We start from the raw sequence: 72,089 nt of genomic DNA, 5'->3' as shown, positions 1-72,089 counted from the left end.
TTATTTGGCCTTTTTAACTTTTTGGATTCGAGCGTCACTGATAAGTCTTTTTGTGTAGACGAAACGCGCGTCTGGCGTATATACAAAATTTAGTCCTGGTATCTATGATGAGATTATTGACCAAAACGGCTGAAGCGGCAGATTTTGTTAGTATTTCATCATTCATTGAAGGGAATAATGGGTTTATTTGAATGACATCTTATTGATTGCACTAATACATTTTTTTTTCTTTATCTTATTCTTAGAACTAACTGTTACGTTCGACAGTCATGTTGTTATGTATTGAACAGTATGATCACTAATAAGCATATAAAACCTGACGAAAACCTCAAACGTTCTTATGAATTCGGAATGGCTAACGGTGGTATCGGTGTGTGTTGAACTGTTGTTCTTTAAATCTGAAATTTTACTGTTAAAAGATATCATGGTAGGTTGGTAGTAATATTGCACACACTGGTTAGATCTCCCAACCAGCGTGTTATATTCAAAATTGTATAAAAAAAAACTCAATCTCAATGCTATCACAGATTAACAGGAAGAAACCATTTCGATCTTGTTGTTTGAAGCACTTATCACACAAACACGAAGACGGTTCTATCACAAGGGTTTAAATAGTAAATTGTAAACAAAAACAAAAACATGTTTATATTTAACTACGAAAATATATGTGATATAATTGAAGTATTTATAATTGACTTTTGTTCTTACTTAAAATTCCTTTTATATATTTGTCCTAAAATGTAAATGATATAAAGCAAAAACCAATTGCACGCAAAGTAAGCGTAGGAAAGAAATAGCAATTGACTAAACATCTGTGAGATATTTTGTTTGCGGACAATTTAGACTAGTTGCTTTATATTTTAGACTTGCTTTATATCAAATATTTGGGAAGAGGAGGAGGGGGTTTAGGTAAAAAGAATTTAACAGGATTTTAAGATATGGTAAAAGTACATTCACAAAAATACTGAACTCAAAGGAAAATTTAAAAACGAAAAGTCCCTAAACAAAAAGCAAAATCAAAAGCTCAAACACCTCAAACAAATAGACAACTAACATGTTCCTGACTTAGTACACATGGTACAGGCATGTTCTTATTTAAACTGAAAATCACACTCAATCAATAGGTTGTTATTTGAAACAGATATGTCAATTCCTTACTGCTGACTCATCTTCTCTTATTAATAATTGATCGGACGTACTAGCTTAACACAGAATGTGTAGTGCTAATTTACTTTAAACAATCGTATGCAGGTAAATTACATATCACATATATGATTTATATTTAATCGATATGTAAGTTATTTTAAGACTGGAATTTAAATATCTTCACCAGACTGAAACTAATACGTAGACTGTTATTTATGTCACACAAAATAAATCGTGTTGACCGAAATTTAGTTCACCCTAATCTAAAAATAACTTGTACGGTCAACAACCCGTATTGTACAACATACTCAACCGAAACAACCATAGAATAAATTTCACATTGAACCAGTTTAAAGATGGACGTTGGCATATTGTCTGATCCTATAAATAATCATTACGTTCGACAGCCGGTATTGCACAACATATTTCATTAATCTACCATAACAACCATAGAATACATTTCCCATTAAACCAGTTTTAAGATGGACGTAGGCGTTTTGTCGGATCCTATAAATAATCATTACGTTCGACAGTCAGTATTGCACAACATATTTCATTACTCTACCATAAAAACAATAGAATAAATTTCACATTGAACCAGTTTTAAGATGGACGTTGGCCTATTGTCTGATCCTATGAATAATCATTACATTCGACAGCCATTATTGCACAACATAATCAACATGATCAACCATAACAACCATAAAATACATTTCACATTGAACCAGTTTTAAGATTTACGTTGGCCTTTTGTCTGATACTATACATAACCTTTACGACAGACAGCCAGTATTGCACAACATAATCAACCGAAACAACCATAGAATACACTGATTACATTTTACCTGATTTAAAAGAAATAGTCAATACGTTAAACAGCCATGTCTTACGCAACATCAACTAATCAACGATAACAATCATTAAATAATTTTTTTATCAAATGATTTCTAATGATAAATTTTGATCTTGCATATAATTCTAAAAATAACCATTACGGTCGACAGGTATTTATTGCACAACAAAATCAACAGCCACCGTATGACTAAACGAGTAAAGCCTTAAAGCGCATGTTCAACCAAACTACTTAACAATACAAAATTAGTCAATGACGTCAATGGTTGGTATTGTCATTGGTTGATTTGTGGTTCATAATGAGTTTGGTTGGTTAACGTTAAGAGAAACCATGGCTGTTTGGTATAAAGCCGAACCCATAGGTGAAATAATCCACAGCGCGTTTTATCTAGAAAATGGGACGGACTAGAACTCATCCAATGCTATCGAAGATTACCAGGTAAGAAGTAATACATCTTTAAAAAAAACTTTCATTTGCCTAGCAGTAAGTGTTGCTTTGTTGAAATTAAAAGACCGAGAGTTTTATGCATATTATCTATCCTTTACAGTCATCAAAAGGAAGTATTATTTAGTTTGATGGTAGAATATTAAATGTTCTTTAATTATCTATGCCTTGGTAGTGATGAACGTATATGTACAGTCATTGAACAAATGTGAGTTCCCACTCAACAAATGTCCTATTATTTCAACTAAAATCAATATTTTTCAAGAAAAGTAAAAACATAACTAATTTATATCAAATACAAACCATACGATGTAGAAATGTTTAAATTTGTATTGTTTTTTTTACCATTAATAAATTAATTAGGTCTTTCCACTTTTCGTGGAAAGACCTTTTGTTTTTCTTCTGATTATTTTTTTTTTTTTTTTTTTTTTTCTTCTGCCGTCTGAGATGCTTTTTTGTCTTACAACATATCGAATGGATTTTTTGGCCAATGATGTTGTACAGTAATGGGGGTTTCAAAACTCACCCTGTGTGACCGAACACTTATTCTTATAGGAGTTATCTCCCCGCGTCCCCTTTTTCTTGTTATCGCTATATCTCTAAAAGCGTAAAAGATTTTAGCAAACTGTTTTCACCAAATTGTTTGTCTACTCTTGAGAATGATTTAGTTTATTTTGACTTGAGTGATCGGAAGACATCTTATAGGAGTTATTGCCCTTTGAAAATTTAAGATAGGCAATTTGTTGGATAAATTCCTACGTTATAAGTCGTAGAGGTCTACAGTCTTTTGATATGAAGTCCTTGGTCCATTAGAAGAAAATTGAGGTCAAGGTCAAAGGTCAAGGTCATGTTCTTTTTGCATGAATTTTGCTTGTTATCGTTATTCCACAGAAACTGTGACAGTAAATGATATGATGTGTTTGCCAAATAACTGTTTACAATAAGGCGCAACTTCAACCTATTTCAGTCAAAGTGTTTTGGTTAACCCTTATAGGAGTTTTCTCCCCTTATGTATTTCACATCAGTATTTCTCCACAACCATACAAGTGATTGACCTCCGGTCTTCTATTTTGAGTTCACTGACCTATGACCTTGAAATTGAGATCAAGGTCAAAGGTCAAGGTCATGTTATCAATTTTGAATTTTGCTTGTTCTCGTTATTCCACAGAAACTGTTACAGTTAATGATATGATTTGTTTGCCAAATTCCTGTTTACAAAAAGGCGCAACTTCAACCTATTTCAGTCGAAGTGTTTTGGTTAACCCTTATAGGAGTTTTCTCCCCTTATGTATTTGAAATCAGTATTTCTCCACAACCATACAAATGATTGACCTTGGGTCTTTTGATTTGAGATCACTGACCTATGACCTTGAAATTGAGGTCAAGGTCAAAGGTCAATTTGATGTTCTAGATTTTGACCTTTGCTAAAAATTATTTTCTGTTCACAATAAAACAATTAAAGTCTTCTGCATATACCTATTAATCTTATTCTTTTATATCAATTTGAAGAACCAAATTACATCAACAAGGAGTGACATTTTCTAACATCGTTTCATTCTTACTATCGAGGTGGAAAGACCTTCAATTGTTCTCTGAAGAATTGGTTTTTAATTCTCAATTGTTATTTTTCTGACGAAGTGAACACTTACGAAAAGTTTGCTATGTATTCTAACAAATTAAAATTGTAATAATTTGCATTTTTTTAATCGAAAGGATTATGAAACTAAACTTCACAAAACTTATGGCCAAATAAACAATAAAAGTTCAGACATTTCTACATCTTATGGTATCTATTTTTGAAAAAAACCATTCACACGTTTAATTGGTAAATGACATTTTTTGAGTGAAACTCACTTTTGCCCTATGAGTGTACATTTATACGTTTTATACATGAAACTGTATGTGTCATTCAAAACTGTTCTTTTTATATAAAGGGAAAGTTTGCGAAAGGAACTACAAAATAACGGCTACGCTATTATACCCAACGCTGCAGAAAGATGTGATGAGAGAATTTTGAAATACCAAGAATGGTTTGCAAGTTTCAAAGAAACTGGGAATGTCATTCAACGAGATGACTACGTCATAGATAAATATCGAATCAGTCATTCTGAAGCCTCATGGGGTATTTGAGGTGAAGTGAGGCAGTTATTTGGTCTTGTTTGGGGAACTGACAAACTATTGACCAGTGTAGAAGGAGTTATTTTATTCAACCCGCCAGAAAAAGGTGTGTAAAAACAAACATAATTGTTATGTGCACCAATCGCACTACTTCTTAAGGTTTTAAAAAGAACTGTTTTGTTCGAGGAAACTATACAATATTTGCCTTTCCACCACAACCACGCATGTGTGTTAGTGGCATGTCATCAACCATTACAGTGTGTCCCATAAATGCATTTTGTATTGCCATTTTTTTTTGTTGTTTTGTTGTTTTATGTCGGTTAATATATATCTGTGTTGTATCTTTGGGTTTTTTTTAATGAAAAGAAAATGATTTATGCTCAGATATATCAATAAGCAAAAACCCATGATGACACAGTGAAATCCACAAATAAAATACGTACATAAATGTATGCGCACTAGTATATGTATCGCACGAACGCATAATATCCTCAAAACAAACTTAGTTCAATTGATTTATTGTGTAACAATTTTGTGATCTTCACTGTTCTATTATCTATAAAATCAGGTTCAATCCACCATTTTTGCATTTGAAAATGCCTGTACCAAGTCAGGAATATAACAGTTGCTGTCCATTCGTTTGATGTATTTTGCCGTTTGATTTTGCCATTTGATAGAGGACTTTCCATTTTGAATTTTCCTCGGAGTTCAGTATTTTTGTGATTTTACTTTTTATTTATATATATTCTTTTTTTTTTTATTTTAAATCTACAAATGAATTTAGGTGAAGGTGATTTCCGTACCCCGGATGCTTGTAATTTACACTTAGAACAAGGTGTTCGTCGGCAGGGCTTACATGCATATCGAGGAGCAGTCTATCTGGAGGATTCGACCGAAGAAGATTTCTGCTTTCGAGTGTTGACAGAATCACACTCACATCATTCAGAATTCTTTGAAAATTTTCCTCGAGTTGCGTCCAAATCCAAGAAAAATGAGTCGCTTAAACTGACAAAGAATGAAAGAACATGGTATTTTGACAAAGGCTGCAAACTTATCAGTGTAGCGGTACCTAAAGGTGGACTGCTCTTATGGGATGCAAGGATGGTTTTCGACTTTGTGCTCCCAGAATGCGGCAGGAAAACAATTGACCGATGGGCCTCCATCACGTTCGTTACCATGACACCAGCTTTATGGGCAGATAAGGATGATATCGATTTAAAGCAAAAAGTCTTCAAAGACTTAACCACGACGACACATTGGGCATCCCAAGGTCAGAAGATTATATCGGAAAGGAAACCAGTTAAAAGAAATGCCTTTGGTGACAAGGTTGGAAATGTCGCAGTGAAATATCCAACGGTAACTGCATTATGGTATCCATGTCAAAAGCTAATGGGGATGATGGAGTATGATTTTGAAAATACTGAAGAAAATGGACCTCTCCCTCCTGAGTGGAAATAACTGTTCAACATTTATACCTGAACCTTCATTAGTATTATGTTGTGAATTCAAGTGCTTTGTTTAATGTGTATATTCAGAACTGTACATAATGTATTGTATATTTTTGTGGGACTTGTTTTGAATTCAAAGATTCTTTAATTGCATGCAATTTGGATGGTTCGTTATTTGAATACTTGAAATATCGTTTTTCTAATTTTGGAATAAAGATGAAATTCACATGATCTGTGTTGTTTCATAATTATAAATCTTATTGAATAAAACAAATGAAAAAACCGTAACCTATTACTTGCTTCCATGTTTAAATTATATTCGTGTAAAGATGCCTATCAAAATTAGTCATAGTTAGTGGTTATTACAAAGTTGTTTTATGCCCAGATACATCAACGGATTATGAACAAATACTCCAAGTTTGACAGACTGTATAGGGTTTTTGACTGTTTGTGCGTCTTTTTATTCATTTCTATGTATATTGCTTCCGACGCTTGTGGTTTTGAATATTATGCTGAACGTCAATTGGATATAGACAAATAAGGGCAACATACAAACTTCAATAACAGATATCTATACAATATGTACAATAGTTTTATGTTTAATTGCAAGATACTTTAACTCACTAATTGAAGAAAATTCTTAATTTCCTTCAAAAAAAAACTATAAGAAGGATCAAGCATATATATAGAATAACCATACATTGTCTCGAAATATCAATGTTATTTGTACAAGGCTTAGAAAAATGAGTTCTCAACTAAAATTTCAAATTCTCATGTACAGTTTTTTTCATACATTCCGTGAAATAACTAGGAAATAGCATATTTCAATAAAAAGATGCTAATTTTGAATAATTTTTCAAAGTATTTCTCAATTTTTTAATTGCTTTCATATTTTGCTTAAGGTAGCATCTTTTTATAGTACGTATTCTGTGTGTTTTATTTTATATGCTTCTGGCATTAAAATTTGATGTAGATGCTGTTGTTAAAATAATAATGTACTGGCGCATCTTACTATTACTGGGATGCTAGTTTTGCATATTTTGTAAAAATATTTTTTTATTTTTTGGGGATGCTGGATTTCCTATATTTTGAAATGCTGGCATCCAGTCATATTGGGATGCTGGCATCCCGTTTTATTGAGATGCTGGCATCCCGTTATTTTGGGATGCTGGCATCCCGTTTTATTGGGATGCTGGCATCCCGTTATTTTGAGATGCTGGCATCCCGTTTTATTGGGATGCTTGCATCCTGTTATATTGGATGCTGGCATCCCGTTATATTTGGATGCTGGCATCCCGTTATATTTGGATGCTGGCATCCCGTTATATTGGGATGCTGGCATCCCGTTTTATAGAGATGCTGGCATTCCGTTATATTGGGATGCTGGCATCCCGTTTTATTGGGATGCTGGTATGCCGTTTTCATTGGGATGCTGGCATTCCCGGCGAAAAAGCTGGATGCTGGCATCCAAAACTGTAGGAGTGCAGACATCGCAAAACATCCAAATCCAAGTTCTGTTTGATATACCGTTGGCCGAATTGCTATAGATGTACTCCAATGCATAATTTTGTGTAATGCAAAAAATAAAACAACAACAAAAATTCGTTTGTTGTTTCTTTCCAACACTTTATCTAATGACGTCAGGGATATTATGACGTAAGAGGTGGTTTACCATCATGCGTAGAGATTCGTGGAGACACAGTAAACATGAAAAAAAATCAATTCTCAAAAATCACTTATACCGATATAAATATTTTTTGAAAAGGAATTAAAACAGATAACCCTTTTATATTCTCTTATACATTAGTTTTTTTAATGTTTAATACTGAAAGCGCTTGCACTATTTTTTTACGCGGTAAATCCCACCCGCATGACGTCATGTAAAAAGAATGTTTAAAATCGGCGAAGTGGACATGGTTGCAAGGGGAAGGACGAAAAACACTTCTTTGGCCAGTATGCCGCAATTTATCATCATTTTGATATAACAATAACATATTCGCAATAGAACGCTATTCATACAGGTAAGTAGATATGCTTATATTTTACATGCACTTCGTAGTCCGAGATTTCTCAGATTTAGCCATTCATGACACACCCCCCCCCCCCCTCCCCACTCATTCATGACATAAGGAATGTTCTACTCAACTCGACAACTGTATCATGTATGTCTGTAATGGTTATCAGATGTCGAATTTTTCTATAGGAGACGATTTGACCTGTGCCCGTCCGAGATTACTCTGACGTCCTACGCTCATGGGCCTAGCTTGTCTTGCAAAACAGCTGTTTGATGTCCGAGTAATCTCGGACGCATTTCAGTGACTTGATACGCCAGCCGGATAATATAATTCTGATTACTGATGTGGGAAAACACATATATTCTTTTATTTTGCCTTATTGAAGTATGTCCTTTTTCATGAAGTTATGAATAGTTTTGACAGAAATATGATCGACATAAACCCCACTGAGACGATTAACCACCATCAATATGGCCATGGCCAGTAAAAATATTGGGTCTGCAAAATTGATTTGTTTACCCCTAGACAACCTATAGGAAAACCATTTAAATGCATCACTGGTAAGAGTCTGAGTTCAAGAAAAATAAAGTATGAAAAACTTTATTTAAGATTGATTTTCGGTCTAGAAAATTGAAAGTGTTGTTTGCCTCTTTTTTGCAAGGGTCTAAAACTAGTTAACTTGTGCCCGTCCGAGATTACTTTGAGTCTTGACTTCCTACGGTCATGGGCCTAGCACGGGGGGTTAACTCCCTATTATTGGGTATACGGGGATGTGCCAAAAATATGGGTCATAATTTTGCGAGATTTTATATAAAAATGACCCTCCTTTTTAATGACATCCTATATTAAAATGCATTTACGTTTGATGACTGTATATTGATTTGGGGTATGATCTATATAACGATAAAATATAGGTACACCAAACGATGTCAATTCATATATAAAAATTTAAGAGTAGCTGGTATATTTATGAATTATGAGTTAATGCTTATATAAGCATGGGTCATGTTTCAAATATTGTATATATAAGTATAGGTCATTCTTTCTTAAATATTTATATAACTATAGGTACTGAATTTCAGTGAATGTTATATTAAAATGGGTACGTTTTTTGAGGCAAAAATGGCACACCCCTACCAAAAAAATATCGAAGTTACCGCCCCGTAGGGCCTAGCTTGTCTTGCAAAACAGCCGTTTGAAGTGTGAGTAATATCTGAGTAATGGTATGATTGCTAATGAAACAACTCTCCACCGGAATGTGACCAAATAATATAGAACTAACATGACTAAGCAGTTTACAATTAAATGTCAGCATATGGCCTCCAACAATGAACAAAATGTAAATATCGCTACAAGAGTTTTGTGTTCCAGGACTAGGCTAAAATTTAAAAAAAAAAACGCACAAATTAATGTGTTAACCGAATACAATCTTAGATGGGAATTAAATTTCACGAAAGTCACTAAATACATGAAGGATGTATTTCTAAATAAAAACTTCGATGAAATTGAACACTTTTCTCCCTTTCATAATGTACAGTGTAGACCTGGATGTTGTTCCATAAAATTTCAATTGAACTAGTGGTTCATATGTGTTTTGGATAGGTTTTAACGACTACGCAGAAACAACAGACATATATAATTTGGTGTGGAAAACTTAATTTAAAAGAAGTTTAAATGAAGATTTTCTTCGAATAATAATGCGTATTCTCGTAGGGAAGGGGGTGTGCAAGTATTTTATTTTTACTATCAAACACGAGTGAGAAAGCAATCTTTAAATTTAATTCTACATCATTATGACATCATACATGAATATTTACTTTCTGTTCCCTAGTGTTGTGATGTTACAACGATAATTATTTTTGATAATCTTTCATATAATTATTGTTTCTCTTTTCAGCATTTGTTAAGAGTAAAGAAGTGGCTTCACCTTTCTGGTTACTATTCATGTGTTGTGTATTAATGTATCGCAACACTTTATAGTTATTGGACAGGTTAAACTCAGACGACGAATCATCCAAACAGCACCAGATCATGTGTGATTCCAGCTGATTTCAGATTACTAGCAATACATGAAAATAGAAAGTTTGAAAGTTCCAGTTCGTGTAACTGATTTGATTAAATGATTAAAAATATTGAAATATCAAAATACAGAAAAAAAGATACAAGTTCAATAATGATTGTAATAAAAAAATTTTTTTAATGAAATGAAAGACTCCAGTACTAAAAGATGCTGACATAATGTACTGACACATTGGAAGATGAATACAGCAAGTCCAGATATACTGACAATATCCAGTACGTACAGATCAAAGACACTATTCCAGTATCGATAATAGATTTTTTTAAATATTGCATTGTGGTATATGTTTTATGGTATACAGACAATAGTGCGGAAAACAAATCTCCTTACTTTATACATTAAATGCACCTCATATTTAGCATCTTCATAAAGGTACAGTCTCCAATCTGTTTTGTAGAGTGTATGTTCTGGATGACTTAGTTAATCAGACATTCCAAAGGTTGATGGTCATTGGGCAATTGCATTAAGCTTATTTTCAAAAAAAATATTCTATGAACATTCGAAACATGAGCAGATTTGAAAATTGTAGTCCTGATGGCATATATAAATGTATTGTCCCGAGACCATTATACATGTAGTCAATAAAATGTATGTATATACATCATGTCTTTCATAATGGTAATCAAAGTAAAAAAAAAATACTTTAAAATTGGCTTATTATTGGAAAATTACCGGTAGTACATTGACATAGTCTTATAGATATCAAATTGTTAACATCAGCATTCACATGGTAAACTAGCACTTTACAATTCAGAATCAGTTTGTTGGTCAAGTATACATTTCACATTCTGACCTATGATGTCGCATTCTCAATATGCATTAAACTGGCCACTGGACATGAACAAAGACAAAAAATATAATCTTCCAGGCATTCATCAGTAGCTTTTTTATGTTTACTTGGTTGTTTTAGTATGCATTCAACACACATCAAAACCTTAGGAAATGTTCTGGGTGTTATATTGGTGGCTTAATACTAAAATCAATTGATTAGGAAGCAGCATTTAAATTCGTATTTCATAATAAAAAATGGTACATGTCTGCATGGTTGTGATGCGAGAAATCCTATATTTTGGGATGTCAGCATCCAGATATGTTGGGATGCCAGCATCCAGATATATTGGGATGCCAGCATCCGGATATTTTGGGATGCCAGCATCCGGAGTTTTGGGATGCCAGCATCCGGAGACTTTGGGATGCCAGCATCCAGAAATATTGGGATGCCAGCATCCAGATATATTGGGATGCCAGCATCCAGATATATTGGGATGCCAGCATCCAGATATTTTGGGATGCCAGCATCCAGATAAATTGGGATGCCAGCATCCGGATAAATTGGGATGCCAGCATCCAGATATATTGGGATGCCAGCATCCGGATATTTTGGAATGCCAGCATCCGGATATTTTGGGATGCCAGCATCTGGATATTTTGGGATGCCAGCATCCGGATATCTTGGGATGCCAGCATCCAGATAAATTGGGATGCCAGCATCCGGATATACTGGGATGCCAGCATCGGAATATTTTGGGATGCAAGCATCCAGATATGTTGAGATGTCAGTTTCCGTATATGTTGGGATGCCAGAATCTATAAATAATTGGAAGCCAGCATCCAAACGTTGAGGTATGCAATGGACTTCAATATGAAATTAAAAGAATTACATCAGCATCTATCAAAGGTGGAGATGCAATTTTAATTTTGTTCTTCATTATCCGCAGACACTTTTCATAAATATGCCATATACAGAAATAAGAAGTGCTTTTTATACAAAACAATTTCACAACTACAAAAGTTATTAATATAATCGAGAGAGCATCCATAATCTGTGAGAACTAATAAAATCTATAATGCAGCATCTACTATTCATAGAAATAAATGAATCAGTATGATTTTTTGTTAATGAGCATATGTTGATACTAAAACAAATGCAATATAGTAGAAATATTCCAAATATGGAACATGGCCGTAACATTTTCTCTGGACATTGAAATATTTAGTAGAATACAACATAATTTTACCTTAAAAATTCAAAAATTGTTAAAAAATTCTCTTTTAGCATATGAGAATTACAAATTTTAGTTGAGAACTCATTGAAACAGGTAGAAAGCGAGGCTGTGCCGAGCATTTCTACCTGTTTCGAGCCGAGTACAAATAACCGATTGATATTTTGAGACAATGTATGGTTATTCTTTATATACTGCAACTCTTATAAGTGTTCTAAATGAAGTATTTAGGGTAAAAACCATCATTTTTTAATTTGGAGCGGACGACGTAAAATGTCCGCGAACCTGTATGTTTTATTGACGTCATAAATAAAACTCTACGGAAACGTATTGTCAACGTCATAAACATGGTGATATACGGTCAGTGACTGTATATCACATATGAATATACAGTCAATGCAATTTGACTGCTCAAATAGGACAGCTGCAGTATATATTACAATCTTAATTCCCTTCGAACATAAGGCATACGAAGACTCAATCACAATAAAATCGATTTAGTTTGGAAATAAAACCTAAAGCGCAATTATACAAGAAGCAGTACAGAATGAGAGATAAAACTTTTTTAAAACTTTTTTATTTTGCACGTTAGACGTTCGTTTTGTCTACACCCGGCCCATGGGTGACGCTGATGTAGACAAGACGTGAATATGTTGTAACAAATGATACGCCTTGTATCTTTGATGAGATGTTACAACCATTTGTTCGTTGCCACAGTAAGTGGACGATTCCTCCCCGAGGGAATCACCAGTCTAGTTGTCAGCACTACCTTGTTGAGACATGAATTATCATTGATATGTTCATTTTCTGTAAATTTAATGTTTAATATAAAGTATTGAATCATTCTAAAAACTACGGATTTTCTATTCCGAGGTATAGATTGCTTTTAAATGTATTGTTGACCAATCTAACGGAAAGTACGGTGTTCAATGCTCTCCAACTTTATCTTGTATATTGACTTCCTACTCACCGATCACTTTATAAATTTGAGAGAGGAAATGGGGAATATGTAATATTCTATTATATCAAAGAAATAGCGTCAAGATATGAACAAATAAAAGACAAAAGCAATGTATGAACGGTGATGTGCTAACCTTAAAGTTAAAAATACTTGAAGGTAAAGACATGGACACGAATTCAAAGCAATCTGAATGTTAAACAGTGTATTATGTCTCGTCTTTTTTTGTTTTACTTAAATGTTTTGTCTAGTATTTTTTTTAAACTGAGTTACATACTAAAAAATGATATAAACTTTAACATATAAAGTCATGGCCAATCGATTTAATTTAATACGCATTTCGTCAACATAAGACGCTCAGGACAAACTAGTTAGAAAGCCAAACAAGTACAAAGTTGAAGAGCATTGATGATCCAAAATTACAAAAGTTGTGCCAAATACGGCTAAGGTTATATTTATGCCTGGGATAATAAAATCCTTATACAATACAGAAAATCCAAAAAGTTAGTACTACATTGTATTAATATTGTTCCAGATTGGTTATTTAATTTTTTTTTTTTAGAACATTACTCAAATGAAATTTAGATTTAGATGCAAAATTGTGAACTCTAAGTATAAATAGAGAGAATGCTGATATTTTACTATTTTTAACTACAAAGTGTTTACTTTCAAATTAAGTTTCATTCTGTTCGCGGTATTGTCTTATTTTGAAGACTACGCTCATACATCAGAACAATTGCTGTATTTAATGAGTAAGGTTTTCCTACTTAAAGTTAAGTTTATTTAATATTTGATATAAATATTTTTATATGCCGTACAGTGTATGCGTCATTCTTCTTTTTTTTTTAATGATCAACCTAAAGTGCAATGAACGTGGACGTTTAGCTAATTGGGTATTTTGTAAATCAAAATCAAAATATTGAAAAGGGGAGTTTGTTTTGTAAAAATGTTGCATAACATTCATCAGTAGAATCATTAAAGTACTACTTTGCTGGAAGTAATAAGTTAATTGAGTGTAATGGGATTTTGTTTTTCAGAGTGTCTCCCCAAAGTTCTTCACGGAAGCTACGTAAATGTTTATACAAATCAAATCAAAGTTTGATGTATTGTCGATATATTGCAAAGAAAGTAATACAAACTGTAGTGAGATTTTAAAACAAGATTTTTCTTTAGAAGACATATTACACATTCAATAATAATAAAATTGAGACTGGAAATGGGGAATGTGCCAAAGAGACAACAACCCGACCATAGAAAAAAACAACAGCAGAAGGTCACCAACAGGTCTTCAATGTAGCGAGAAATTCCCGCACCCGGAGGCGTCCTTCAGCTGGCCCCTAAACAAATATATACTAGTTCAGTGATAATGAACGCCATACTAATTTCCAAATTGTACACAAGAAACTAAAATTAAAATAATACAAGACTAACAAAGGCCAGAGGCTCCTGACTTGGGACAGGCGCAAAAATGCGGCGGGGTTAAACATGTTTATGAGATCTCAACCCTCCCCCTATACCTCTAGCCAATGTATAAAAGTAAACGCATAACAATACGCACATTAAAATTCAGTTCAAGAGAAGTCCGAGTCTAATGTCAGAAGATGTAACCAAAGAAAATAAACAAAATGACAATAATACATAAATAACAACAGCTAGACTACTAGCAGTTAACTGACATGCCAGCTCCAGACTTCAATTAAACTGACTGAAAGATTATGATTTTGAACATCATATGAACATCAGGCACAATCCTTCCCGTTAGGGGTTTAGTATCATACCATCATAACATATATGAGAAGAACATAACCCGTGTCATGCCAACAACTGGTTTTTGAATAAATGTGTTTAGTTCCGATGCAAAGTGTATATACAAGGACGTATAACCAACATATATACAAGGACGTATAACTAACATCTAATATACGTCCTTGGTATATATAATAAATAGACCTGAAATATGATGTTCATGTCTAAGGGAGGTATCGATTTTATTTTTATGGGAAGTGGGGCTGGGATGTAATTTTAAAAAGCCAGAATAGGTGTTTTGAGTAAAAAATGTATAATGACAATGTTTATGTATAAAGTATATGGTACGTTGTAGTCTATAAATTTAATAGTAGATTTTGGGTAATCTTCTTTACCGAATAATTTCCTTTTCCATCAATGTCACTTCTGCGTTTATTAACATGGGACATCTTACACCAACTTCGCCAAATAATTTACATCGACGGAAAACAATATTGACACGTCGCCATGTTATCTTCATAGGGACACATTTACCTGTATTATTTAACACTTTATTGCACTAATTCAATAACAATTGAGGGCCAAAACACTTTCGAGAAAATGACCCGAAGAAATGGTTCAGTAGCAAAAATTGTTGCAGCAGCAATTTTCTTTGTAGGAGCTGTGTACTTCTTTTATGTTTTCAACCAAACAAGTGGGAAGTTGAAGGATACAGAGCGAGTGGCAAACAGATATCGAAGAGAACAAGAGGCTCTATCCTCCCAACTAGCTGGTAAAATTAAACAACATTTTATTCGTTACACCTGTGACCTCAACATGATGTAAATAATCATGTAAACACTGCAATCATTGCTTTTAAGTCCACAATTGCTCTGGTGACAAATGGCTGTTTTGCATGACACACTAGGGCCATGAAACGTCATAGCTTGTCCCATATCAAAAAGTGGATATTTGCCCATCCATTAACAGATGCACTTCTTCAGCATGTTCATTGCTTCTGTAGACAACTGACGGCCTTAAATCCATATACTATGTATAAAAGTATTTACATTTTTGGTATTTAGCTGATTTTTTTTCAGAATGACCTTAGATTGCCTTCGAATAATCTTCCGACATTGAGCAACAATAGCTTTTTAGTTATGTCGTCAATTTTTTTAAATTGTGATGTCAAAGTTTACGCAAACTTTAATTGGGTGATTTAATCTTCAATTTGTTGAAGGCTGTCACAAAATGGTAGAATAGAATAGAATTTTACGTAATAGTGGACACATACATGTACATTCCATACAAGTGTAAATATGTCTATAAACCTTTATCACTATTTGTCCGCCATTACTGGACATCACACAGGTTCCCGCAAAATTTTGATGTTAAAATACAATAATATCTTATGCCACAATTGAAAAATGATTATTGTATAACGTTACTAGTTCAAGCGTGACAGGTTGTCGGGTAAGGTTCAACCAGGAATAGCAATAAGGTGTATGGATGAGGGTGGTAATGCCCTCTACCATCAGGCGTCAAATGGTCGTTTTCGGCTGCCATTAGTGTCAAGTTGGCTAATATTTTACCATGATTTGTCAAAATATCATTGTACTGATTGGTCAGTTGTCTCAAATAATTATCTTTACTGTTATTATTGGAAAAAAATAGCGTGATTCGTCAAATTAAGCGAATTTTTTTATCGTCTAAAAGAAGGTTACATTTTATTGTCATGCACTTAAAATTACCTTTAACGTCATTATTTTAATAACCCCACTAATTTCTGCACCCCGAACAGTGAAATTTTATCACTAACAGTAGAATTTTATTACATAATCTGAAAGATGAAACCTTGAACTTAACAGGAAAAATATACTCCGACTGCTAGGAAAAATCTGTTAAGAAAGTATCAGTACATTATGTAAAGCCATTATTATACATGTTATAGCATTTTTTCAACTAAAATAGAATTAGCAGCTAAATGATAGCACATTGCAACTTTAACAGAAGTAAAAAGTTCATTTTTTTTTCAATTTTATTAATGAAAAGATATTATTTAAACCTATGTGTTTAAAATTTTGGTAAAACCTACACAATCACAATTTGTGACAAAACTTCAAATTTGCTACTCAAATAAGTGATTTAAAAATCGCTTATTTCAATAAGTCCCCTGACTGTCATGACTGTAATCTCTGTATGTACAAATTTATGTAAGTTTCATCCATCTGCCATTATAATTTTCTCATATTTGGACAGTCTTAACAGTGACCAATCTGCAATTAAGCCATTTTAACTTGTAAACATTTTCAATTGACATCAACTTACAAGAGACTAAAAATTTGTGGCCTCAAGACTTGCATAAAAATTGTGCAAATTTTATGCTAATAGCAATTCAGAACACATTGGCCATTCAGCTTACTTGGGGCGTAAATGAACAAGGTGTAAGATTATGTAGTCATGTTGACACAGAGTGAATTGCATAAATCAGCTCCCATAATCATGATAATGCATTGCTCCTTTAAAATTTCTACTTCTTGTTGGTCCTGTGGCAATATTTTCAAAATAAAAGTTAAAATATTAGAACAAATGGGTCACTGTGAAAACTGTTCAAATATAAAAAATGAAGGGTTGAATGAGGTATTTTATAATGTATTGAAACTACAAAAATGTAGCATAAATGATGACATAAATGAAAAATTAGGAAATGGATTTTTATGGATTCTATGCCTTCAGTTGCCTCCAGAAGCACACAAAGCTGCACATTCACATCCATTTTGGACAGGTAAATATCCACTTTTTGACATTGGACAACCTCCAAATCCCAACTTTGTCTGGTAAAACAGCCATTGGAGGTCAGAGCAACCGCAGACTATTAATGCATGAACATGTTCAGAATTTAGGCTAAACAGCTATAAATGAGTGTCGTTCTACTTCATCATACATGTAGCTTTTGTGACTTACATGTCCTTTTTTCCAAAATACCCAGATAAACCCCTGAAGAGTTCTTAAGACAGGAATATGTTAACTTATCTAGTACTGTCCAGCCACTTATACACCCCTGAAGAGTTCTTAAGACAGGAATATGTTAACTTATCTAGTACTGTACGGCCACTTATACAGAGTTCTTTAGAATTTTCTGACGTCATACACACAAATCAATGAGTGTGTTTGTCGATAGATGTTTTTGTGTTCTGTTGAATTGTCCCTTTTGAAATTGTTATAAGATGATGACTGATGTACCCATATTTTGACTATTTATTTAATGTGTCTGTTTAGTTAACGCATCAATGTAAATATAACGGAATTTGATGAGACTGTCATCAAAGTGGGAGGGTTAGCGCTATAAAACCAGGTTTAATCCACCATTTTCTACATTTGAAAATGCCTGTACCAAGTCAGGAATATGACAGTTCTTGTCCATTCGTTTTTGATGCATTTTGTTATTTGAAATTGACATGTGATTATGGACTTTCCAAATCGATTTTCCTCTAAGTTCAGTATTTTTGTGATTTTACTTCTTAAGACAGGAATATGTTACATGAACATGTGTAAGCATCTTTAGGATTGACATTTTAAATTTTTTGTCAAGAATATATTTTGTTAAATACAAAAGAAATGTACTTGATGAGAGCTGGAAGGATGCGTCATATTTAAATAATGTTATTTATAATTTTTTTTTCAGATCTTAGGTCAGAAAAAGAAAATTTACAGTCAAGATGTGACAATGAAAGGGTTTGTATTTAACGAAATTTAAAGTTCAATTTTTGCTCTACATGTACATGTATAATATAATGCAAGGTCTAGGACCTTTTGAATCTTCAATTGAAAGATCCTCATTAAGATTAATTGTCAAAGTTCCTACACAATGCATAGTGTAAAAAATGAGGATTCTTTAAAATGGATTCTCATTTGAATAAATTGATTAATTTTTCAGGTTTACAAAAAATGTAGATAAGCTTTTTTTGTTGACAGCTTAATACATACACAGCAATATATGAAAGCAGATAAGGTTTAATATGAATTTAATTACTTCCAAAAAACAGGCAAAATTACATTAATCTCATATTAAGTGTATATTTGAAAAGTAAGCAGAACAGGTGTATCTTATACAGTTTATTCATACAAATTTATGTCAATCATAATTTGAGGCAAGTCATTCTGGCTATGAAATTGCATTTTACGCATGATTTAATGATAAAATATATGATGTCAGTTGTTTTTTTCTAAATTTCAGAAAGAATATCAGAACAGACTCAGTTCTTCTAATCAACAGTATAAAATGATACAGGTAATTTATACTAAATTGTAGCAGACAGATATCGATACATGTACAAAATAAAACTTGGGATGCTTGCCTTCTAACAAGCATTTGAGATATAAAAGGTCTGGCTTTTGTTAAAGCTAGGATTAAGGTTTTAGGGTTTTATGATTAATAGCATTATTACAGACAACTGTGTTCTTACAAGCCTCTCATTTATTTCAAATCCTTTGAAATTTAAACAATATTTTGATTGTGACTAATCTACAATATTTATTTTCCTTATTAAAGCAATATTCAAATAAGGAGATGAGGTGTGATTGCCAATAAGACATTTAAGACAAATATCCATCAGGGATCAACAGATATTTTAAACAACCTTCCAACCTTTGTCAGTGGTGTAGCACAAGAACAAACTTAGCATGCTAAAATCATCTGTTGGACAGGAATTGACCCATCTGATCACATCAGCTTGAAACACACAAAAAAATAACATTAAGACAAAATACACCAAGTACCTATCTCAAACTTTGCTATGATTGACTGTACAAAGCTTTCTTTTTTTTTTAACATCTTGAAAACTCTTATCTTACAGTACGATAATTAATTAGGAGATGAGGTTTACAGTATTTTTCAGTTATTGTCATACAATGTACAATGATGTATATACATGTATATTGTTTTAATTTTATGAAATGATAAAGTTATCTACTTAGTTGTAACTTGTTGATATAACTATATATTAGAATTATCACATTCTATCAGTCTGTTTAGATTAAACATATGTCGTTTATGAGAAGAAAAATGTTGAAGAAATTGATTATGCCCAAGCTGTTTTCTCTTAATATTGTTTTCTTTAAGCAATATGTTGCTTCATTATTTTAAAGCTTCATAAACTCAAATGTTATATGGTACTAATAAATGAAAATAATTTTTAATTAAAATAGTAAACATGCTAACACAGTTTTTATCTTTTTAATAAAACAATCAAAGATATAAAGAAGCTTGTAAGTTTTAGTTGCTTTTTAATTTCTTTAAATTGCACATATAAGACGTTTGTCATCATCAAATTGAGTTATGCCAAAACTGAAATTGGTATGTAATAGTCTTCTTTTTTTTATAATTTATACATAACATATTGTAAAACAAAAGTAATTTAAAAATGTATCATTACATTTTAGAGTCAGCATGAAGATCTACAATCTGAGTTTACACGGCTACGTGATGATTTAAAGAAAGACAAAGATGACCATAAATTACACGATGCACAACAAAACCAAGAGTATATGCAGCTAAAACAAGAAAAAGATTTAGAAATATCTAGTCTTAAAGGTTGATATTATTTATTTTTATTATAGTTTATTAGACTCTGCATGACATCATTAGTGATTTATTTTGAAACTTAAACGATCCCAATTTTTCTGCACCATATGCACAATTTGACATTAAACTCCTGTGCAACTCAAACCTACCATATATTAATAGTAAGATTAATAGAATACAACTTATAAGAAGCTAATCTGATATTGTGCATTTCTAAATCAACCCACTTTTCTGTTACATATACACTTTCTGGGTTGTTTATTTTGATATAAAAATAAGGAGATGTGGTAATTATGTTGCTGATGAGACAACTATCCACCAAAATTGAAATGAAGTGGATTTAAACAATCGTAGGCAACAGTACTGAACGGTTTCAACAATGAGAAAAAAACAATACTGTAGGGTCAGCTATTGAGAGCTCTGACATGAACAATTTTAAGTCTTTTTTTTTGGGTCATGAATGTCATTCTAAGATGAATTTTAAACTAAATGAAAAGTGCTTTCTATCATTTTGTTAGAACTTAAAACATGTATGCAAATATTATCATTATATGAATTGAATTAGTGGTGTACATTGAATAATTGTATTGGAAGTTCCGGTTGATATGAAAGGAATAACTGTTGTTTCTCTCTTCAGATGAAGTAGCTAATACAAAGAGAGACAAAGATAGTCTTAATGACCAGCTTACAAAATTACAAGCAGATCTAGATGCAAGTCAGGTTAGTTATATAGAATTTATATTGCTACATTTATGTTTTGTGAAAATTCACTATACCATTTATGTTATGCAGTTTATTATCTCAAGATAAGACAAGTATTAAGTTAATAAATTCATTTGAGACTACCTAAGATCAGGTAAAAATACCAAATTCTGTTTGAGGCAAAGCACACAAAATGTTTTGTCACAAACATTAATAAATCATTCATGGCTTGTGTCTTATGAGGTGTTACTTTCTTTACAATTTCCTTTTCTGTGTTATTTGAATAACCTTTAATATTTCAAAGCTTGACTAACATTTTCTGCTTTGTGGTTCATTTAATATATGAATAATACATTTGATAAATGGAGAAAAAAAAAGAGGATCATAGTTTTCATACTTTCAGCTTACATGATTTTGAATTGAAATGGTTAACAAATTTATTATTTTTTTTGTATCAGACACTCAATTCTAAAATATTTTTTTATACATATAAAATATCAATACTATTTTAATATTACAATCTATTCCCATACTTTATTGAATTTGATGATTTGAAATATTTTGTAAAAAGCAGAGAAAGCAAATACAAAATGTTTATTCCATTTTCAAAGGCAAAACACGCTCACAAACAAAATTCATTGAAACCAATTTATATCTTCTTTATAGCTTCTTTTTCACTATTTACAATTAAAAAAAGTAGTGTGTTCTCATTTGAAACACTTCTATTGCTGTTAGCTGCTTTAATGCCTTTCTTTCTTGGACCAAAGTTATGTAGAAATGGAATAATATAAATGGTGTCATTAGTAAATGTAGAATAGATCAGAGTAGATGTAGATGTTTTAGAACTTTTGTTGCTTGTTAGAAAAAGAAAGATTTAGAAAGGAAGGAACGTTTACATCTGGAAACACAAGTGGGAAGCTTGAAGGTTATATACTTTTATATTGGTGATTGCTAGGTCGGGGTGCATGTTTTCAACAGATTTCAAATTTGAAGACCAACCTATGATTCGTTTTTCAAGTTCTGCTCAACAGATAAAATTTAGAAGTCTTGTATCAAAATTGATTAATGCTATTGTAATGGTATTTAAAACAATTTTTCATGCTGGGTGTGTGCTTTTAGATGCTAGTTTTATATATAGCCTATAGCCACTATTAAATTTACAAGGTCGCAATGAAGAAGAATATGGTTTCTCTTTTTATACGACCGCAAAAATTTCAATTTTTCCTCGTATATTGCTATCACGTTGGCGTCGTCGTCTGCGTTGTCGTCGTCGTCTTGCGTCGTTGTCGTCCGAATACTTTTAGTTTTAGCACTCTAACTTTAGTAAAAGTGAATAGAAATCGATGAAATTTTGACACAAGGTTTATGACCACAAAAGGAAGGTTGGGATTGATTTTGGGAGTTTTGGTCCCAACATTTTAGGAATTAGGGGCCAAAAAGGGCCCAAATAAGCATTTTCTTGGTTTTCGCACTATAACTTTAGTTTAAGTGAATAGAAATCTATGAAATTTTGACACAAGGTTTATGACCACAAAAGGAAGGTTGGAATTGATTTTGGGAGTTTTGGTTCCAACAGTTTAGGAAATAGGGGCCAAGAAAGGGCCCAAAAAAGCATTATTCTTGGTTTTCGCACAATAACTTTAGTATAAGTAAATAGAAATTAGTGAAATTTAAGCACAAGGTTTATGACCACAAAAGGAAGGTTGGGATTGATTTTGGGAGTTGAGGTCCCAACAGTTTAAGAATTAGGGGCCAAAAAGGGGCCCAAATAAGCACCATAACTTAAGTATAAGTAAATAGAAATCTATGAAATTTAAACACAAGGTTTATGACCATAAAAGGAAGGTTGGGTTTGATTTTGGGAGTTTTGGTCCCAACAGTTTAGGAATAAGGGGCCCAAAGGGTCCAAAATTGAACTTTGTTTGATTTCATCAAAAATTGAATAATTGGGGTTCTTTGATATGCTAAATCTAACTGTGTATGTAGATTCTTAATTTTTGGTTTCGTTTTCAAATTGGTCTACATTAAGGTCCAAGGGTCCAAAATTAAACTTAGTTTAATTTTACCAAAAATTGAATCCTTGGGGTTCTTTAATATGTTGAATCTAAAAATGTACTTAGATTTTTGATTATTGGCCCAGTTTTCAAGTTGGTCCAAATCGGGGTCCAAAATTTAACTTTGTTTGATTTTATCAAAAATTGAATAATTGGGATTCTTTGATATGCCAAATCTAACTGTGTATGTAGATTCTTAATTTTTGGTCCCGTTTTCAAATTGGTCTACATTAAAGTCCAAAGGGTCCAAAATTAAACTAAATTTGATTTTAACAAAAATTGAATGCTTGGGCTTTTTTGATATGCTTTATCTAAACATGTACTTAGAATTTTGTTTATGGGCCCAGTTTTCAAGTTGGTTCAAATCAGGATCCAAAATTATTATATTAAGTATTGTGCAATAGCAAGAAATTTTCAATTGCACAGTATTCAGCAATAGCAAAAAATCTTCAATTGCACAGTATTGTGTAATAGCAAGAAATTTTCAATTGCTCAGTATTGCGCAATAGCAAGAAATCTTCAATTGCACAGTATTGTGCAATAGCAAATATTTTCAATTGCACAGTATTGCGCAATAGTCAGAAATATCTAATTGCACAATATTGTGCAATAGCCAGAAATTTTCAATTGATTGGAGTTATCTTTCTTTGTCCAGAATAGTAGTTGAGTCAACTTAAATCATTGTTTTATACAATATACAATGTATATTCATTTTTACTACCAACTGATAAATTAAAACAATCTTTACCATTCAGTGATAACAAGCACCTTTTGTTACATTTTAATATTTTATGATGTATTTAAATGAGTAGTTATTGTTGCAAACTCCATTAGAAATTTGAATTGAGATCAGTTTTGGAAAAAGGGAAAGGGGGGTGTGAAAAAAAAATGGGGGGTTAGATTTTTCTCATTTCAGATTTCATAAATAAAAAGAAAATTTCTTCAAACATTTTTTTGAGAGGATTAATATTCAACAGTATAGTGAATTGCTCAAAGGCAAAAAAAAATTTTAAGTTCATTAGACCACATTCATTCTGTGTCAGAAACCTATGCTGTGTCAACTATTAAATCACAATCCAAATTTAGAGCTGTATCCAGCTTGAATGTTGTGTCCATACTTGCCCCAACCGTTCAGGGTTCAACCTCTGCGGTCCTATAAAGCTGTGCCCTGCGGAGCATCTGGTTATATTTTCCTTTTCTTATATTGGAGTAATTCTACATTACTCAATTAATTCTACATTACTCAATTGACTAGGAGGTTCAATATGGATACTAGAATGGGTACTAGAGAAAGAAATATAACAATAAATCAAGGTTTTTTATGGATGTTTATTTAATGCATACAAACATGATGATAAAAATGAGTGGCTATTCCATTATATTTTTTTTTAATTTAGAAAATGATCAGATTATTAAAATCCATGAAGAATTCTATAAATTACTATAATATGCATGTCAACATTCCCTGGTCGTTCATGGTGAAGCATTCATGGTGAAGGAATGTAAATATTGTTGATCTTTTTTTTAGCATTAAAAACTTTAGGTGAATGTATTTAATATCAAGTAATTGATTCTGAGATGCAGCATAATGTACTTAAAGATAAGAAAGCTTTAGATATGGTTCATCCATCCATGATACAAAATCAGTAAACGCACAGCAAAAACACAAAAAGCAAAGGAATAGTGCTGAAAAATAATTGACATATTTGTCAAAAGTAAATTGGCTTTTTCAAGATTCTGTCACCATTGCCCAAGGCCAGACATGTGTAAAATTATTTTTAGTCTAAACAGTCTTTTTACTAGTGCTTTGAACAACAGCGTTTGTGTATTTTATGATTTCAATCCATTAGACAAAATAGAATTTTTATGGTGTGTAACAGAATGTCCTTTAATGTAGATGAAAAATTTCATCTGGTCTTTTCCACAAAACTGCATCCTGCTTTTATGTTGTCTTATGAAGCATATTGCCTTTAGGGAATAATTTCATCATCAATTTGAACTGCATCCCTGAATTCTCATATAACTATAAGAAAGTGTAGTATTACTGCCAATGAGACAACTCTCAACCAGATACAAAATGAATAGGAGTAAGCAACTCTATGTCACCATATCACCTTCAATGATGAATAATTACATTAGATGTATGTTTTATTATGATACTTTATTCTGATTGGCTAACTGCGCATCACGTGTTATTCTGTAAGCAATTGCATTGCTCAATAAAACTTTTCATTCATGATAACACGTGGTCCCACAATAAAGTGCACAGGTGAATTAAATAAAACAATAATAAAATTCGTGTTTTCATGATCATTGCTAAAAAAATGTAATTATAAGTATTGAATGCTTCTTTTTGTAACTTCATAGGGTTGTAAAAGTGTTGACCGTGCACACATTTTTAGTATATAAGCGCTTCATACAAAATGTACTTCGGTCAAAGCTTTTACACCCCAATGAAGTTACAAAAAGAAGCATTCCATTCTTAAATAAAACTCATACTGCATCGTAAGCATTAAAAGGCCAATAAATGACCCAATGTAAAACAATTCAAATGAGAAAACTAACATCCTGATTTATGTAAAAAAACAATAAACAAAAATGATATATCATTGTATATTGCAACAAACAATGACCACTGAATTCAAGACTCCTGACTTGCAAAACTAAGAAGCAAATAACAAAAACACAAAATATACAAAATACAGATTAAAGAGTATTTGTGGTTAATATTCATAGTTTACACAAAGTATTTATATTTTGATATAGACATCATAAATTATATTTAAATACTATATACAGTAAATATATTCCAATCAGTAAAGTTAAATATCTATGTGAATAGAAAATGATTAAAAGGATGCTGTTTTATATAAAAAAAAAAAAACCCAAAACAAGCATGCAATTTTTATTTTTTTCTGTTTACAGAACAAGATTAACAGTTACCAGATGTCAGTTAATACTTTACAAGAACAGAATAAAGCATTAGAGGTAAGACTCTGATAAAAGATGACAAGGAAAGCTAAAGTCATGCATAAGAACTTAAGCTTTGATTATTTTATTAAAAGAATTTGTAGGGAACTTTTGGAGTTGAACCCTCTTCCTTCACAACAACATTCATATATATGAAAGCACATTACGTTGTGTAGTAGAAACATATATACCAATAAGCATATAAATTTTTGAAGGATGTGCTGACATTTTTGTTTTCTTTCTTAGTGCTTCAACCAAATGTTAGGAACTTATCCTCAATGTTTATTAATACAAAATACATATCTAGTGGTGGCATCACTTTTACCAATGTCGAGTTAGGGCCTTTTAAATGAAAAAATTGCTGAATTCTCTAAAAAGAAGTTTGCCAGAACCAAATGTTATGAAACTTATATATGTACAATACTTATTATTGCCACTCACATCAAGTGCAAATTTGGGTAGTGTCACTTATACCATTCTTGAGTTCTGTCCCATTATAACATAGTATGCAAACAAAGGCATACATTCCCTATATATTCCATTAACTAGTATGCTTGCAAAATATATATTTTTAGGAGTTTAGCACACATGGTAATAAGGTACATGTATAATTATTTCTTTTTGAACACATTCCTGAATGACCAAACCATTTTCTCTAGTTATTAAAAATGTGGAAATATATAATGAACCTCGATGATTGATTTTCATCTCTTTATTTATTCTCTGGCATGGAACTATAAATATTTGATATCCATATTTAATGCCAACTATATAATATACATCAGTACTCGCATGCATTATAGTAGGAGAAAACATCATGTTAATTTAATAGTGGTTGTTCTGTAGTGAGTGGGTTAGAAAAAGTTTTCATATATTAATTGAGATTTGTTGAAGAAATAACTATTAAAATTTAAATCTAATTATAACCAATACATGCAATATTAAGTTATAAAAAAAATCTGAAAAATCACTATTTATGATAAATTATTTTTTGCACATATTTTAATGATCTTTATTAACAAATGATTAAAAAAAAAAGAGCAGGACAAAATAAGACTAAAGAGCCATGACCAGCCTCCCATGTGCATGTAAAGTAAGAGCTTAAAATTTGTGAAGTACTTTGTTATCTTGCATAGGTAATGGAAGAACACTAAATTCTCTATTTTAGACACAAATGGGATTTTTAAAGCAAAGTTTTGAACAACAGAAGTTACAACAGCAGCAAAACTTACAACAACAGAATTTACAGCAACAAAACCTACAACAACAGAATTTACAACAAAACCAACAGCAACAACAGAATCAGCAACATCCTGTTGTTGATGCAAATCCTGTCAGCAACCTTAAAAATTTAGCCAATCAAGCCATTGGAAATCTTCCAAATGCAGCCAATCAACTTGCAGGAAATATTAAAGAAGCAGCCAATAACTTTGGAGGAGGACAGGTTGGAGACTTTATGAAAAATTTAGGAGAACAAGCACAAAAACTGATGGAAAAACATGAGGTTTTATGATAGTTTTTTTTTAATTGGTCCAAGTAAAAAAGTAACAAAAATCAAGGAATACAGTGGGAATTTTATTATTTAAATTCTGCAAGGAGATCTTGATTGTTTTAATCCATACAAGAATAGTTTAAAAATCAATTATTTTTTTAAATATGTTCATCTGATATAATTCTATTTTATTCAGCATTATATTAAATTAGTATCTTCCATGATTATTTATTATACAGAGAGCATGTTCATGAATTTCGTAGTTAAGAATCTAAACAGAGGTTTTCTTATGTTATATATTATTGTTTTTATGGTATTTAATCTTCAGAATTTCATTGTTGATAAAAATTGTATTCATGGTCAAAGATGGAAACTCCAGTAGATTAACCATGAAAACTTGACTTGTTTAGATTTAGTTTGAGCAGTATTAAGTTTTCCAAAAGAATTTATTAACACTTCCAATGTCCATTCTTTATGTACACTTGAATTGCTTAAACATTTATAAAAAAACTCTCAAATTCTTTCTCAGCGTCTAGTGCATGAAGTACAGCCTTCTGTTTTGGATAAGTCACGGGATCATAATGTTAACCAATAAAATTGCCAGGAGCAGAGATAAGTTGTGAATGACTAGTACAGAAACAACAAAAGATCTTACAACAACATCAAGCGTTATAGACAAACATATAGATTTATGGTTTGACAGTATATCTTAGTTCAAACAAGAAAATATTTTCACATGATCTTTTTTTGTAATTACAGAACGTAGAAGAAATGGAACAGAATAAATTACAACAACAGAAAGATAAAGAAAGTAAGATTCTACATTTTGTTCTTAATTTTTAAAAGGTCTGATCTTCTTGTCAAGACTTTTTGTCTCTTTTAAGCCTTTAACAAGGTCTGATTTTGCCTGAAATTAACACCCCTTGTGTAAAAAAAAGAATATACTATGGTTATCTGTCTATAACACATTTTGTCCCATTCATCTTGGCAACTTAAGTTTAAGCTTCTTGCATGGTATATGGGAACAAGCGTTATATCTTAACTATCCCATACTGTGTTACTTTCATTTCCTGAAATTTATAGGCTTCTTAATTATTTTGACACAAATTCTACCTGTATTGTTCTTAAATTATTATGTCTGGGAGGTGTTGTTACTCACTTTAATTACATGTGAAAAAAAAATAATTTGCTTTGATGAGGGATCAATTTGGTAAACTTTGGGATATAATGAAACATCTTTTTACTCATTCTAATGAATTGTTTTTACCAGTCCTTCCAAGATTTTTTTAATTTATAAAGCAATAACAGAAAATTGTCCAAAGTATCCAGCTCTTCCATTCTATAGACATGATAGATTTCTTGATATTTTATATTGGATAGACCTTTCAGAAAAATAAATTTTGCTTATACATGTGTTATATCAAAATAAACATTATAACAAATTTTGCATAAGAATGATTGATGAAATAATGTCCTTTGACATTGAAAGGGAAAATCAAACAAAATTAACAAACGAAATGTCACAGTTAAAGTAAAATAAATCCTTGAAATCAAGAGAAAAGAGAAATTTCAGATAATAATGATAAACCCACAAAAACACAAGTACTACAAAATAATGACAACAATATTTTGTAGTTGAAAAAGAAGCAAAGAATAAACTGATAGAAGAACACCAACAACAACACCAGGTGGCACCACCAAATAAACATGAAAATGATGATGATAAGGTAAGGAATTAACAATGGTTGTTTTTCGGTTTTCTACTGTGGATTCATTTATTTTCGTGGGTACCAATTTTTCGTGGATTAAGAAAAACTTTCATATTCGTGGATATTTAATTTCGTGGTTTTACAGAAATCTGCATACAAACCTATAGAAAAATTATCATTCGTTGAAAATTTCGTGGTTTGACTGTGCCCACGAAATCCACGAAAATTGGTATCCAACGAATAATAATGAATCCACAGTATTTAGAATACGGATAATTCAGAAATTATTGTGTTCATTTATTATTGCAATTTTTAAAAGAATTGACTAAATGCACGATTAATTATTGTTATTTGAAATGGAAAATCTGCATACAAATATATATATATTAGATATCAGAATTTGAGTTCTTTAAATTTTAATTCTTACTCAGTCACATTATTTGCATAAATGAAAACTTCATAATAATTTCTGAACTTAAAGTATTTGGATTTGTGACTAGGTTAGTTATCTTGTGTTTCTGTTATGTAGATTAACATATTTCTTCCCAGAGACAGATAAAATGGATTTTGTTTGGCTTAAAAAAAAAAACATTTGAAAGTCTTCACAAAAATGAATCATTTGAAAAAATTGTTAAAATATTATTTCTACCAAAAACAATTTCTGTAAAATGTACAAGAAATCCTGTCTCAATTTATAACATAACAGTCTTTGCTTTATACTAACAGTACAAATATTCAATTATACACTACCTTTATAGAATAGACATTTCTAACACTTCAGATGCATACATGTATTTGAAAGCAGATTACGGAATATTTAGCAAAAGATTTGATTTTAGCATGGCTTTTAATGTTATACACAGCTATTCTCTTAAATCTATCCATGATGGAAGCATATATGACTTTCAAATTATGATGTTACTTACACTTAAAATAAAATGTATTTAAGTTGGAAAAAATAATTATTTGAACTATTTTGCTTATCAAGTGTTCAGTGAATTTAAGTGGAAAAGCTGTCACATGTTGTATTGTGTATGTACTGCATGTAAACACGGAATTTTACTTCATTTACAAGCTTACCAAATGTGCCTCCGCAAAAACCTTACGAAATTATGTTTAGCTTAAAGTAAGCCACAAGATACAAATGTCAGAGAATTACAAAATTAACACCTCATTTACAGTAGCATGTTTTGTTGTTGTGTATTCTATAGCATGTATATGTGTCATGTATATGTGTGTATTATCCAAATGTACATATTTTGTATCACAAATCTGCAGCTGGATCACAAACTCCAACTTCAACCTGGAAAAACTAGTAAAGAAACACCAAAGCCAGTTTCCCACAGACCAAATATCAATCCACCAATTTTTAAAAGAGATGGAGAAAAATCTGAGGAAAAACCTGAAGTACCGAAAGTGAATGACCGAATTAGTGACAAGGATTCAGTGAATCATAATCAAATGCGTCCACCAGGGGGCCTTCTTGATATTCTAAAGCAGGATAAAATATATGGCAAAAATTATGACAAATTGGCATCAAACAATAACAATAAAGGAGAATTACACCCAAACGAACTTAATCAACAACAAAATATTGCTCCACCAAATATTGGGGGAGGTGTTAAGACTGAAAAACAACCAATTGTTGGTGGTGATGTACAACAACAAAATATTCCTCCACCTAATGTTGGTGGTGGTGTTCATGAAAAACAACCAGTGGCTGGTGGTAATCTACAACAGATAAATATACCTCCACCAAATAAAATGATTCATCCTAAGAAAAATGTGGTAGATGTTCCAAAACTTTTTGACGATTCAAAGGAAGTTAAAAAACAGCCTGCAATGCCTCAGATGTAACAATTCTATAATCATAGCTACTTGAAGTAGATATGTGTCTTTCAGATATAAGAAATTTGAAGAAGAAAAAAATCATGGGCATAGGTCCTGAGCTTCCTGGTTTCATAACTTGGAGGTGCTCCCATGTTCTGGAGAAACAGTTTTTTAAAGTTATATTTGTTAAAAAGGTCAAACCTACATTCTTTTTATTTTTATTATATAGGTAACTGTTTTAATTTTTTGCCATCACCATACTATTTGAGACAATTCTTCATTTATAAAATCGTCCATTATTTTACACATTTCTTATGAAATCCAATTGGGTTTGCAGTATAGTAAGAATTACATGTAAGTTTTTCATCCCTTCCTATATTAGACTAGTTTCCAATTTCAATTTACATGTAATGAATAAATTTCCTCGATTGACCTGAGGTTATTTGGAGGGAAATGCATCATAATGAAATCCAGTATGATTAAAGTAAGAGTTCCATGTTATCTCTTCATCCCTAAGAGAAGAGAAGAGTTTTTGTCACTTAATTTCAAGTGTGCACTGAATGGCATTTGATTAATGGATCATGGGAAGCTTTTGTTTAGGATATAGATAATGATTAACACTGTAATCTTATAGTGCTTCATTATAAAGTGATAATATTTTATTGATCATTTAAAAGTTCACACAATACAACAAACCTTTATCATCTTTTTTAAACTGATCCATATGAACATAATTTAAAAAATGAAATGAAATATTGACTTCCTCTTCAAGTAGACCGTAATTTGTGATAGTATTTATCAGGTTTTTAAAAAAATGTAAGCAGTCCCTTTTGATAGTGCTATTTTTGTTATTGTACACTTTTATATAATGTAAAAATGTCAGTAAGAATTAAATATCTGCTTCATTGGTGAAGGTCATTATGACACTATTAACAATGGCATCATAGTTCATGTTTTCAATGTTGTGCATTGTATATTTAGCTTGATACATTAAGATCTCTTTAGCATTTTTTATAACCTTTCTATATATAATTTCTTGTGTCTCTTTCTTAAATTTGCATTCAGGGAATGTATTTTGATGTTTTTTGTTTGGTGTATTTTGTCTTCTTAACACTGATGGAAAACTGAAGATGAATTGAGAATTTAATTGCAAGTCTTACCTTATGTTATGTTATTACATTAAGTTCAGATGACCACAAATGTGTTATACTTTTTGTAGCTACAATCCTGGTCTCCTTTTTTATTTGTGACATAGATTCCATAGAAGAGCAGGATACCCTTATCCTACAGAAGTTTGAGAACATTAAAAGTTTAAGCTGGGTTCTTGTTGCTAAAAACTTACATTTTCTCTATTGTGTTTTGTGGTCTAAAAATTGTCTGTCATTTATTCATTGTTTTGGGAATTTTTTAATCTTGAAAATTGCCTTCATATTTTTTTATGCTCAGTTTTGAGGATGCATCTACTTTCTGGACTCTTTTAGCTTACCTGGTTCAATGGGCAGATGGTGCATGATACTATTGTCATCATTTTGCCACTTAATCATTGATGCAAGTTCTACACAAAATATTTAAGCTAAACGATTCTAGCTCTTCGGAGACTCTTGGTGTATCATGATAATGTCATCATGGATTTTCTGTTTTTGTAATATAGGAAATTTCTATAGTTTGTGGTTTTGATGTAAGTGGGAAAATACATTTAGATGTATGCTGGTGCTAATTAGTTTGATATAAGTAGTATCATTAGTATGTACCAGTAGAAATAAAGAATTTTGAAATGTAACCCTAGAAAAGTTACTGTTAAAATGAATAAAACTGTTAAAAGTATTCCCTATATGTTTAGGAGAAATTTTATAAAATATCTCATGTCTTAATTTTGTCAAGATTAGTGAATCAAATGCTATAGTAAAGTAAAATGTTCAAATACAATTGCCTCTTGTTCTAAGACTATGTTCAAATTCTGACATAAAAAATAACGAAAGATATATTTTTTTTATTGTTATCAGCCATGAGGGCCTAAGGGCATTTCATAGAACAATATAAATATTTCTACTATTTTGTAAAATTCTATGGATATATAATTAAAAATGTATCATTTCCAATTTTAGTTTAAATTTAGTATCTTCATTCATGTTGGTAACAGATTTCAGCTAAAAATTATGACAAATGTAAGATTAAAGAGCTGCTGGAACATTTCACCCGATTCACAGGACAGCTAGTAGCGTAGCAGATTGTTCTTAAAATACAAATTTAAACTATAAAGATGTTCTGTCTATAAAATGGACTATTTGTTGGTATATTAAATAAGTTTTCACTTCTTGTATTTTGACTGGCATATTACTTCAAACTTGGATGAATTTAGTGCATTGTGCTTAAGTTGGCTACTGATTTAATGAATTTCTTTAGTACAATAAATTTATGTTACTATAGTAACAGTGATATTAGTATATTGGAGATGTATACTTAAAATGTGTTTATTAGATGTTATTGTGCTAAGAATGTTATTAAATTGTATAACGTGTTTGTTATGTTTTGTGTATAATTGTGTAAATGATAGTGTATGTATTGAAGCGAGTTTTCAACTAAAAATAAAAAATAATAATTGAACAGTTTTTTTTTTCAATTAGTGATAAAAACTTTTAGAATTTGTACATTGTATACCAGTATAGATGTCAGTTGGACTCAAATTGTCCTTTGGCTTCAAGAACTCAAATTGTTAATTGATTTTTTACAGACATTTTACAGCCTTGTTTATTTCTGATCAAGAGCAATGATATTGGTTGCCAATAATAAAATCTCAAAGTTTATTAAAATTTTCATGAAACTTGGCAGAATTATGAAGAAAAGTTATGACTATTAGATGGTCAGATCAAATATTTTTCAAGTCATATTGTCTAGCTGTCTATTTCTACAGTTGGTGTTGTTTAACTGATTGAAACTGAAATGTCTGACCCCAATGAGTAACGGACAAGCTGCTATAGTCAAGTTATGTATGTAATGTAAGGAATCAATTTGATCTATTGTGGACTCAGTTGTAGACTTAATGTATCACACACAGATTTTTGCTAAAAGAAGAACCCATTGAAGAATCTCTATTCAAAAATGACTTTTGGCAAAGAAATTGAACCTAGATTGGATGTGTAATGTTTATATGTATATTCATGCATAACAAACTAAGTGGTCTTGGAGTAGCATGTACACTGTGAGTTTGAGAATTTGTGGGTATGGTCATGCAGACTTTATATGCTTGGATTACATTCATGTGGCATTTTAGAAATATGTTTGGCAAATACCATCTAGCTCAGAGTTTGAATAATATGTCATGGTATGTTGAGATGCTTTTATTCACTACCAGACTTTGTGAATATGTCAATCTATTACATAACAGTATGCACTTTTACTTTATGACATAACTGTTTTCATAATATCTGCATGAAATATTTGTTGCATGCAGTTATACATTACACAATTCAAAGATTCTCTGAAGGATGCAGTTATTAGTTTAATAAATTAGCATTCTTTTTTTGTCTCTTTGGATTTGCATAATTCCATAATTATCTACTTCAAATTCAGAACATGAATTAACGGTTTTTAATGTCTTGTATATATTAATAATGAAACAGGTGAATTTGGTTCACAAAGTTCATAGTTTCTTGCAACTGTTTAGTTAATTTGTTCTATCAAATAATGAAGAGTTATTAAAAAACAGCATTTATTGAAAGCATGTTTGAAAATCTACAGTAAAGTCAATATTAATTTAGAAAATGATTTTTAGATATATACCTTTTGATTACATAAAACTGACAAGTAACAAGATACACTAACAATATGGTTGTGGTTCTTTATCTTCCATCTTTGTAGCCATAAGGTAAAATGGTTACTTTATCCTTTCCTGGCTAGAACTGGTTAGTAACCCTGGTTATGCTGTTTGTCAACGCTTTATTCCTTATAATTAGTGTACATCATTACACTATACATTGCTTTTCTATTTCACTATTTCTCTTTTTTGTATTATGTGTAAGTATCAGCGACTCATTTCACAAAAAATATCTAATGAAAAAAAATATTCGTGAACATTCAGTGTAACTTATGATCAATTTTTATTGCAAGATTTTGTGAAAAGAGCCCCTGGTTTTGGGTGTTTATTTTACAGACAACAATTTGAATCTTATGTTTTAGTAAAACGATTTTAAAAGTAGTAATTTAATGATAGAACAATTTTTGCAATAAACTTATTTTAATCCAACATTTAGTAACTATCTCAAAATGATTATTTGTTTGGATATTCAAGTTGTTTCAATACTTCAAAAACAAATTTAAAATAGAAACTATTCTACTTGTACATTGGGCTTGAAGGTCTAAAGATACCTAGCTAGTTTGACAAAAGTATGTTAGAAACAGTTATTGTAATTACCTACAAAGAACAACCCTACAAGTCCTTATTTTATACATTTATCGTTTAAAATCCAGAAAGGATTTCAGACGCATGAAATTATTTAACATGTGTTTTTCATATATATATATATATGTTAATGGTCTTCAGGTGTATTGCACTGTATTTATATGAGCCATGCTTATAAATACCTTCATATTCAACCTGGTAATTCTTGCATAGACATTTTTATTTAGCTAGTTCATAAAGTTGGTGTTATGTGATTCCTTTGATGTACATTTGTTGCTCTTTTTTACATACAAAATGTTTCATTTTCAAAACATATACAGGCTCATCAGTTGTTAAAGGAAGGCAAGTTGGAAATAAACACTAACTTAGGTTGAGCAATAATGCAATGGAAAAGTTATCAAAATAAACATCAATCCATAATAAAAGATGAAATAAACAAATCCAAATATGAAAATAATTATGGCTAATTGGAAGGTTCATTTTCATTATCGAATAATCATATATCTGAAAAAGACCAGATGTAATAATTTAACAACAAAAGGAAAAGTAGTTTCTGTGAAAATTATGAATAAAGGTACCTGTATTCCACAGGACAAAAGTTTTATATCTATCATATCGAGATAATTGATGTATAAACAACTTAAACTACACTTATCATGTATATTATTGTCTTAAAATGGACAATTCACTATTTGAAATTCAGTCATCATATTTGAACTACTTTTTTATTCATCAGAAATTAATTTCTGATTAAATGTAGATTAAGAATTAGTAGAATTCATTTAGAAAAAAAATATTGTATACAAGTGCATTTGATTCTCAATAATCTTTTTAATTATTATCCAATAAAAGTGTTTCTTATTTGATCAAACAGGCAGCACAATTTGATACAGATTTGGAGAAATATAAAAAAGAAAAAGCTGTCCAGAGAGAACAAATAAAGAATGACCATGATAATAGAATACAAAACCAGGGACCAGTTGGACTTCAAGTGCAGGAACCAGTTATACCAAAACAAGTTCTATTTAAGGACGACAACAAGAAGTTAGATAATAATCCCAATGTTGATGCTCAGGTTGGTACTTTTATGCCCTGCCTACCATATTAGAGGAACATTTATTATTTTTATGCCCCACCTACAATAGCTTTATCTTTCCTGATCTCTGCATCTGTTCGTAAGTCTGTTCAGGTTTGTCTGTCAGGTTAAAGTTTTTTATCAAGGTAGTTTTTGATGAAGTTGAAATACAATCATCTTGAAACTTAGTACATATGTTCCCTATGATATGATCTTTCCAATTTTAATGCTAAATAACAGTATTTACCCTAATTTCACAGTCCACTGAACATAGAAAATGATAGTGCGGATGGGGAATCCGTGTACTTAAGACACATTCTTGTTTGGTCTAGCATTGTATAAGGTTAAAAGTTACAGATGTAGATTATAAGGTTAAAGTTTTTGATGTATGGTAGTTTGTTGTCAAATTCACTTTAAAACTTTTAAATACACACTTTTATAATGAATTAACCTGTTTATGCATAATGTACTGGGACCATAGGAATGGTGAGTTTTGGGAACTTTGTTTGGGAGACTTCGTAACAGCATCCTGTTACAATTACTTCTTGTTTTTAAAGAAATTTTGCCGTTTTTGTTTATTACCTTGAATACTGTTATAGATAGAGATAAACTGTAAACAGCAATAATGTTCAGCAAAGTAAGATCTAAAAATAAGTCAAATGACCAAAATGATCAGTTGACCCCTGAAGGAGTTATTGCCCTTTATAGTCATTTTTTAACAATTTTCATTACTTTTGTAAATTTTTGTAAATTTTTACAAAATATTTTCCTCTGTATCTAAAGGGCCAAGTTTATTATAGATAGAGAAAATTGTAAGTAGCAAGAATGTTCAGTTAAGTAAGATCTAAAAGCACAATTGTGTCATGAATCCATCTGTGTCCTTCATAGACCAAGGTGAGTGACACAGGCTCTTTAGAGCCTCTAGTTTTACTTGGAAGCTCTTTTGACTACATATTTAATTCTGACATTTAATTTCTTATGTTAGGAAGACCAAAAAGACAATAATGCAGAAGAAGTAAATGATGATGGGCATGGTAATCAAGTAGAAGGTATGTCATTGGTACAGACTCTAGAATATTGATCTGGGAGCAATTATAATTATCAGTTTAAGGGGAACTGCTAGTGGTTGTTCAATTATATTTGATACACAGTTGTATTAACATTTGCATGTTCTATTTTCATGGAGATTATTGGTCCAGCACCCTGAGGCATAGTCTATTGACTTTTGCTTATAAAAATAAGAAGATATGGTATTATTGCCAAAGAGACAACTCTCCATAATAGCACAGAAATTAACAATTGTAGTTTACCGTACGGCATTCAACAAGGAGCAAAACCCATACTGCATATAGTAACATAGTAAGCTATAAAAAGTTCTGAAAGGACAAATGTAAAACAATTCAAAAGAGAAATCAATTATGATGCACAGAAACAAACAACAACCACTGAATTTCAGGAGTTGGTTTCAAAAAAACAACCGAACGATTGAGATTGACCATTAAGTCATGAACAATCCAGTATACTTAGTCTTTTGGTGAAACAGACTCCAGGCTCCTAACTTTGTGCAGGCGCATATAGAATAAGGCAGGGTTAAACAAGTTAGCAGGCACCCAATTCTCCCCTTACATTGGACAGTGGCGTAGTAATACAACATAAGAACAAAGTATAAAAATCAATTAAAAAAGGCTTAACTCATGATCAGATGGATACAAATAGAAATATATATAACAAAAACACAAAGTGGGTGTGACAGGGTACTTATACATCCCAGCAACAAAAAGACAATAAGTACAAATCTGAGAGTACTTGCAGTTACTGACAGATAGTGCAAAACCAATAACAACTCATGCATCTAAGACTAAAATATCAATCAGTACACAATAGATTTAGTGTGAAGATGTCACTAACCTGCACCAGTAAAGATATAGGTCATCAGCTATAAATTACTTTTATATATAAGATATTTTATTCGTGTGTTGTAGATGCCAGAGATGTAAAATACTATGACGAAGATGATAATGATGATGCTAAAGGAAATAAAGAAGATAAAAATCATATAAATCAAGATTTAAAAAATAATGATTTTGAAAGATGAAAAGTATTAACATAATCTAGTCTCAGGTGAGTTAATAGTATGGACTTAAGTCAGATGATTTTATGTTGATAGCTTTGAGATCAAGTTAAAGGTGATTTTAGTGAACAATAGAAAAGAAAAGATATGTGATCCATCTATAAAATCAGTACATAAAATTGAGAATGGAAATGGGGAATGTGTCAAAGAGACAACAACCCGACCAAATAAAAAACATGAACATCACAAAGCACAAAAAGCAAAGGAACAGCACTGTTATTGCTATGTTTCATATCAAAGACACAGTCAGGCCTTCAACATTGAGCAAATTTTAGATATTTATATGAGTTTTAGATATAAAAAAGAAGATGTGGTATGAGTGCCAATGAAACAACTATCCACAAAAGACCAAAATGACAGACATTAACAACTATAGGTCACTGTACAGCTTTCAACAATGAGCAAAGCCCATACCGCATAGTCAGCTATAAAAGGCCCCAATAAGACCATGTAAAACAATTAAAACAAGAAAACTAACGGCCTTATTTATGTAAAAAAATGAACGAAAACAAATATGTGACACATAAACAAACGACAACCACTGAATTACAGGCTCCTGACTTTTAAATATGTTCTATTTAGCAATCAGGTTGAAATTTAACCATACATGTCCAGCAATATGTACATATACATGATATGCTATATATCTTCTTGCTAAAAGAAACCAACGTGTGTATAAATTAATTAAATAACATTAATTGTTTTGTAAACATGGTTCAGTTAATATCTGTTTATCTTTTTTATCTGTTTACATTTGTTTTATTTTGTTTCCCTTTAGAACATGAAATTGTGTGTATTTTTAACTTTAAAAAAAAAGAAAAAAACGTTTTTGCGGTCCTCAAGATAAATCTTTTGATTTTTAAGGCTAACTTTTAATGAGGTTTAAAACTTTTTTTCAGGTAATTTTGTTTACCAGAATTGACGAATAAATTACACAAAAGTCAGCTGTGATATCTTCTACAATTCCAGAATAGTTTGTGCCTAACAGATGTACAATATTTATAGGTGACTCCATCATCATATAATTTTTACAATAATGTTATACAATGTGGGGTGTTGGTACTATATATGATTAGACAAACAGATTTAAACATAGTGTGGACAATATTATTTCTGTGTCATGTCAGATATCAATCTAGAACAGATTTTCAGGAACTCCACTTTTTCTTTATTTGGGAGGTTATAAATAACTTTATCATATACTTAGACTAAATAACATATAAATTTTACCGTATGATAATAGCCTTAAATTGACGTAAATTCCATATTTTTCGAATTGGTGCTTAGCGGGCTGATATGAAAAGTTTATCACATGCTTTGATTGTTATCACATGCCTTTCCGTAACGTTATCACATGGCATTCCGGTAATACTCGGTCAATTCCGGAAAATACACCTCAATGCTACGTTTTCAGTGAAAAACATTAGAAAGTAGTGTACAAAACAATTACTTGAATACTGGAAAGTATATAGATTAAAATAATAAAATAATAATAATAATAATAAAAAAAAAAAAAAAACTATTTAATAAATAAATTTTTTAAGTTTTTCTGAAACATTATTTAGAAAGTTTCTTTAAAAAGTTGATTTTTCCAAACAATGATCATTCTGTATATTGTTAAATTATTTTTTTGTCGATTCGTCCATATTAAATTTTTTTTCTCTCTCTCTGTTTAGGCATATGATAGAAATGTATCAATTTTTGGGTCCGACGGCCGTGAACCTTTTTACTCTTTAAACTTCGGGAACCACGTAAAAGGATCAATAAATGAATCTGTTATTTTTCTCTACTGTTGAAGCATATGATAAAAAGATCATAACATGTCATTTTTCATATCGCATGTATTATCAGCCCTCGGTCAATATCAGCCCTCGAGCCATGCGGCTCTTGGGCTGATATTGAACCTAGGGCTGATAATACATGCGATATGAAAAATGCCATGTAATAATCTGATAGTATTAATTTTATATAAAATCAATATATGTGATGCACATTAAGTCTAAATTGCTCATTTAACACAGCTTGCTGCTTATGGAAATGTTTTTAGTTGAATAATTATCAAACATTTGAAAGAAATATGTCTCTTCATTATAAAATTGTGTTCAGAAGTTTTGGTTTTAATCATTTATTCAACTTTAAATAGACTTCATCTTTTTAAACGATTAATGAATCATCAGCTTTATTTTTAATTCCATCCTTAAATTGCTGAAGTAACATTTTCATAGAAATAATTATTTTGCCTAAAGAACTGACAAATGATCCATGTCATGCAAAATTCATATGTAAACATCTCTTTATAATTTAATTTTGGATGTAACGCGTCTTCTGATTGGCTGACGTTATTTTGTTATCAGCCCGTAGACATAATTTCGTCATGTGACTGTGACATCATCAACGTTTTTTCATGGTTTTCTACGGTTTAAAATGGAATTTAGAATTAAATTATAAGAAATGACTTTAATATTTTTCCTTTCTATTCGAAATAACATAAAAAATGTGGTGCACACTGTTAAATAACCTGCTACGCGCGTTATTCAGTGTGCACCACATTTTTTATGTTACTTCTTCATAGACAGAAAAAATATTACAGTCATTCCTTAAATAAAAATGCCATATGCAGTGGATTTGGAGGAATTTTTTAATCATAAATATATCCGAACATTTGACAAAACCATGTGAATACTGCAAATTATTGATTAGATATGAAGTGTTAGAAATGAACATATTTATATACAAACCTTTGATGCATGTTAAAAATGGGCTTTTTAAGTTTTTTATTTAAATCTGAATAATTTTCAAAAACAAATCTTATAACAAAATGAATAACCTTAATTGAAACAGATTGAATTGATTTTAAAATTAAATTAAGAAAGGGGAGACAACTCTTTTTCAAAATATTCAAAGTTAATAATATTGTGCCATTGCTTGTTGTACTTCAATAGAATTGTATAATGTTACCTATTTTCTTGATACTATACGAAATGAATGAATTGTCATAATGCAAATGATTTTAAATTGTTAAGGTTTATTTAGTTTAAAAGAATTAAATGAGCATTAACAGGGAATATCTCTGGGTTGGCCTTGCAATGAACAAATGCTGGAAGGGAAATTACTTAAGTTATAATTTCATATTCAAACTTTCTGGAAGACATTCAAGGCTAAATCATGTAAAAGTTATGACCACATTTTATTTTTATTTAAAAATTACATGAATCTTGTCAATTTAGACCACTAACATACAAAATTATTTCATAGAAACCTTTTTGTCCTTTTGCTCTGTTGTAGGAGTAAGTATCGACAATATACACACACAGTTTCTGATATAGTTTCTTATAAAGTGCTATACATGTGAGATTGGAAATAGCTTTGTGCTTGAAGTAAAGTTTGGGAGTGTTAAAGTTGTATAAAATGAAATTTTTATCGTTCATGATATTTTGTCAGACTAACAGAGTCATGTATGGGTTTTGCTATTTGTTTAAGGGTGAACCATAGTTGTTTAAATCTTTGTCTTCTGGTCATGTTTTACCAAACAATACGTCCTTTTCTTAAAACTGTAGCAATCATATACTGTGGATTTACTATTATTGTCACAGTACTAATTTTCATGAATGTCTTATTTTCAGTTGAACCACCATTTTAAAGTATTTAATGAAGCGCAAATATCCTAAAGGATTTTATGCAAAAATTTCAAAGACATAAAACCAAGTATCAAAAAAATTATTATTTTTCTTTAATCTATTGAAATTTGTACCAAGGAAAAACTGAATCTACATTATGTGTAGAATTAGGATTAGTATATAAGTATATCTTTTTTACTTCATATATTGAATAATTCTATTATATTCTATAGCATACAAATGTTTTATAATTATGTGATAAGACTTAAGACAATGAACCTTTGATTGAAATTATAGACATATTGCATTTATGTTGTAATCATGTGTACTCAGATATCTTTTCATAGCTTCCAGTCGAATGGAAAATTGGGCATAAATTAGGTCTTGATATTATAACAGTATAATCTTAAAGAATTTTTGTGTTATACATAGCTTAGATATAAATTTTATGATGACCTTATTTACAATGCTTTTGATCTGTGGAAGATTGGGCATTTTGTCAAGTGTGTTGTGATTTATATCAATAGTTTATCAATTTGTATTAATTGGTACGCAAATTCATCTATTGGATAGTAAAATTGTCTTCATGTTAGTAAACCAGAAATGTGTATTTGTAGTTTAGAAATCTAAATTTTGAACCATAAATGTGTTCTTTCTTTCTTTTATTTATTATACTTTTGCTGAAAATAAACCTGCCAAAACATGAAACATAAAAAGAAAAGTCCCAAATGGACTGTGAATGTGGTAAATACAAATCAAATAAAGGGAGATAATAGAATGTTTTCAAAAATCAAATAAAGGGAAGTACTCACCTTTTTTTTTATTTTTCACAAAATTCACTAAAATTGTTATCTCATGATTATCAATAGAACAGTATTTGGGTTTTTTGTTTCAGCAAATGCTCCTTTCATTGGAAAAGAGTATATTTTTATATTTTTTTGTTTGAATTTTTATTTATCTTTTTATTTTTCTATTCTCTATTCTCTCCTATCCTAAAAAAGCTTTAAGACTGGTTTGTCACATTATTGAATCATCAGATATAACTCACATGCTATTGTTTTTACATTTATCAGGTTTATGTTGAAATAAATACATTTTAAATGTCTTCTCATATTGTTTTCAAATAACCTCAGTCTGTATTCTCAAAATTGAAAATAAAATATCATAAATACATATATTTATATTATAGTCAATGTAGTGTACATGTTAAACATGTGGTTTATGTACAGATTATATAGTGTGGAGTATGATATTTGTCTCATGTCTATCTGTTTAAAGGTGACTTGGGTTACTTAATATTTTGCTATAATGCAAATGAATTGATTTAATTCTGGCTATTCCTTTTATTTTACTAGGAGATAGATTGATTTGATAATTAGATTCTGTAAAATGGACAACTCATAGATATAAGTTCTGAGTTTTGTTTAATATTGAGTTAGAGGATTCTTGAGTTCATGGTTGTAAGAATAATATAAATGTGGGTTGTTCATTTCAAGCTTGGAGTCATTTATCAGACTTATATACAGAATAAAATTCTACACCAGTTGAAACTTCAGATGTATTTCATTCTAAAAGAAATTAATGTAAACTAGTTTTCTATAAGTATAAGCATTAACTGAGATTTTGTATGTGAAAGACTTTATTTTAAGGTTTGATTGCATTTAAAAGCTCAAATATATTCAATGAGGTAAAGAAATTGTATTACATGATTATGAATTAAGAAATAGTCACATCTCTTTTTCTTGAATGATAACAATGCATTGAGTTCTTAATACTGTGAATTTGGAAATTATTGCCTGCATTTATTAAACAGATTTTGGAAGAATTAACAAACATTTATAAATAATTACAATTTAAGAAAGCTACATAACATTAAATGCATCCAATATCTTAATGCAAGTTATCATTATTGCAATACTCAAGGAGTCACATTATTTAACGTTTATAAAAACCTCACAATAATTTCCAAATTTACAGTATATATTAATGTACATATGTTTTTTTTTTAACAAATTGTGATTTGAATGGAGAGTTGTCTCTTGACACTCATACCACATGTTCTTATATCTATATAGTGTAATAAATACATCAACTAAATGTGTAAAATGCCTAAAAGTCAATCTTTAGCTTGTTATTTGTTACTCAGATGCATATCGTCATGTAATTATGTGTATGGTTGTCGTGTGCAATTATGTAATTATTGATGCTTTGTTAATTAATGGTCACATGTTATCTTTATAATTTTTAAGTTACTAATGCTTTCTTACCAAAAATTGATGGTTTCTATGCAATTTACACTTTTTTAAAGCTGAAAATATTTCAATCTGTTTAAATTGAATTGAATTACATGTACAAATGAACCTTCATATATTTGTGGGTATTGCCATTTTACGATCAGGATATTGAATTTAAATTATGTTACAAGATTTACATAATTATATGATTGTGGTGATCATTTCTAAACTGCTTATATATATATATATATATAAGATACTCAATGTCTTTTTTTTATCTGTAATTTAGGCCTGTATATTCTATTTTGCCATTTTTCATAGAAATTTGATTACAAGCTTTTAAGATGGAATCAGAACTAATATTTTGAAATTAGGAAAATTATATAATCTAATGTTTGACAAGATTGAAGGGCATTTTTATTTAGTAATAAGACACTTTTCATACATTCCAGGACTTCACTAAATTTGACCTTTGTTCTGCTCCAGTTGACCTAAGGATGTCTAAAACATATCATTGGTGGTATCTCTTCCCTCTTGGTATCTTTATTGTCGTTTTACTTACAATTCAGAAAGTTGAAAATTATCACAAATGTGCCAATAAAAATGGATCTGAGATTGTTAATGGTAATTAAACTTTTTAGTGGGTATGATAACAGGAGGTTTTAACAACCTTGACAAGCTGTACAGTCCTTGCACGGTCAGCTTTAATTTAATGTGTTATCAGAATATTCTTTAGTAATTAAAAACATGAGAAATAAACATTAGCCTAAGTCAAAGTCCTGATGCAGTTGGGATTCATATGCTAAGTTATAGTTGACAAGGGATTGTGTCTTGCTTAACACCCAGTTGCAATTATCATATGCATGACTGAACAGGACCAGCTTAGTTATATTAGAACATGTGTAAATCAAATGCATCATTTGAATCATTCCAGCTATACAAGTTGCCATTTAGTATTTATGTTTTTGTGGTATAAAAGCCTAAGAATGCAGAATTTTAGGTGCTTTATAGAATTACAGATAGGATTTTATAGTGAACCAATAGTTGTAAATACTCCAATTTTTCAGTTCATTTGCATTTTTTCACTGTATAATAACCATTTATTACAATATGCAGATAATATTATTGGTGGGTTGTGTGGTCTAAATTGTGGTTTGTCTAAAATGATATTTTGTTTTGAAATTTTATGTTTTTAATATTGTTATGAAGGACTTCATTTATTAAATGTTACTTTGGTTTATAATTTCTTTCACAAATCTGTTAAATTGTATTGAGAACACACTGCATTGTAGCAAAGTGAGGATTCATTATAATAAAGAATTAATAAATCACAAATATACGGTCCCATTTTACAGAGGAGACAGTTTATACATTGATGTATTAAAATTCACTATATTGCTGTTAAACCAATGGATGACCTGCTTACCATATCAAAAGTCAACACGTATTACAGGTAATTGTATTGAGTGTGTAGGTAAAGGTAATATCTTTGATAAGCTTGCTTGATAGTTGAACTGTGAAGTCATCATCAGGTTAGGTAAACTACCCTCCCTTAAAAGTAGACTAGTTTGACAGTTAACCAATCTATGTCTCTAGGACTAGACTACTTCCAAAGGAGGGTAGTAGTATACCTTACCTTATAAAGACTCCACTGTGAAGCTAACCAAAGATTTTATCAGTATCTACACACTCAATGCGATTGGCTGTAAGAGCTCTTTTATCGCAAAGCCTGCTAAAAAAAATAGACTAAAATATTTGTTGAATACTGTAAATTCAGAAATTATTTCATGCATGTATTATTACGATTTTGTCATTCAAGATTTAAATGTGATTTTCATATTTTATGATTTTGAGAAAAATCCTGTTTAATTCATACAAATATTTCAAAATGTGAGTTTAAATTGTTGCGTTTACAACCCTGTCGCATTTTTCGCAAAAAGAAAAACCGAACAATAATTTCTGAATTTACAGTAGATGATTTGCCTTCAAATGTTATGTACTTGTCCCATTGGAAGGGTCAAAATGTCAACAGCTTGCAAAACAGTCCTGCTTTTGTGTCCTGCTCAATGTAGTTATCTTTTTACCTCAAAAGGTCTATTCTTTGTTAAGTTTTTATTTCATGGTTTATGAAAGATTGGATTATTTTATATATTTTCCTGCTGAAGCTTAGTGGTTTTTTCCAGGTACCCTGCAATTCTACATGAACAAAAAATTGATCCCTATGATATAGCTAAGAGTGGTGGTAACCACTAAGAACAATTTTTTTTTGGACATATATATACAATTGTTTCAGTATTGTGTTTTATCCTGATTTCCAATCTCTTTATTTTTTTTACTACAAGCATTACTTGACTGTTCAACCATTTTTTGTTATGACAAATCTCAGTGCTAAGCAGACAGAGACCATGCTTTATTAATGATTGTAAATGTATAATTGTTAATGGAAGAGATACTTGTATTTTAAGTTGTGATCTTTAGTCTATGTTTGTAAGGTTTCACATTAAATGATATATTTTATAAGTTGTGTCCTTTTATTAAAGCCATTATCCACACCAATCTAGCATTACAACCGATGGGCTATGGATAAGTAAGCAGTTTCTGTTCCACTGGTAAAAATTCAGCAATAAGCCATAAATGATCTCCAAGACAGGGAGACAAGATTGTGTTTAAACCCAACAGAAAAAAATGTGATCTATCACACAAATAGTATTTCTTTAACTGGAACGTATGGTTTTGTTCTTTGATCTATTTCATTTATAAGATCAATGTCAAACTTCATAACATATTAAGCAATTCTTTATTTCATTCATTATATTTTTAATCATACAAAATCATTATCTACAATAAATCACATATAAAGCACTGGTATTGTTTGAATGACGATATTAAACAATTACAAAAATTTTGTATGAAAAATTGAAAAGCAAAACAAAACAAATATTAATCACAGATTTTGCTATTATATATTTCTGTTTTCTGTGCAGTTGTTAAAGTTTGACATTTTGCAGTTATAATCTGAACATTTGTTTGTGTCAAATTATTGCACTTGGTGCCAAAAAATATTTTTTATTTTTCCATTGTGTTGAGTCCTTAAAGAATTCAATGACATGTCTTAAATTTTCATCTTAAATAAGGTAGATGAGGAGGGGATCTAAATTGAAATCAATGAAAAATTTGCTAAAATACAGTTTATATCATTCTATTTTTCAAAATAAGATAAAAATATGGGACACAGAGCTTAATTGAAGCTTCAGGTCATGCAAACTTGTTAAGATATAGGAATGAATATACATGGAATACAATTTTGAGTGATAGTATAAAAACTTAACAATTGAATTCTAAAATAATAGGAAAAGATTTCAGAAAATAAAGATAAAATTGGGTTCACTGAACTTGTTGCTTGCTACAAAACAAGAGAGGTAGATTTACTTCACAGTCCTCTATCAAATAATGATATCTGAGTTATCTCCCATTCTATGGTAAATTTGAAAAAAATAAATATATCTAACAAAACCAATAGCAGTCCTAATAATAACATATCACTGTCTTCATTTTAAAAATATAGACATTTTATTTTGACTTCACTGGTAATCTAGTACAAAATTCTTTTTTTCACAAGTACATATGTCATTGTTTGATAAAATGATGTTAATGAACAGTTTCCAAAATTGTTTTTGAACCTTTTTCTTTTGTTTTTTTTCAGCATTTTGTTAATCTGTTAGGTTTAAAGTTAATTTAGTTAAGTCATAGGTGAAACTGGTTAAACCATGTGACTTCACCTTATATGAATTCACTGAAATTCCTATTGAGTTAAACCTCAACTTTGATAAATTTACCAGAATTTCACTTGAATGTATCAAAAAGTTGATAAATATACCAGAAATTCTTTTGAACTATATATATCTAACTAAGAATGGTTTCAATATATATTTTTGATATATATTTTGAATATATCTTTGTAGAATTGGAGTTAAAACTGATCTCTTGCTTTGTAAATTGATCAATATTTGAATTGATTATGTTGTAATTTAGATAGAAAGAGTATAATGACAGCAATAACATTATGCATCAAATTACAGATTTATATATGTCTCGTTGTTGTTTAATGAAGATAGTTCAAAAATTTTAAAGATGAGATCAGCAACTTCAGAAATATCTCGTTATATATGTATTGAAAACATGAATTAGTACATTTCACATCAGGTTATTTTGGCAATTGGTTTAGCATAGTTGTCACCTAAATGTAAATAGCATAATATTGAGATAAAAATCATTTTTCATTAAATTATTACCATTCCTTTTTTATATAAAAATGTTGTTACCTTTCTATATACATAAATTATCAATACTAAAGACGTTTCATTTGTAAGTTTATTTCTGGTAATTTACATTTTCCAGTGTTGGTTATGTCAATTATTTCTTACTTTTTGAAAGACAACAGTAATTACCAAGAGATATCCACTTGTTTGTTACCCTAACGCACAATCACTACAGGTGTTAGTTCACCAGATAAAACTACATATTATATACATTTACCATTTCCATTCTCAATTTTATTAATGTTTAGTAAACGTTGATCATCTCTTTTGGTAGCTCTGTTAATCAAAGGCATAGATGTCATACATGAATAAAATCTCAGTCAATATAAATGTTTGCTACAAAATTAAGATTTATTCATTGCATTTATTACATAAACATTTTCAATCACTTGATACATAAATAATAACACTCTTTAAGATTAAAATAAGTATTTTAGTCTGAACGATCTAAAATACTATATAACAATCACTATCATTTTTTAATAACTAAAACCATCAGAAAACAGAATAAAACAATTCATTAAAGGTAAAACAATAACAAACAGAAAAAGTAAATTATATTGGTAATAAATTTCTATTGCTCAGTTTCAAAATAGACAAAAACTTATTTTGTTTTAAAAAATTAAATGTTTTTCTTTCTATTTATTGGACTGATTTAACACAATGCTTCTAAACTTTAAGTGCTCTTATAAAGATGCTATTCATTTTCTGAAAAAAATTAAATCCTTGTCAGTCAAATATGTCTCTTGGATATAATAAAAAGTGATCAAGCATACACTTGTCCCATCTATACAGAGTATGTATTTTCTAAAAATAGATTTGGCACATGTTGTTAGCTAAAACAAACAAAATTTCAACCCTTACTTTGATTGTGAAATTTGATGCAATAAACTTTATGATACAGTTGCCTGTCATGATATTAGTTTTTTTGTGTTATGACTTGACTTTTTGAAAATATCTATGTGTCAATCATTCAAGTCACCAAGTAATCAATATACCTTATACAATATTATACTACAGGCATAAGATAAAATTTATTCTTGAAAAAATACATAATTTAAATTATTTGGCATATGTTTTAGTTACTAAATGAAAGTTTACACAATTATGTGATAAATGGTATTAGTTTATAAAGAAAGCAACAAATTAAGTAGATAGAGATAAATTGAAACTTTCACCGTTTTGATGTATTTGAGTAATATTGCAACAAATTGACATATATATATTAGTAATAATACAATTTAGGATGGATGTCAGTATTGACATGAATGCTCCTTACAACATGGTATGAACAGTGGCTAAGTAAATACCCTCAATCATTCAAAAACAGCAACTCCTCATTACACAAATACTAATAAAATGTTTGCCCAATCTCTATCTCAATAAAATTATAACTGAAAAGTTACACATTGCTCTGTCCAAAAGCAACAATTGGTTGTCAAAGGTAAGGGCATTGGAAAAAAGTAAACTTGATTGATAAACAAAAATCACATCAATAAATGCACACCAGATAAAAGTTACTTCAGAAGAAGGGTCAACTGGAGCAAAAATAAATGAACTTACTATATATATTCAACTTAGCATACGAAGTAAAATTTAGGAAAACAATTCCCTAAAAAAAACAATAACATTTTAAAATAACTTTTAAGAAATTGGTCTTAAGGAAAGTATAATTAAGGTAATAAATTCCCCTCCCCCCACCCCCCCCCCCAAAAAAAAAAACCCTTTTGAAATAACATTCATGAAATTGGTCCAAAAGTCATTATCACACCAAACAGTATGTCCCCTTAAACAAAATGCAAAATGGACCCATAACTTTTCATCAAGCTACATAATGGTTGATGTCAAAATCAGCAAAAAAAAACACAATAAAATATGGAAAACTGGTGTAAATTTGGGAAATACTGACATGAGTTCTAACACTTATATATAATTAATGACAACTACGTTGCAAAACATAAAAAATATAATCTTATGGTTGTAATGTAAATAAAATTATTGAATTGAAATATAAGACTTTTTCACATCATGATGAGATCCATTGAAATATCACACTTTTTCAAAATATGTTCAAATCAGTCTTTATACACCAAGTGGATATTTAATTTAATTAGTTTTGAACTAGTCTGAATAGTCAAGGACTTTTGAAATCATGAAATCATAGTTTTTAACTAATCTGAATATTTAAAGACTGTTTCAAATCACAATTAGTTTTGAACTAGTCTGAATTATATAGAACTGTTTTGAATTAGTCTAAATACATTTATCTAAGGACTGTTTCAAATCATGACTAATCTTTGAACTAGTCTGGATAATCAAGGACTGTTTTGAACTAGCTTGAGTTTAATATGATTACAGATAAGATAATATACAAATTTATGCATATATATAATACATCCTGGAAGTTACATGAATCACTTTTCAGCACTTTTCAACACAACAGAACATTTAAGATGGTGGTGGAAGAAGATAGAAGTCTTTAGTTAGATCATCTGTTATTGTCATATCAGGATTTGGTTTGCCTTCAGGGATATGGGCATCTTCTAACATCAATTTTACCTATAAATATTCAACATAACAACATTTATATTCGCAGAAAATATTACATAATAAATATACATTGTTAGTACACTGATATGTGTAGCCTTTTTTATTTTAATAGTAAAATGCAAATGTTGAAATTAAATAGCATTAATTTACTTTAACATGTCAGTTATGTAAAATGTTAAATTAATGAACCATGATTTTAGGTAAAGGGTTAAACAATCGCCATGGAAACATGATGTGCGAATGTTTATACAACTGCAAACCAAATATTATTGACCTACATCTAGTGGTTTCCCAATCTGACTTAATCACAAACTGATACTTGTAAAGTATGTAAATGATTTAAAGTCAATAGAACATGATTCAGGGGTGGAGCCAGATAATCTACATAGAAATGAGATGTGCCAGTGCTAATAATGTGACTTAATCACAAACTTTATTTTCGACTTTGTCAAGGTGAGACAATAATATTATATCACTATGTGAATGGTATTAAAACACCAAAAACCAATGCACAAAATAAAAATGTTTTTTATCTAACATAGCTTAAGAAAATTTATGTCAAAACTTTTCATTCATTGACAAATATATTGTCTTATATCATTACCCTGGCTGATTCTATCTGTAGATGAAATCAGAGATTTCTTGTGAAGGCATATTTTTCACAATATTTTTCCATAGGAGGTAGTGAATAAATGTTGGTGTACAAATGTTTTGGCACTTTGTGTCAATACTGTGTTTTAATTTTGGAATAGTGGAATTCATAATACCTGTCTCATTATCTGTATGAATGTCATATTGTTGGCAGCTTTACACATCACAGACATAAGTGCACCAATCACCCATGATCCCTTCACTACTGAATCACATCTTCCTTAAAAAATATATCATAATTTGATGTTTAAAAGTAACAGTATTTTTACATTATTTTGTATCTTTATTATTATTATACATAACATAATTAGTATAGTCAAATGAAATGCATTTTCAATTCTAATACAGTGCAACCTGTCTTATACAACACACTAAGGGGCCACAGAATAGTGTTGGATTGTACAGGGTGTCCGAAAACTCAGCTTTCACTTTTGAACAACTCAAGTATATTCACAACAATATGATAAGTTTTAGGATGAAATACACTAATTATCAAAGAACCTCACATACCCCACACCCCACGATTGTCACTGGACAAAAAAAATAACTAAGAAAAAAAATTTAATATAATTTCTTGTCGATATCCACATCTACATAGTATGACTGTCCTTATTATCTACAAAGTTTCATGAAATTCTGTTGTGTGGTTTCGGAGGAGTTTTGATGACAAACTGTTGCAGTAGTATATTGAGGCAAATCAGTTCAAAAAGGAATAACTCATAGAAAAAAATTGAATAATAAATTGCTGTTAATATGCACATTTACATGTTATGTCCTTATTATTGAAGGTTTCATGAAATTCTGTTGTGTGGTTTCAGAGGAGTTCCCATGACAAACTATTGCAGTATTATATTGAGGCCAATAAGATAGGGGAATAACTCCTAGAAAAATAATTGAATCATAATTTCCTATGGATATGCACATTAACATAGTTTGTCCTTATTATCTTCAAAGTTTCATGAAATTCTGTTGTGTAGTTTCAGAGAAGTTGTGATGACAAGAACAGGACTTTTCATCTAAACTAAAATCGTTTCTGAAGCTTTACAGATATATGTAACAAAGTTCTTGTTTGGAAAGACAGCTTGATACATACCCATTGTTGAAGCTTTACAGATATAGGTATCTAAGTTCTCTTTGGAATGATAGTTTAATACATACCCATTGTTGAAGCTTTACAGATATAGGTATCTAGGTTCTGGTTTGGAAAGACAGTTTGATACATACCCATTGTTGAGGCTTTACAGATATAGGTATCTAGGTTCTGGTTTGGAAAGACAGTTTGATACATACCCATTGTTGAGGCTTTACAGATATAGGTATCTAGGTTCTGGATTGGAAAGACAGTTTGATACATACCCATTGTTGAGGCTTTACAGATATGGGTATCTAGGTTCTGGTTTGGAAAGACAGTTTGATACATACCCATTGTTGAGGCTTTACAGATATGGGTATCTAGGTTCTGGTTTGGAAAGACAGTTTGATACATACCCATTGTTGAGGCTTTACAGATATGGGTATCTAGGTTCTGGTTTGGAAAGACAGTTTGATACATACCCATTGTTGAGGCTTTACAGATATAGGTATCTAGGTTCTGGTTTGGAAAGACAGTTTGATACATACCCATTGTTGAGGCTTTACAGATATGGGTATCTAGGTTCTGGTTTGGAAAGACAGTTTGATACATACCCATTGTTGAGGCTTTACAGATATGGGTATCTAGGTTCTGGTTTGGAAAGACAGTTTGATACATACCCATTGTTGAGGCTTTACAGATATGGGTATCTAGGTTCTGGTTTGGAAAGACAGTTTGATACATACCCATTGTTGAGGCTTTACAGATATAGGTATCTAGGTTCTCTTTTGGAATGATAGCTACTGAATCTCTCTGATCTATCAGGACCTCTCTACCACTCGGATGTGTTATCGGTTGTTTAGGATTTGTGTAAGCTGTTTCCTGCACACCTTTTAAATATTCCTCAACATGGATATCATTTTCTGTATTTAAAATAACATTGTACAAATTTTATTAAAACTGTATATGTAAGTTTGTAGTTCCATATAGAATTGATTTATTGTTCATGTTAGAAGTTGTAAATAACTATAGGCAACATTAACTGTATAGCCTTCAATAATAAGGAATACCCATACCGGGTAGTTTAAAGACTCCTGACTTGGGACAGGCACATGAAAAAGGTGGCAGGGTTAAACATGTTTGTGTGTTCAACTCTCCCCAAACCTGTGATAGTGGTATAACAGCACAATTTAACAACAAGCACAGTGTATGTTATATATTGTCAGCTGCATTTTATTGGAGGAGGAAGCCAGAGTGCCCCCAGGAGAACCCTGCTCTCAACTCAAGGGTAGGAAATTTGATAATCCTTGTCAATAAAAATTGAAGTAAACACACCTGTCTAGGGAGGTGTTTGAACTCACAACTTTAATGTTTACCGAATAGAGAAACAGAAGACAAACAACTTAGATCACTTTGCCACTGAAGCCCTCTTTAGATAGCGAGGCTCCCTAAAGGGTTGTATTAACTTGTCATGGTCCGCAAAATTTCATTTGTGTCCTAGTGACAGTCATCTAAAACTGACACTTAATAACTTAATAAGGGTTTGCCATTAAATTATTTTGTGTGACCCGAAATACTGAGTTTCAATGATAAAATTGAGAATGGAAAAGAGGAATTTGTCAAAGAAACAACAACCTGACCAGAGAGAAAATCAAAGAGCATTGCTCTGAGGGATACCTCTCTTTAAAAATACTAGAACAAACCCACCACAACGTAAGTTTGTGACTAAAATAAAGGTCTACACCTTATTTTCACAAAGACATGCTAATTGTAAGGTACACAGTTTATTTTACTTTTAAAATCTTTTTGTTTAAACCCATCCTGCTTTTCTTACTACAACTAAAAACTACTTATAGATACATTTTTGGGTCAAAGTGTCAATCCCTGTATAATGACAAGTTAAGGTGTGATTTTGATCCCATATACACCATTTGGTGGTGCACCTGACAGTCGGAAAGTATAGATGATATAAACTTTGAACTTATAATAGGTAACAGGTACTATTGGGATGGGTATTTGAATTGACCCACAAGCTTGGTAATTATTGGTTATCAATTAAGTAAAAAACAAAAGGGCCTGATAGATTTCGTACGCAGTATGTCAATTGAGCATGCACAACAGATTAAAAGACAAAGATTGATACAATTCTCCAAAATTTTGATATTTTCTCAAAAATTGGCATTTTCTGCAGTAAAAAACAAGTGTTTCCAAGACAAATTTAGAAAGAAAAAAACCTAGATTTATATATAAATACTTGCGACTTTGTGTGTATAAACTCATCATAGATACCAGGACTAAATTAGTATATATATATGCCAGACGCCCTTTTCGTATACAAAAAGACTCATCAGTGACGCTCATATCCAAACAAGAGGCTCTCAAGAGCCTGAATCGCTCAACTTAATTTTTTTGGTTAAATCTCTCATCAATGATTATTTTGGCTTTTCAATTTATTTAAATGTTCTTTGAATCATCCTATTTTCTTCAAAAGCAAAAAAAAGATCATTTTCTCCTATGTTCTATTTTAGCCATAGGAGCTATGTTTCTGACATACAAGGAAATGAAATATAAAATTTATACTAGATACTCTAAAACTCATTTAGCCTAAGTTTGGCTGAAATTGATACAGCAGTTTCAAAGGAGAAGATTTTTTAAAGTAAGTCAACATGATGAACAAATTGTGAAAAAAGTCTTTAAAGGGCAATAACTCCTTAAGGGGTCAATTGACCATTTTGGTCAAATTGACTTATTTGTAGATCTTACTTTGCTTAACATTTTTGCTGTTCACAGTTTATCTGTATCTATAATAATATTCAAGATAATAACCAAAAACTGCAAAATTTCTTTAAAATCATCAATTCAGGGGCATTATACCTGAAAAACCAGTTACTCAATTCGGCTGAAAATTTCAGGACAGGTAGACCTTGACCTAATAAATACTTTAACTTCTTGTCTTATTTGCTCTAAATGCTGGAGTTTTTGAGATATAAGCCAAAAACTGCATTTTACCCTGTGTTCTATTTTTAGCCATGACGGCCATGTTTTTTGAAGAAATAAAAAATAAAGCACAAACTTTATTTTATACACCCTACTGATCATTCAGTTGAAGTTTGGTTGAATTTGGTATAGTAGTTTTAGAGGAGAAGATTTTTTAAAGTTAGCAAATATGATGAACAAATTGTGAAAAATTATCATTAAAGGACAATAACCCCTTAAGGGGTCAATTGACAATTTTGGTCATATTAACTTATTTGTAGATCTTACTTTGCTGATCATTTTTGCTGTTTACAGTTTATCTTTATCTATTATAATATTCAAGATAATGACCAAAAACTGCAAAATTTCCTTAAAATTACCAATTAAGTGGCAGCAATCCAACAATGGTTTGTTTGATTCATCTGAAAATTTCAGGGCTGATAGATCTTGACCTAATGAACATTTTTACCCCTTGTCAGATTTGCTCTAAATGCTTTCGTTTTTGAGATATAAGCCAAAAACTGCATTTGACCCCTATGTTCTATTTTAAGTAACGGTGGCCATGTTTTTTGACGGATCAAAAATCGAAGCACACACTTTGGGCAGGATAATCTAAGGAACAATCATGCTAAGTTTCATCCAAATCCATTCAGTAGTTTCAGAGTAGAAGATTTTTTAAAGCTAGCAAATGTGATGAACAAATTGTGAAAAATTGTCATTAAAGGACAATAACCCCTTAAGGGGTCAATTGACAATTTTGGTCATATTAACTTATTTGTAGATCTTACTTTGCTGATCATTTTTGCTATTTACAGTTTATCTTTATCTATAAAAATATTCAAGATAATGACCAAAAACTGCAAAATTTCCTTAAAATTACCAATTAAGTGGCAGCAACCCAACAATGGTTTGTTTGATTCATCTGAAAATTTCAGGGCTGATAGATCTTGACCTAATGAACATTTTTACCCCATGTCAGATTTGCTCTAAATGCTTTCGTTTTTGAGATATAAGCCAAAAACTGCATTTGACCCCTATGTTCTATTTTAAGTAACGGCGGCCATGTTTTTTGACGGATCAAAAATCGAAGCACACACTTTGTGCAAGATAATCTAAGGAACAATCATGCTAAGTTTCATTCAAATCCATTCAGTAGTTTCAGAGGAGAAGATGTTTGATAAATTGTTAACGACGACAGACGACGACGACGACGACGGACCCCAAGTGATGAGAAAAGCTCACATGGCCTTTTAGGCGAGGTGAGCTAAAAAGTTAAAAAGGGAAAATAAAGTATGAAGTTGAAGAGCATTTGTGTGGTTTCTGAGCATTTGGGCTCAATGAAATCAGTCTCTTTCTTTAGTAGATTTGATTTCTTCTAAATGTATCACTCCCAGATACTAAGTGTCAAAAATATACATTTGTACAAGCACAAATAAAATGCTTCCCTGAAGGGCAGCCTGATACGACTGAACAGTTGGGGCAAATTTGGACACAATATTCAAGCTTGATACTGTCTAAATTTGGATTGTGATCAAATTTTTGACATAATAGAGGTTACTGACACAAAATAAATGTTGTCAAAGATCTTACAAATCTATTGCGCAATACTGTGCAATTGAAGATTTCTTCTTGAAACTTTTCCAAAAAAATATGAATCCAATAAAAAAAATCCCCCCAAACTTTTTGAAACCACCCTTGAAGCAATAACCCCAAAACTCAATCACAGTCTTTCCTTTGTAGTATGGAACCTTTTAGTACGATTTCAGAGAGATCCATACACTTAAACACAAGTTACTGTCTGGAAAATGCTTGTTTTTGGCATTGTTTTGGCCCCTAATTCCTACATGGTGTAGGCAATTAACCCTGAACCTTATCTCAGCCTTCCCGTAGGGCAAAACAAGAAAAATGCTTGTTTTTTGCCCCTTTTTGGCCCTTAATTCCTAAACTGTTGGCCCCATAACCCCTAAAATAAATCCCAACATCCTACTTGTGATATTAAACATTGTGGTACAATTTCAGAGCAATTGAAATACTTATACACAAGAAATTATCCTGAAACTAGAAAATTGCCTGTTTTGGGCCCAATTTCCTAAATTGTTGGAACCATCATCCCCAAAAATCAATCCCAACCTTCCTTTTGTGGTATTGATCCTACTAAAAAAATTCATAGATATCCATAAACTTAAACTAAAGATATTGTCCGGAATACGGACGACAGCGCAGACATAGACCCAGACAATGACATCATACCATTATACGATCCAAAAATATTTTTTGCGCTCGTATAAAAAGTCGGTTGAATTCTTTCTATGGGTTTAGGATTCGAATGGCCCAAATTGTTAAAATCCTAGACGTCTTCCGAAATTGCACACATTTTGATCGTGGGCAGGATTGTAAATTCTATCATGAGTGAAAGCTTTTTAGAAAATGGTATCTCAATTTAACAAAAAAATCTAATAGATTAAACTAAACCCTGTATTTATGTTCTTCAACTTTCAACTTTGTATTTCTTTCTCATGTCTTTGTATATCATTGCTTTTACTCTACTTTATGTTAAAAAAAAAATATGTTTTTCTTTATTAATCAACCAATCAGTGAGATCAAAGCAAACACAATAATAAATACCTAGTAATCAGAATTCTTAATTACAATGAACAGCCATTGAAAGTAATTCTGAACAAGAGTGCACGTCACATATTTGTTTTTCTTTCATTATTTGTACATTAATTAGGCCGCTAGTTTTCTCGTTTGAATTGTTTTACCTTGTCATTTTGGGGCCTTTTAAAGCTGACTATGTGGTATGGGCTTTGCTCATTGTTAATGGCTGTACAGTGACCTATAATTGTTAATTTCTGTATCATTTGGTCTCTTGTCATGCTTGTGGAGAGTTGTTTCATTGGCAATCATACCACATCTTCTTTTTTAAAGGGTTCTCATTGGGGGGGTTCTGATTTGAGACCCACTTTAAAGATAAGACTATTGTAATATATTCACCTCTTTTAATTTCACAGTCATCTAGTATAAATATTTTAGGTTTTCCTTTTAAACCTTGGACTTGATCAAACTTAGTTGTGATAGCCCAATACTCAATCAGATCTCCATGGGTACCATATATACCATTCTGATCACCCCTCGATATAATTATCACAAACAATGAATGATTTACATCAAAATTACGATCCACTTCATTATCCAATATGTCACAGATTTGCTGAAAAAAAATCAAAGTAACATATATGTATAGCCATGCTCATTTGTCTATTTTGTGCTCTAACAAAAAAAAATCAGAAGCTGTAACTTATCAATTCTGTTATTAAATAGTGAATTTTGGGGTTTTACTCCACTTAGATACTTATTTCTTAAACTGATCCATTTATATCAAGTTAAAATAATTGAAGTAAAACAATAAATATAACAATCAATATAAAACATGTTTTCTTGATTAAATTGTTTTTTATAGCGTACTATGCACTATGGGTTCTGTTCATTGTAGAAGGCCTTATAGTGACCTATATATCATAACTTCAACATCATTTGGTCCCTGGTGAAGAGTTGTCTGACTGGCAAGTCCATCTTCTTATTGTTATGTTCATTTCATGGTAAGGAGTGATGTTTACTTAAATACAGTTTTTCTCAGAATCTGACTGGAAACTATTTCGTTTTTATCACTGCATGCACTGTTACATATTTCAAGACTGTATAGGAATTGCAAAAATGATAATAAAGTTTCTGAAACCAATTGCATGTGATGTTACATTTAACATTAAACCAGACCTTTTTTGCAAATAAAATTGAGAATGGAAATGGGGAATGTGTCAAAGAGACAACAACCCGACCAAATAAAAAACAAAAGCAGAGGGTCACCAACAGGTCTTCAATGTAGCGAGAAATTCCCGCACCCGGAGGCATCCTTCAGCTGGCCCCTAAACAAATATATACTAGTCCAGTGATAATGAACTATAACAGAGAAAAATGTGAACAAATGGTACACTAAATATATATTCTTTATCAAAAGATGAATGCAGATAGATAATTCTCCTCTAGCACCTAATCAAGTGAAGGAAATATTTGTTTAACAAAACAAATTCAGCAACACAGCAGGTGCCACATGTGGAACAGTATCTGTTTACTCTTCCAGGGCACCTGAAAACCCTGGCTTTTGGTGGGGTTTGAGTTGTTTCTCAATCTTTATTTTAAAGTTTTTTATATTCTGTTGTGTATAGTGTTGTTTAGGCAGATCCAGGGGGCCTCGTCCCCCTTTTGTGTGAAAAATTTGGTTGATTACATAGGGAATCATTGAAGCATGACTGGAGAGCCCCCCCCCCCCTTAGATCAGCGCCTCCCCCCCCCCTTATGAAAAGTTCTGGATCCGCCACTGGCCATGGTGGTATCAGTTTGTATTCGACCTATAAGTTTGAACATCCCTTTGTTATCTTTTGCCTCTCTTTTATAATTATGTAGATTTTCATGACCTGGAAAAGTCTTTTCTTTCAAAAAGAAGTTGAAATAGACTCACTGATGATGTTTTATCTTTATGTATCTGTAAGTCCCACTTGAACTGTTTTTTCATCTGCTGAAGCCATGTACATTCAACGTCCATACCATTGCCTTGATATACAGCTTTATCTCTACTCTGTTTGTTCAGTATACACAAAACTCTACACTGCTTTCCTGGGTCTGTATCATATGTCTGTAATGAAAATGAAAAAACATGTATAAACAAATATTAAACAAACATATTAACAAGTGTCCTGATGAGTGCAAACACAAACTATTATCATCTCTTTGGTGTTAATTTATGTATAGTTTTCTTTGTGAAAAGGGGATTTCCAAATTTAAGAAAAGGATGAAGGGTGACTTAGTATATATGCATATATTTGTTCAATAATTTTGATAATGTTAAAATTACAAGAAAGTTTAGGTCTAACCCAATCTTTGTTTGAAAGGAAACTTTTGTTAAACTGCTTCCTTTCATTAAATCTTAAAATTGAGAATGAAACTTTGAGAAAATCTCATAAAATTTATTTTTAATTACTAATATAAACACTATTTGAAAACAGTTATTAAATATTAGAAGATCAATTCACCGTTTCAGAAAAGGACTATGCAGTTGTAATTTGATTGTTCATACGTCAAAAAGGAAAGCAACTTCACACAATTGGTTGAATTTCCATTGCTTAGAAAGCTGTTAGCCAAAAGTAAAGTCAAAAATATTACCCAGAATGCATTAGATTCTAAAATTATGAATTTGTCAATATAGAAGGTGTAACATCACTTATTCGGCCCCGGCCAGAAAGCACATACCAGAAAGTAGTACATATTTAACACAAAATAGTTCCTACACATGATTGTAACTTTCAAAATATGTAGGATATTTAGGTATTTTTGGCATCAAATGAAAGCTGAAGGACTGGTGATCATTGTAGAACACTTCTGGACTTTTAAATTTAATTTTTAAAAAAACTGCACTAAATTTTTAAAAGAAGGTACATTTTGTCTGTTTGTCAGATCTGAAGTACCTGTTTTGGTACATTGCTTCTTACCCTGTCGGACAGGAAATTGTCATCTAAATGTTTTTTGCCTTTTTTTATCATATTCAAAGAATACGTCTCTGATGAAGGCCATCCTGTAATTATAAAACAAAATAAAATATCAAATATTGTTGAATAAAGAAACTAAGGTATAAACAGCATCATTTGATATTGCAAACCAAAATTGGTAAAGAACATTCCAAAGTCCCCAGCTTAAGGTAGCACTCCACAGTTAGGTGTGTAGTTTCGCATTTTGGCCCCTGTGGATTTTTCAAATATGAGAGCTAGTGTGCAATAAAATTCATTTTTGGATAGCTGAGTATTAAAATAGCCTTTGTATTGGGTTTATACGAACATCAAGATTATGTAATGTATGTAATATAGGCTGTTTTCTGTATGACAGTCCGTATTTGCGTGTCCCTACCATACATTGGTCCGGCAATTATTGCAATGTTTTTTTCCAACTTTTTATCGCACGAACTTTGTGATTAGATTTTACGAAAAAATGAGGCGAAAGACACCCATTTTTTATTTGATCATTAGGAAGATTTATGAAAACAGTTTCTAAAAAGGTATCACTCAAAGGCATTGAAATACTAGTTTGATCAAAATTTTGGGGGGATATGTGACATGTCCACCCCCCTTTTTGCAATATTTTATGGTAAATAAATGCAGAATGTTGCCATGGATACACATAAAAGGAATTAATTTTCACTCTTTCAACTTTTGAAAATCAAATCTATGGAATATACTGATTACATACATATGCACATGTACAACACAAACAGTTAGGTTAATGTATTAGAAATCCAGGAATAGGAGATGATAAAACATTTTGTGGCTCATTTTTAATTTTATTTTCTAACTGTGGAGTGCTACCTTATGGCACATCAGAAAGCACAGAAATGCACTTTTTAAGATAAAATTTACCACAAATCTTTAGTCTTTTATGTTCTTGTTTTAGTTCTAAAGGTAAAAAATCTGCTAGGAATGCAATTTATGTTTATTTTATTGTTTACTGTCCTTAGCAACCAAATATACACATTTTGACACTTAGACATGTTGCGGTCTTAAATTTGTACTCAATTAGCTTCACCATTGTAACCAAAGATTGCGCTTTACATGATATCCTCAGAATGTATCGCTTTATATTTTTGAATGCGAATAAGTCAAATAAACATTTTTAGCAGGATTTTATATTATAATTTGGCATTAATTAAATTTAATGATGCCAGTACTGCTAGAAATTTATACCCTGCTTGAGAGCTTCTAAACCAAGGTTAGGTATGCTATTTACAGCAAAATTGACCTATAAGTGCTTTCAAATACCTAAAAATTGTACAATTTGTCCTCTTTGAAGGTAATTTTATGATTTTAAATAAGATAATGGGAAAAGTTTTAGAAATTTACCCCAAAAATGAGACAGACTTGAAGTTTTTCACTATGATCCAGCATTTATTTTTAAATCACTTTTTGTCGCGTTTCAACATCAACTGCTAACCTTCATAAAATCTTTATTACTGAACCAATTTTAAAAACTAAGGTACCATTTTCATCGTAACAGCTATATAGTAGAACACAGAAAATATAATAAAAATTGAGGCAGGAGGGGAAAAATTTCAAGTATCCATATAAATAAGTTAGTTTTAAGTAAGCTTATTCTCGTAAAGATAAAGAGCTACATTATTATGCATTAAAGAGCAGACAATCAGGGTAAAACCATTGAGGGTAGACCATGTATTTTAGGCAGTTTGAAACACTACATTTATCTCCTATTTCAAAGATATATATTTCTAAATGAAACTATTTTTACCTTCAAGTATTGGTGTATTGTTATCTGGTATATCTAGTACATCAGCTAGATCTCTCGGAGGTTCTGATGCTGAACTCGTTTGTCTAGGCATAGATTCATGTACTCCACTTGTTGCTGAATCTTGATGGGCATAGGAAATACGTGATACTGTCTCCACAGGACTAGCTGGAGGGGGATATCTTGCATCATGTTGGGTTTCTAGTTCTGCCTGTGTTTTTCTTGCTGCTTTGGGACTTAATTCTCTTTCAACTATGGTGTCAACTAAACGAAATACTCTCAACTTAATAACTTATTATAGATGATCTTGTACATTTATCTTGATATTGAGGCACTTTTACATAATACATACAATATAAGTTAATTTTTGTTAATATCATTAACAGAGGTGTGCATCATGTCTATCTTATTTGAAAACTGATTCCAAAGGTAGATGAGATGTGATATCAAATTACTTCTTGACTCTTAGCCATGTAAAATTTTGACTGATATAGGACAATTGTTATGGTAAAATAACTATTTATATGATTATCTTTCATCTTTATATAGTATCTGTATTGAAATGTATCTTATTCCAAACCTAAAAGTCCAATTAACACAAGACTGTGTGAAGAGTGTTTCAGATAAAGTGTATTTTTTTTTTTTACGAACCAAGGGTCAGTCTTGTGAAAAATATGTTTTTAAAAAGTCCATACTGCTATATAAAAAGAGATGTCACTTTCAGAGGTCAATCAGCAATGTTCTTACCATCTATTTCTAGTTGTAGTTTACCATCTGTTAAACTCAAAGCCTGACTCAGGTCTGTATTTGTTGCCATAGAAATTCTGTCACCATCTTTGTCTGTAGATATATATCATTGTATAAAGTATGAAGAAATGACAAGAAACAAAATAGAATTTACAAAATGAACATGTTTAAGCATCAGTCTTAAAATATAGTTTGTACACACATTATGCAATTTATAGTAAAACAGATTTTCCTGCTTGTGTAACCAATATACTTTCTTCTCTTTGCCACGATTTTTACAGGTGATTTATATCAAAAGGCCATGACAGACATATTTTAAATTGGTCTCCGTGTTACACAAGGTAGATTGATGAGATCTACATTAAATATCAATATTCTAAATCTTTCAAAACCAGTTTCCTCAAAATGAGCTAAATTTTGTACTTATATCAAAATTACCTTTCCAGAACAATTTAAAAAGCACATTTGGTTGGTTAAGAAGTGGAAATCTCTCCCTGATATCTCTTTTCAAACTGTCTAATGATTTTGGTGTCTGCAGCATACGATGTTCCTTAACTACCAATGAGGCTTTCACACTTGCTTTATCAGCCATTGTGATTGAAAGCTAATTCTCTTGTTATGATCACATTATCTACAAAACATCAAAAAATTAATCAGTATAGATTTAAGTACAAATGTAAACAGATAAAAGAAGATGTGGGATGTGTACCAATGACACATCTCTCCTTCATAGTTACAATGTGTAAAAGTAAACCACGACCAATGTTTTTGACAGAAATGCAACAAACTTGAATGTACAATGTAGGCTATTGCTTTAATATAGGCAATGTTACATAAATCAGAACAGAACTGAGACTTTCAAGCAATTTTCTAATACCATATGAACACAAGTGCAACAACTTAGAAGTTAGATAACATTATAATTACAATGTAGCTAAACAGACACATGACTTAACACGCTTAAGCTTGATGTTGATCATGTACATGTATGACCATAATGACAGACCTTAAATTTTTCAAATGACCTCAAATCCATTTGTACTTTTTATGTCAGATGTGACAGTTTACAAAATATCCTAACAATTAGAGCAATAAAGGTAACAAGAGGCTGAAAAGTGAAAACATATTGGGTGGATATGAAGGACAGACAGTGCATGAGCTTACATACATGTAGTTGGTAGAGAAATTCAATACATGTGCAATGGTCTTACCACTGCTCATTGACAATCATACCACATCTCTTTCTTGTGTGTGTCTTTATTTTAATGATACTTGGTAAAAAGAAAATCAAAGAGCAGATTGCTCTAAGGGATACATGGAATATGATTGCCATTGTTTTCATTGATACATGTATTAGTATTATTTTCAACAAGAATGTTTCCAAAGTACACGGATGCCCCACTCGCACTATCATTTTCCATGTTCAATGGACCGTGAAAATGGGTTAAAAATATAATTAGGCATTAAAATTAGAAGGATCATATCATAGGGAACATTTGTACTAAATTTCAAGTTGATTGGACTTCAACTTCATCAAAAACTACCTTGACCAAAAACTTTAACCTGAAACTCGCACTTTCATTTTCTATGTTCAGTGGGCCGAACGAACGAACGAAAGAACAGACCAGAAAACATAATGCCCCTCTACTATGGTAGGTGGGGCATAAAAATAATTCATCTGCACGTGTAAATTGCTTGTAAAATGTAATTTACGTAATCTGAATAGTTATTCAACTTTAAAAACAGCCAATCCTCAATACAAGTGTATGAACAATGTAATTATTGTGTTTTATTTTTGTACTATCAATTCCAAGTTTACTTTCCACAGCAGTTACTGAGAGTGAGAGAAAATATTTCACTTCGTACACTCCAGACGAGATGATTCCTGCAAAGTCCATCTAAAGACGCGGACTATCGCGACGGAAAAATTAAATTTTACCTATAATATGCCGCAAAGTCCATAATGGTCGCGGACAAGTCAACTTTTTATTGTGGACCTTTGTGGAAATCAATAGAATATATATGTAATCATGCAGAATTTGATGTTATCGATAAAATATAAAGTTTAATTATAGAATGTGCATGAGAATTAATTGTGGCGGTAAAAGCTGGTAGTGAAAATTTGTCAGTTTATTGGTTGTGTATTGTTATTCAAAATCACATTGACCCGTAATTACTCCTCTTATCCTGTTGTTAATTCTATTCAAGCTCAGGTACCTTATCACCTGTTTTCCTACGTGAATTCTAGGTGGAACCCCATTCCTAACTCTTTAAATATTTAATTTCCTTTGGGTCAGTGGGCATGACTCCATTCCGTACACATTCCTCTGGTTAAATTGCGATCGGTTTTAATAATTAATATGACGTCTATCGACAGAACGATAAAATTGAGAATGAAAATGGGGAATGTGCCAAAGAGACAACAACCCGACCAAATAAAAAAACAACAGCAGAAGGTCACCAACAGGTCTTCGATGTAGCGAGAAATTCCCGCACCCGGAGGCGTCCTTCAACTGGCCCCTAAACAAATATATACTAGTTCAGTGATAATGAACGCCATACTAATTTCCAAATTGTACACAAGAAACTAAAATTAAAATAATACAAGACTAACAAAGGCCAGAGGCTCCTGACTTGGGACAGGCGCAAAAATGAGCGGGGTTAAACATGTTTGTGAGATCTCAACCCTCCCCCTATACCTCTAGCCAATGTAGAAAAGTAAACGCATAACAATACGCACATTAAAATTCAGTTCAAGAGAAGTCCGAGTCTGATGTCAGAAGATGTAACCAAAGAAAATAAAAAAAATGAGTTACTTTGTCTCGATGTATCGTCGTTTGACGAAAGTTACTTACGGAATATTGAAGACTCCATTTTGGCTGAAGGGGTGTTCTAGTTACACCTTTACGTTGTGGACTACATGTACATGCATTTATTTAATTTAAATGATGCATATGATTTAAATTATGCAACAACAATAACCCTCAATAACAGACAGACATAGAAATGATCTGGTGAGTTTCAAATTAATCAATGGAGTGGGGACCCAGAGCAACCATTCAATCTGATACCCCTGCAAGTCAAGAAAAGTATACATGTATGCATGCACTTAATTACGTAAACAAACCCTAGACTTGTGATTTGTAGTACATGTACTTTTACTTGGAGATAATCCTTGGTGTTCCTTATAAAGGAAGCTTATATGGAGAGAAGAAGAAGAAGTAGAAAGGACGTACATGTATATTAAATGTTAATTAAACGACCTCCATTTGCTTATGGAAGTACAATATCAAATCAGTTTCATAACAGTGACATATAAGAAAACTCCACTTCAGTTCTTATATGACAGAAATAGACTTATTGATCGGAATTCAGAAAACTCTTGCATGTTATCAAAACTGGAGAATTCCCTCTGACATGTTTTTAAATTTATAAAAACACTAAATATAAATACTGCTTAATTCTGATTTTCTGCATTGTTAAAAATACGCTTATAAGTCAAGGGAAATATCGAAACATGAAGATTATGAGAAGAACCTTATAGGACAGTTGTGTAAATTCAATCCTTTTGTTTTTATACCATTTAAAACAAGACAATCTCAAGAATCTGAGATGTTCCTTGATGTTTAGAATAAAACGGTTGACGTGAGGGCATGGCCCTGAGTCAATGGTACAAGTCTACTGATTGCTTAAAAGCAATCGTATCCCAAAAAACAAAGTGTGTCTGTTACATGTGTACTTTGACTGATATTCATATGATGAAGACATAATCTTTCAATGAGTTTAATTAAAGGTCTGGAGCATGTCAGTTAACTGCTAGTTGTCTGTTGTTATTTATGTATTATTGTCATTTTATTTATTTTCTTTTGTTACATCTTCTGACATCGGACTCGGACTTCTCTCGAACTGAATTTTAATGTGTGTATTGTTATGGGTTTACTTTTCTACATTGGCTAGACATGCTAGAGGTATAGGGGAGGGTTGAGATCACATAAACATGTTTTACCCTGCCGCGATTTTGCCCATTGGTGGCCTTCAGCTGTTGTCTGCTCTATCATGTCTATGGTTGGGTTGTTTTCACTTTGACACATTCTCCATTTCCTTTCTCAATTTTATTTGAGTCCCTCAAAAGTAAGAAGAATTGAAAACTATGTTTAAGATACATGTACCTGAGATACTGACTTGACTCATTGACTGATTAATTTATTTTGAAATCACAATCATGACAATATGATCATGTATTAATTTATGATGATAGAGGATATACATTTTTTTAGAAAAAATAATCTGTCAACAGTACCAGCATGTCCCGACACCAGCATGACCAAGGGCCACACATTTTAAGACACCCAAGTTTTACAGGTTGAGGAAGTTGGAGTTCAATCTGTATTCAGGTAGTTGTTTCAACTGTTAAAAATTTGGGCAAAATTCCTGGTGGGCCTGAATTTCAGAAGGTGTACCTCTTAGTTAGAGCCTATAAATTTTTTCTATAATTTTGTCCCAAAAGTAGTACAACACACTGTAAAAATAATATGAGGCAGGCATTACCTGAATGGGGACGAAGTTTTTTTAAATTATTTTTTTTGTATTTTAAATATTTGTTAAACAAGAATGTGTCCTCAGTACACGAATGCCCCACTCGCACTATCATTTTCTATGTTCATTGGACCATGAAATTGGAGTAAAATCTCAAATTTGGCATTAAAATTAGAAAGATCATATCACAGGGAACATGTGTACCAAGTTTGAAGTCGATTGGACTTCAACTTCATCAATCAAAGAGCTGAAGAGCTCTGAGGGAAAAGACGGCCATTGTTTCAATTTTTAGGGTATCTTTTGATAGTCTACATACAAAGAATGAACAAAAGAACAGCTAGAACATATAGAAAGGCTGACAATAATGAAACTAATTGTTGTTTATTGTTATTTCATTTCCTTAGTCAAGAATTCATCATAGAGACAATTTGGACCAATGAGATCTGCACCTTCTAAATCAAAACATTTGATTAAAGTTGGGAGTTAATTATCTAAAATTCAATTGAATTTAACAACTACTACACTATATTTTAGAATTTTAATTATGTACAACTGAAAGGCAGGCTAAGACCTTTCTCAATTTTTTGTGACAGTATTCTCAAGAAAGTGAGGACTGAAAAATCTATTCAGTTTTAATTTTCCATTGATAAAGTTCCCAGTTACAACTCTCATCACAGGGATACATGTACATGTACTTATAAAATCAAATATGATTGATATAAGCTGTGTGAAGTTTGTTTCCAGATCCCACATTTTGATATATCTGTAAAATTCATGAATAAATAGCTTTAAACTACAAAAAGCAATATTTAAAAAAAAAAAAAAAAAAAAATGACCACTACAATAATTATGTTGGTACGCAAAATTATTTTTTAATCGATGACTACTTATCATATATATACTTAATGTGACATTTTTAGTGTTTAGATACATTAACTTTCATTAAGTGGGTAATTACTCATCAATTGAGGTACTCCTTAATTGGAGAAAGATTCTAAAAACATAACTTTACAGAAAGAATGAAAACTGCAGTTGCTCTCCCCAATCTCAATAGGTATAAACTACAAAAAGCAACATTTTTTTTTTAATTTTTTTTTTAACCATTTCAATAATTATGTTGGTACACAAATTTTTTTTATATAGAAGACTACTTATCATATACTAAATGTCACATTTTAAGTGCTCAGAAACATTTACTTTGACTTTAGTGTATACATTTTTGTAAGTACTCATCAATTGAGGTGCTCCTGAATTGGAGGAAGATTCTAAAAACAGAACTTTACAGAAACAATGAAAACTGACGTTTTTCTCCCCAATCTCATGTATCCCCATTGACATTGTTTACCGCGAAAGTTGACCTACAAATTATCTGATTATAGCCTCAGATTAAAGCATTGCATGTTGGTGTGTGAATCATCTACACTACAGCAAACATCATTAGGTTTACATTTAACAAATACGGATGTTTAATTAGTATACAAACTGTGAATGATTTTTATAATGAATAAAGGATATCCCTGTGTAGTGTGGCATTCCAACAATGACGTCACTAGGTTAGATATATTTAGAATATTTCGTAATACTGATTTTTCCGGACTGTAGAAGAAACGTATATAGTGTATGGGAAAGCTCAATATACGATAATTTCACGAGAAACAGAAGGGAAATGTGTAAAAAATGTATTTAAAGTCAATCTGTTCTCCTTGTAATCAGTTTCAGTATGACATTTTGAGGGGGTTTCCAAACTATCAAAACAAAATGATTGACGTGAGGGAATGATACTCTGGCCAACCCCATTAGGGAATTGACGGCTTGAAGCCGTCTTTCCCCAAAAACTACCTTGACCAAAAACTTTAACCTGAGGCGGGACAGACGGATGGACGAACGAACGGACAGACGAACGGACGAACGGACACACAGACCAGAAAACATAATGCCCCTCTACTATCGTAGGTGGGGCATAAAAAAAGATACGGAAATACCGTAACGTTTCCAATTTTGGTTCTGTTGTTAGGGATTTTCCTTGTGACGTTATTTAAGTTATGACGTCATGTTCAATGTAAACAAAGAAACGCAATGCATCAGGTAGGCCTAACGTTTATTCATACCAAAGACAAAGAATGATTAAAAATGAAATATTGGTATTGTGTTCCTTGAGTTCCTATATTTTACTAGACTAATCAAAGTCTCACGACAACAAGACCGGAAGAAGGAAGTAGAGTTATGTGTTCTGCGCAGATCCGGAAATTAAAAAACACGACAAAAAAAAAATTGAACGATTTTGAGTTCATTAGTACACCCATGACAATGAAAAATTCAGGAAATTTTCCAGAATCTTTTTTTTTTTTATTGAATTTTCTACTGTAATAGGGGACTTCGAGAAAGCGCAGTTGGATTTTTATTTCCATTTATTGTAAACCTGGTACCTTTGATAACATACATTGTATATTACCTGTAAGATACCTGTAAGATCGTTGTGGGGCTCATATGGAAGGATCCTATCCTTTTTAGCCCACCCTATTTTGGTACACTTTCAAAACTGATAGTGAAATATACATGTTAACATACTTAACATCAAATCTTTAAATCAATTTCATAGCTTTGAATAACTGTCATGGAAAAAATGATCGAGTTTTATGAAATGCATAGATCATTCCAAAAAGGCAAATGAAAGGGGGAAATGCCAAAATGGGATTGTCATTTCGTGCAACTTTTCATTTCTGTAAACTCGCACTTCTTTAAAGTGTCAAAGGTCAATTTGAATTGTTTTTATAGTTTAATAAGGTTTATTACGTTTCTAAACAGCTTATTATTAAATATTTCACAATTACAGTCTAGCTTTTGGTTTGTAGGGAAATCCCCCTAAATCTCCTAACGTAACCAGGATGAATATTAAAATAAGTTCTTTATTACTGAAACTGTGAGCTTTCATTTGTTTAATACATGTATTTTGCGGTAATAATAAAAACAAATAGGACCAAAAATGATAAACAAACTTGTAATGTATGTCTTCTTACTTTGACAAGATCATTTCAGCTTTCTGCTTTGTTTTCTTTTCTGAGAATTTAGAAATTAAACAGCGACGGGCAGGATATGTGATTATTTCCGTTAAATAGCAATTTCCTGCTCATCATTTTTTTTATATCCCAGTCACAAATCCTAGGACTGGAGTATGAGTCAAGCAAGCCAAAATCTAGCGGGATATGGAACGTAACAAATGCATCGGAAACCTTACAAACTCTTGTGGAGACTAAAACGAATTGTCATCATACGTTTATGATTTGATATAATCATGCTCGTCTTTCGTTAT

General features: G+C 31.2%; 2 protein-coding genes and 1 long non-coding RNA gene across 7 annotated transcripts; 2 read left to right on the top strand and 1 right to left on the bottom strand.

Annotated features, from left to right (window-relative positions):
• The first annotated feature begins 2,206 nt into the window (after window positions 1-2,206).
• Window positions 2,207-6,297, top strand: LOC143056492 (uncharacterized). The gene is made up of 3 exons (XR_012972374.1): window positions 2,207-2,437; window positions 4,378-4,667; window positions 5,346-6,297. It is a non-coding gene; the product is annotated as an uncharacterized LOC143056492 (long non-coding RNA).
• An 8,977-nt stretch (window positions 6,298-15,274) lies between these two features.
• LOC143055931 (uncharacterized) lies at window positions 15,275-39,926 on the top strand. Of its 5 annotated transcripts, XM_076228984.1 has the most exons (14): window positions 15,275-15,583; window positions 18,476-18,525; window positions 19,028-19,081; window positions 20,233-20,383; window positions 21,012-21,094; window positions 21,939-22,001; window positions 26,056-26,118; window positions 27,269-27,604; window positions 28,352-28,403; window positions 29,228-29,319; window positions 36,405-36,605; window positions 37,591-37,654; window positions 38,588-38,726; window positions 39,636-39,926. In XM_076228984.1, the coding sequence occupies exons 1-13, from the start codon at window positions 15,412-15,414 to the stop codon at window positions 38,698-38,700; spliced, it is 1,494 nt and encodes a 497-aa protein (XP_076085099.1). In that variant the 5' UTR covers window positions 15,275-15,411; the 3' UTR covers window positions 38,701-38,726; window positions 39,636-39,926. The 5 variants fall into 5 exon arrangements, with proteins under 5 accessions (XP_076085099.1, XP_076085096.1, XP_076085095.1 ...); XM_076228981.1 differs by lacking the exons at window positions 36,405-36,605; window positions 37,591-37,654; window positions 38,588-38,726; window positions 39,636-39,926 and adding an exon at window positions 30,580-33,735 and having other exon boundaries at window positions 27,269-27,544; XM_076228980.1 differs by lacking the exons at window positions 36,405-36,605; window positions 37,591-37,654; window positions 38,588-38,726; window positions 39,636-39,926 and adding an exon at window positions 30,580-33,735 and having other exon boundaries at window positions 15,276-15,583.
• Window positions 39,927-51,217: 11,291 nt separating this feature from the next.
• On the bottom strand, window positions 51,218-71,867 carry LOC143055930 (caspase-2-like). Its single transcript, XM_076228979.1, has 10 exons — window positions 71,797-71,867; window positions 64,682-64,874; window positions 64,244-64,336; window positions 63,500-63,760; window positions 61,699-61,781; window positions 60,672-60,845; window positions 59,150-59,366; window positions 53,926-54,102; window positions 52,224-52,327; window positions 51,218-51,465 (listed from the first exon to the last, which is right to left on the bottom strand). The coding sequence occupies exons 2-10, from the start codon at window positions 64,833-64,835 to the stop codon at window positions 51,355-51,357; spliced, it is 1,374 nt and encodes a 457-aa protein (XP_076085094.1). The 5' UTR covers window positions 64,836-64,874; window positions 71,797-71,867; the 3' UTR covers window positions 51,218-51,354.
• Between the last annotated feature and the right edge of the window lie 222 nt (window positions 71,868-72,089).

This window comes from Mytilus galloprovincialis, chromosome 13, assembly GCF_965363235.1.
Source record: "Mytilus galloprovincialis chromosome 13, xbMytGall1.hap1.1, whole genome shotgun sequence".
Taxonomy (NCBI): domain Eukaryota; kingdom Metazoa; phylum Mollusca; class Bivalvia; order Mytilida; family Mytilidae; genus Mytilus; species Mytilus galloprovincialis.
This window is presented reverse-complemented; position numbering and strand designations above follow the sequence as displayed.

Excerpts from the sequence above, each read along its gene's own strand:
- LOC143055931 (XM_076228980.1), top strand. The coding sequence starts at position 15,412 with ATGACCCGAAGAAATGGTTCAGTAGCAAAAATTGTTGCAGCAGCAATT. Across the intron at positions 27,605-28,351 it reads AACTGATGGAAAAACATGAG|AACGTAGAAGAAATGGAACA; the intron begins GTTTTATGATAG and ends TTGTAATTACAG. Across the intron at positions 29,320-30,579 it reads ATGAAAATGATGATGATAAG|CTGGATCACAAACTCCAACT; the intron begins GTAAGGAATTAA and ends ACAAATCTGCAG.
- LOC143055930 (XM_076228979.1), bottom strand. The coding sequence starts at position 64,835 with ATGGCTGATAAAGCAAGTGTGAAAGCCTCATTGGTAGTTAAGGAACAT. Across the intron at positions 64,337-64,681 it reads TTTTAAATTGTTCTGGAAAG|ACAAAGATGGTGACAGAATT; the intron begins GTAATTTTGATA and ends ATATATCTACAG. Across the intron at positions 61,782-63,499 it reads CAATACACCAATACTTGAAG|GATGGCCTTCATCAGAGACG; the intron begins GTAAAAATAGTT and ends TTATAATTACAG.